Raw genomic sequence first — 72,089 nt, 5'->3', positions numbered from 1 at the left:
CTCTCTCTCTCTCTCTCTCTCTCTCTCTCTCTCTCTCTCCCTCTCTATCTCTCTCTCTCTCTCTCTCTCTCTCTCTCTCTCTCTCTCTCTCTCTCTCTCTCTCTCTCTCTCTCTCTCTCTCTCTCTCTCGGAGATAGATGCACATCATAGTTCCCCTAGAAAATACACTATACTTAAAATTTCACTTATAAATGTTTAAAAACATTAAATACCAAATTGACAAAATGTTTCGAACGGATTGAGCTAGAATCGGTGTTAAGGTGTCTAAATGACCGTCTCGACCCCACGGACTCACACGATAAATTTAAGGGACTTAGGACAATTTTTAGGGGGTAGACCAAACGATGTTTGATTTTCTGATGCAAGTTTTGGCGAATTTTTTATCAATTTTTCTTTAAAAATCAGTTTTTCCTAGGAAAACTTTTTTATTTCTCAACCGATTTTGAACTTCAAGGTGGAAAAATGTCTGTCTTGATGAGATACACACGTGTACAAAATTTGGGGTCAAGATTTCAACTCCTTCCCTGTCGGACCAAACGATATTTGCTGAAAAAGCTACGCCAAAACTTGTATCGATGGACTTACATCTTGTGGTCCAGCCCCCTAAACGTTGAGCTATCAACCCCAATTTTTGTGTGTAAATTCTACTTACTGAGACGGTCATTTTGCCGTGTTTAAATCTTCTCTAGCTCTATTCTAGCCCAAATGAGAAAGAAAATGAGATTTTTCAGTGGCACCCTTCTGGGTTCACGCCAAAACTTGTATCGATGGACACAAATCGTTTGGTCTACCCCCCTAAATATTGTCCTAAGATCTTCATCTTTTGCAAGCTGATGAGGCTCATTGAGACGGTCATTTAGACACCTTAATCTCGACTTTAGCTCTATCCTAGCCCAACTGACAAACTTTTGCCAAAACTTGTATTGATGAGTTGAGAGGCCGAAATCCAACTTCGCCAAAACTTGTATTGATGGAACATACATCGTTTGGTCCAGCCCCCTTAACTTTGAGCTACTGACGTCAAATTTTGCACAGGTGTCTGGCATGATAATGCGCTAATTTTGCTGTGTTTAGATCCACTCTAACCCAATCCGTTCGCTAGTTATAGGGGATTTCTTAAATTAGTTTTAAAATTTTGTTAAAATGTTAAAAGACCTGAAGCTAGAGTGCTGGTTATGGAAAAACTGGATTAGAATCAGTTCTTAGCTATACTAAAAATCCATGTATACCATCGCATTATAGTAAATTTCCTTGTGTACGAAAATTAAAAGGCTCAATACCAGCTGAGTATCCACGTGGATATTCAGTTTCTATTGGGGTCATTTTTAGATACTCAGCTACCATTGGGAAAATTTGTGGATATCTTGGGAAATATGCGTGGATATTCAGCTACTATTGGGGAATTTGTGGATACTCAGCTGGTATTGAGCCAATTAAAATCGTCAAATTTTCAACAGTTTTGTTAGCCCAGACAGCCTCCCCCTTAAGACTAACAAAACAGGTTAAAATAATTTAATTTTTTATTTTAATATCCGCGGAAAGTTGTCTATATAGGATGCGATAAATAAATATCGTTTTAATGTGGAATTGATAAAAAGACAATTTTCCTAGGGACCAAAAGGGATAAGACAATGGCAAATTGATGTACATCCCCAATGATGATAAAAATTTACCACTTCTGTCGATTTCAATTAGAGGTTGTAACGTTTGAACACTCAACTTAATTAACCGTTCAATCTAGTTTAACAAAAGCGTTATAATAAAACTATTGTATTCAACAGCGATTTGAGTTATTTTTTTTATCTTGTGGAATTGAACTTACACAAGACAAAATGTATTTAAGACAATTTTCTTTTTACTAATAAAACTTATTTAAGTGGGATAGGCATTAGACATATATCTAGATTAAGGATGTAAAGGTATAATGCAACAGCCGATATATCAATGTACATCCCCAAAATGATAATACACAAAATTATCCTTACTGTAATTAATGGTTGAAACGTTTGGACCATCAACTTGATGATAAAAACAATAAAAATTCAATAAGAGCCTCCAAAGTTGTTAAGCCAACGAATACGAAAACGTTAATTTGAGATTTTGGGGACTAGCTTAATAAACAACCCAATGTCTCCTCCCTCCCTGACTTCTTTAAAGGTGGTTGACAGTAGACATAATATACATGGAGAGAGGGGACAATGGGCTGTTTATTATACTAGTCCCCAAAGTCATATAATGAAGTTTTCATATTCGTTGGCTCAACAACTTTGGGAACTACATTAAAGTTTTATTAGTTGGATCATTCATTTGAGTGTTTAAACGTTTCAACCACTAATTTTACGCCACAGAAGGGGTAATTTTGTGTAACGTCATTGGGGATGTACATCAATTTATCGATCATTGTACTATCCCTTTAGATCCCTGCATAATATATCTATGGTTACCAACACCCATCAGACAGACAACCAACCCTTTGATTGCATGACCTTTGTCTAAAGAGTTCTAACTGTGCAGGGTAATTAGTGGCGCCTATTTATGTTGCACACCTGACATAGAAGCAGTAGGATCCATTTTTAACGTCTTTAGTTTTGAAGATATAATTTTTAGAAACATAACTTTATAAGAAATTCAAATATTTTCAGCTAACTTATAATATGTTTTGTCATAGGCTTCCCTTTACACGAAACAATTCACCCAAGAAAAGCTTTATCCTAAGATATGCGTTAATCTACACAGAGAGAGAGGGGACAAAGGGCTGTTTATTACAAGAGTTCCCAAAGTTTTATAATAACGTTTCCTTATTGGTTTGCTCAACAACTTTGTGGATTAAAGTGAATTTTGATTGGTTGGCTTATTAAGTTTTGTGTCCAAACGTTTCAACCACTAATTGTAATCTACAAAAGGGGTAATTTTTGTGTATCATCAATGGGGGTGTACATCAATTTATCATCTTTTGGCTTATTATACAAAATAAATGCAATAGTTAAGCCCTAAAATCTGTACAATATTTCAACCAATGACATAACCGGACTGTTACTCCGCTGTTATCCTATAGGCTTCCAACATTCATAAGTTGCAAAGCACACAAAAACGAAGTTTTTTTACATTTAACTTAAGTCCGTCCGTACGAGACAATTATGTCCTTTTTGACGAACATTGACAAATATAGAGTTCTATATCTCTCTCTCTCTCTCTCTTTCTCCTAAATTACACCTAAATCATTAACCTTTAAACCTAAATGTATCTATAGTATCTATCTATCTATTTTTCTCCTTCTTTCTATCTTTAACTAATACATTTTAAAGATACTTGTTGCTTCGACCCTGGTCCTTTGGAGAGGGAAGGGAAGTTATAAGCAGAATATTAACTTAAGGTATATAAACTTTCTGTAAAATTGTAAAGATATAGGATTCTCTTTACAGGCATCCTTACATTTTTACAAAAACAATTTATATATAAGCTTTGCTTAAAATATTGTACCTTTTGGTCCTAGGAATCATTGCTCCATAAATCAGATTAAAGGAATAATTACATTTTATAAAAGATTGTCAAAAATTTAAAAATTTAAATGTTGGTAAAGTCAGTTCAAAATAACCCCCACCAAATGTTAAACTATGTAAACAAGGATGACAACATCCATAAAAGCGAAGCACTGAAACGGTAGAACAAGCGGACATTAACACTTGTATAGTGTCAGAACTGAATAATCAGAATATAAATGTATAAGAATCGGAGCAAAATTGTAAGTAAATTTGTTGATAAACTACTTGATACAGGATAATGTTTATTGACATACTGACATTTTTAGGACTTGATTATAGAGTTGCTTTGCTTATACTTTGTTGTCCCAGGAATCAACTTTATTGAACTGATTGAGTTCTTTTTTAAGGAAGCTTTACATAGGTCCAGAGAAGGTTTTAGGCTATTTTTCAAACTCATTCCTATCCCTTAAAATATATTGATAGATAGATTGACTATTATTAAATCTGTTAAAAATACTTATGGACCAACAATTTTCAAGGGAGCAATAAAAAGCTTGCATGAATATTAATTAACAAATTAGTCCAGCGGTTTCAGGGATCTTTTACTAAATATAGACCAGCTATAAAGAAATATATTTAGAATGATAAAAAAGCTAAAGAGTAGCTCTGCAATGAAATATTTATGCTTAATAACCGCTTTTCTCAGCTTTTTATCTTAATACTAGCGGCTACGCCCCTAGAGGCTTTATTAGGGCATTTGAGGTGGGGGAAGGGAGTTAAATTCTAAAAGAGAGAGTAAAATGATGTTTTTTTTTGGGGGGGAAGGGAAGTTGATTACCCCCATTTTCATTTCAATTTTTAAACGAAAAATTGTGAGGGGGTGGGGTCATTTTTTTGGTAGAGACAGACACAGATTATCACTTCCTTAGATAGATAGATAGACAAAAAGATGGGTAGATAGATAGATAGAGATAGATAAAGAGACAGATAGATAAATAGATAGATATATAGATTGATGGATGGATAGATAGATAGATGGATGGATAGATGGATAGATTGAAAGATGGATATATGGATAGATATATAGATAGATATAGATGGATTGATAGATAGATAGACAGATAGATAGATAGATAAATAGATAGATAAATTAACAGATAGGAATATAGATAGATAGAATCAAATAAAAAGAAATAGCCTAAAACCTGTCCATATAACAATACTAAGCTTCCCTGACAATTTAACAATGAATAGTTAAGAAAATCAAACCATAAAAGCAAAGTTGTTAAGCATGAAAAAAACTCTAGCATATTAAAAAATTAGCCAGATAGCATTATTTTTGCTTGTTTTATGATAAAATTAATTTTTTTCTGTTCTACAGTTTTTTTCTGTCTAGAGTTAAAAATCATGAAAATTGGTGAACTCAATTAGTTGTTCTTTTAAGGGCAGCTTTATACATATCTTACTGGGTGGATTTAAGCTATTTTATTACATCCCTCGCACAAATATATTATAATCTTATATAGGAAATAACTGCAGAGAGAGAGGGGACAATAGTCCCCAAAGTTTTCTTATTCGTTGATTTAATAATTCTATGGCCTATAGGGAATTTTGATTGCTTGGTTTATTGAGTTGTGTGTTCAAACGTCTCACTCACTAATCTACAGATAAGGTAATTTGTGTATAATTTGGGATGTTTATCAATTTATCGGCCATTGTCTAATCTCTGGTTATATTATAACAATTTGTTATTAAAAAATCTTTAAATGTCATTTTATGTTTTATTCTTTTTAGTAGCAAAGCTACTCTATAAATAACTTTGTGTGTCTGTCCGTCCGTCCATCTGTACGGCTAAGGAGAAAAATCAATTTCGTAGAAAGCTTAAATTTTTAGTGTTAACCTAAGAGAGAGAGGACAATAGTTCCCAAATTTTAAAATAAAGTTTACTAATTGTTGGCTTAACAACTTTGGGGAATTTTCTTGACTTTTGATTAGTTGGTCCATAAAGTTGAGTGACTAAACGTTTCAACCACTAATTGTAATCTACAGAAGAGGTTATTTTGTGTATCATCTTTGGGTTTGTACATCAATATATCGGAAATTGTCTTATCCCTTTAGATCCCTGGTTATATTATAACCATATCTTATTTATCATTATCTTTAAATTGCTTCTTATGTTATCTTTTTTAGCAGCAAAGCTACTCTATAAATAACTTGGTGCGACTGTCCGTGCGTCCATCTTTATAACTAATGGGAAACGTGTATTTCTTGACTACTATTTAAGGTAGAAAGCTGAAATTTTTGTTGAAAACTTATAAAACCCATGCACATCTTGAGTGAGCCATACCCCGAATTTTTCAAGCGAAGATTCTATATCAGTGAGCATTAAATGTGAATTTATCTTTTACTGTTAAAGAAAACAAGGATGATAACATCCATAAAAATAAAGCTCTAAAAACGAAGGACCATAGAACATGAATACATGTAGAGAGTCAAAACTTTGGGTACTTATATTTAAATTGATAAGTATACTGACTTCTTAAATTTTAAAATGTCCCAACCTTTTAACCAATAATTTTAATCTAAAGAATGAATAAATTTGATAATCATCATTGAAGACGCATAAACATTTATCTTATATTGTCTTATCCCTTAGAAACCCTTCAGAAAATAGATGTTTTAAAAGTTGAAATGCTGGAAATAATAATTTATTGTCTGAGATTTTCGCAAACTCTAATAATCTGTTTATTCCAGATGGGTAATATAGCGATACCCCACATCCCCTCCCAACAATAGAGGAACATATTGACTAATATCTGAAAACTATATTATCAACCTGAAAGGATGTCATTTTAATTGTCCAATGTCCCCTCTCTTCCTGAATATTTTGATTGTAGAATTTTAGGTAAAATTAACCTATTGTTATTTATTTACATTATTATAAGTAAAATATGACAACTATTTTACAGAAAGGGAGGGGGCATTAGGCTGTATATTACACTAGTCTCCAAAGTTTAATGATAACGCTTTCTTTTTCGTTGGCTTAAAAATTTAGGAGGTTTTTGATAAATTTTAAAAAAAGTAAAGGGTCCAAATGTTACAACCACAAATTATAATCTACAGAAGGGGTAATTTTGTGTTTCGTTATTGGGTATGTACATCAATTTATCGGCTATTGTCTTATCCCTTTAGATCCCTGTTAAAATATGACTTTTATTTTATATTAGGTAATGTAAAAAACACAAACTCTACGAATTAAAGAATCCGCCAATTATTTAGATGTTAAAAACAGACGTTATTTTTTCATGTAAACAAGTATGTCAGTTACTTTGCTAGATAGATAGAGAGAAAGAGATAAACAGATAGATATTTGCAGGGTTCTCCTTGGAAACAACAAATTTTTAAACAGTCACTTAAATTTTTTGTCTGACTGACAGTTAAATACTTATTTTAGGTGTAAATGTACTTTATTGGATATTCGGAAATTGGCATGTGTGACGTCATAAAAATTCACCCTTTTTAGGGGTTTCCTTTTCCACTTCTCCTCTAATCCTTCCTCTTTAGATGTATTTTTATGACGTCATACATGACACTTTCCGCATAACTACCTTTCCTTTAAAATTTAAATTTCAAATTTTTATTTTGTTTATATTAATGAAAACAAAAAATCAATAGTAAGCTTTGCTTCTCCTACATATTTGTATATTGCCCCAAGACAACTCAAGAAGTTTTAAGTGGGGGGTTGACAAGGGATAGGGAAAAATATGCTTCAAGTATTTCAAGTACTCTTTTTGTATTGAAATCTTTAAATCTTAGAAAAGAAACTGATGGGAAGGGTTAGGTAGGGGGGATTCAGGAAGATTTACTAGATTTTTTGCAAAAAAGTAATTTTTTTCATTATGTTTAAAAAAAATCATATCAAGCACATAGACTAAACATCTAATAACAATTTTTGATTACATATTTCTGTCCTAATGTGTTATTTACTTTTACTTTTACAAGTTCACTTTTATTACTAAGTGAACTTGAAAACTCTTCCAACCTCTGTAAGATATGCATAAAAAAAAACAAATGATAATGCACAAAATTACCACTTCTGTAGATGAAAATTAGTAGTTGAACACTCAACTGAATTAACCAACCAATCAAATTCACCAAAGTCACCCTAGTTGTTAAGCCAACAAATAAGAAAACATTATTATAAAACTTTGGGGACTAGTGTAATAAACAGCCCATTGTTCCTTCTCCCCCCCTCCCCTCCTCCACTCCATCCTATTCTATAAAGTAGTAAGCTTTTTTTGTCTTTAGTGAAGGATCTTGCTAACCGCTTAACCGATAAATAAAGCCTTTTTCATGGGAATTTAGCTGTGCGGACGAGATAGCACATCATTTTAGAAATACTTAGCAGTAGGGGAGATTTGAATCTGCATTTTAATCTAACATTTATGTGGTGATGAATAAATTATAAAATTACATAAAATTATTAAATTCATAATGAAACTACTCAGTTATTGAAAATTTCGTTATCATTTACGTAAAATACTGTCCAACAAACAATTAACCCTTTGATTGCACGAATTTTTTTTCTGAAAAGTTCTAACTGTAATTGTTAACGAGTTGCGCCTTTTTAAAGGCCAAGGCATTATTCCTTCTCTAACTGTTTATGACGATCACATGACAAATCCAAAGTAGAGAGGATTTTTAATAACTTTAGTTATGATCTAGTGTCAGTCTTACATTCGAACCTATCACCTCAATTTTTAAATTAACAAAAAGAGCTACCCGTTACGAACAGACGACCTTAATTGTAGTTTTATAAAAAAAATACTAAAATGAAAATTATTTCATATTTCATTCTGAATACTGAAAAAGAAAAAAAATATTATTATTACTTATCGTGCTGTGCTAATTTTAAATAATTTCATCCTTTTAATCAATTTTATCAAAATCTTTGGAAAGGTTGTGTGATTTAAACAAGACATTTTTGGTTTTCATATGTGAAAACTCTTAAACTGGCTCTAAAAAAAATATTGAGAGCCACTACATATTAGATTCCAATGTTTATCTCTAGATCAAGGTATTTATGACTTGGTGCTTATCTTAGCTAAAATCTTTTACATATAAGATTCAACAATGGCTCTTTAAAATTCTCCAATGAGCCGGCTCTCGGATTTTATATTATTACATTCTATATCCGCGGAAAGCCGTTTATAATACGATACGAGAAATAACTTTTCTCGTATTCATTCGAATCCGGTGGATAGGAACCGGTTCTCATCCATACGAAAAAACTATGTCTAGCATCGTATTATATCCAGCTTTCTACGAATATAGAAATGTACAATCATAAGATTAAAACCAGTGTTTTAGCCCGTGCCTTCGGCACCTCGGGGCTAAAAAAACTAGTTTTAATCTTATAATTGTACATTCTATATCCGCGGAAAGCCGTTTATAATACGATGCGAGAAACAACTATTCCAGTATGGCTTCAAAACGGACTAAAATCCGCTGGATTAGAACCGGTTCTCAACTATACTGAAAAATAAGGATAGAATCATATTACAGACCATTTTCCACGAAAATTAAAAAAATCATAAAATTTGAACCAGCTTTAATCTTATTATTTTTCATTATGATATCCGCGGAAAGCTGACAATAATGCAACGCTATAAATTAATATTCCAGTAGGGAAACCGATTAAAATCCGCTGGATTAGAACCGCTTCTCAACCATAATTAATTAATACCAGTTTTGTTTCTATTCTCATATTTTTTATATTAATATCCACAGAAAGCGGTCTTTAATACGATACAATAAAAAAACTAATCCAATCTAATTTCTAATGGATATCAAAATGAAAAATTGTAAGATTAAAACCCGTTTTCTTAACCCCGCGTGGCCCAGGCCAGGAAAATTTGTTTTAGGTTTATGATTTTTATTTTAATTTACGTGGAAAACTGTCTGTAATACGATCAAATACATAATTTTTCAGTATGGCTAAGAACTGGTTCCATTCCAGTGGATATTAATCGGTTTCAAAGCCATACTAGAAATTTCGTTTTAACTAGGACATTGTCTACATAATAATGCATATTTTTCAGGATACATAAGAGTCGGATCAAAGATATGCATCATGTAAATAAAATATTTAAGTAAAATGCCACCCCCCCCCCTCCCTGCTTCTTATACTACCTAACCCAACCTTACCAAAATTCAAGGTTTCAGTGCTCAACAATGTACTTCAAGTGAAAGCGCCAATATTTTTATTTTAAAGCATTGCTTTAATGGATGATTTTTTTCTTATTTACTTCAAACTTAATTTTCGTTTTTAACAAGAATCGTAAGGAATAAGACAATGGACGATCAAAAAACTGATCAATGAGCGAGCGTTTTTAGGGAGGGGTGGTACATTGGGCTCCTTGTGAAACAAGTCCACAAAGTTTATAAAAATAATTCTCTTATTTTTTGGAAAACAACTTTTAGCACTTAAATTAAATTTTGATTGGTTTGTTTATAAACTATAGTTTCTAAACGTTTTTTTTCTAATTGTAATCTATTAATTTTGTTTACCATCATTTGGGATGTAAATTAAATAAACGGCCATTGTCATATCCCTTTAGGTTCCTGCGATAATAAAACTTCAATATAAGTACCGAAAGCTTCTGGGCCAACAAATAAGATAATATAGTTATTAAATATTGTGTACAATTCAGGGAAACTCGCAATCATGGCTCAACACGTAGCGCACCTAGGTGATAGGTTTGAATCTCGACCTGACATCGTGTTATCATTTAACATGTTAAAAGTGGTTCCTACTGATGATATGTCAAGTGCGCGACATAAATAGTTAGAGTAGGGGGAATACCGTGACCCATAAAAAGGCAAAACTTATTACGATGCACTGTTGGGTCTTCTCAGACAAAAATTGCAACCCCCCCCCCCCATTGGTTTTCTGTTACTTAACTTAAGAGTATCGCATCTCATTACAAGCGGATGATGTTTTAGATTCTCTAGATGATCACTTAAAAATTGAAGGAGAATACGAGGTAAGACATAATTCAGGGATCTTCAGGGATTAGGCAATGATGATAAATAAAATTACCCTTGTTTTGGATTAAAAATACTTATTGAATTGATTCGAAACCAACTATCCAATTTTTTATAATCGTAATTTACAGTCCAATGTTACCTTCCTCCCTGGGTATATGATAACAGGGATGGAACAATGAATGAAAAATGTTATGAACTAAATTCCTATAATAAAATGGGACAGATAAGAAAAGGACAATATAAATATCCAGGAAGGGAGGCGAGATCAGGCTGTTTATGTCACCATACCCCAAAGTTTTCTTATTCGTTGGCTTAACAACATGGGGAACTTTTATTAAATTTTGATTGGTTGGTTTATTAAGATGAGTGTCCAAACTTTTCAACAACTAATTGTAATCTACAGAAGTCGAAAATTTGTGTATTATTAATAGAATATATCGGCCATGATACTGTATAAGGACATAAATTTATGGGACTTCATTAAAGAGATGCTTTGCTTAAAACATTGGCCCATGTTGTAATAGGAATCAGTATTCCAAATATGATTAAGATCTTGTAACAATTATAGAGTTGCTACACTTTCTAAATCGTACTTACTTGTTATAATGTAGTGTGTTTAAAATTGATAGGACAATTCTAACATGTCTAAATTAACGAAAAAAACTAACCAGTACTGACGTACAGATGGACAGAGCGAACCTGATTATAGAAAGGTTTTCTTTTAAAACTCTACAATCCATTTTCCAGTATGGCTTCGAAACCGATTAACCGCTGGATTAGGACCAGTTCTCAGCAGAGAGATAAGACAATGGGCTGTTTATTACAATAGTCCCTAAAGTTTTATAATAACTTTTCTTATTCTTTGGCTAAACAACTTTGGGGACTTTATTGACTTTTGATTGGTTGATTCACTAAGTAGAGTGTTCAAACGTTTCAACCACTAATCTTAATATACAATAGGGTAATTTTGTGTTTCATCATTAAGGATGTACACCAAATTATCGGCTATACTGAATCATGTTTAGCATCAAATTACAGACATTTTTTCATGAATATTAAAATGAAATCATAAAATTAATACCTTCCAGTTATGTTTTTATTTCTACATTTTTAAAAGCGAAGCTTTTCTATAATTAGGGTCGGTCCGTCCGTCCGTCAGGGATAGCTATTTTCGTTAATTTAGACATGTCAGAATTGTCCTATCGATTTCAATTTTTGCATGGTGATTCCTTTAGTAGTTAGGTACGATTTAGAAAGCGTGGCAACTCTATATTCATTACCAAAATGTCCTTACGTCAATTTTAAACATGTTGATTTTTTACTTTTTTAAATAGCTTTTTTCGTTAATTTAGGCATGTTAGAATTGTCCTACCGATTTCAAATTTTTCATGGTGATTCCTGAAATAGTTAGGTACGAGTTAGAAAGCATAGCAACTCTATAATCATTACCAGAATGTCCGTACGTCCATTTTAAACATGTTGATTTTTTTTACATTTTTAACAACAAATTTGTATGTGACCTAATTATCCGATTGGTCTGATTTTGGTATACTGATTCCAGGGACAACAAAGTACAATATTATAAGCGAAGCAACTCTATAATCAAGTCCTAAAAATGTAAGTATGTCCATAATCATTATCCTGTATAAAGCAGTTTTTCAACAAATTTACTTACAATTTTGCTTTGACTCTTATACATTCGCATTCTGATTATTCAGTTCTGACATTTTACAAGTGTTAATGTCCGTTTGTCCTACCGTTTCAGAGCTTCGCTTTTATAGATGTTGTCATCCTTGTTTATTTTACTTTACGATGAAAGTTGTTTAAAATACGATGCAATAATTAATTAGTCAAACCCCGGCCTGGTGATGTACTTTCAATAATCTTTTTAAAGGCAAAGTTTGTTTATGATAAGGGTCTGTGCGTCCGTCTGTTTGTACATTACGTTGATTTAGAATTGTCCTATCAATTTCAAACTGTAGGTGGTGATTCCTGTAACAATAAGGTATTATTTAAGAAGCGTAGCAACTCAATGAACAGGAAGTTTGTACGTCAAAATAAAATATGTTGATTTTTTATTTTTGACAATTTTGTTTGTTTAATTACATTACCCTTTCAATCTGATTTTTAGATAACAAGGCATAAAATCTTGTTTAAAGCAAATTTAAGATCAAGTTCTAGAAATTAAAGTAAGTCCTTTAACATAATCCTGTATTTATGCAACTTTGCAACAGTTCATATACACTTTTAATTAAGATCCTGCTTATTAAGCTTTGATATGTTTTTTGATTTACCATTTGCTTTTAGAGCTTTAGCTTTATGGATGTCAAAACATGTTTTAACAAGGATGACAACATCCATAAAAGCGAAGCTCTGAAACGGTAGGACAAACGGACATTAACACTTGTAAAATGTCAGAACTGAATAATCAGAATGCGAATGTATAAGAGTCAAAGCAAAATTGTAAGTAAATTTGTTGATAAACTGCTTGATACAGGATAATAATTATGGACATACTGACATATTTAGGACTTGATTATAGAGTTGCTTCGCTTAAAATATTGTACTTTGTTTTCCCAGGAATCAGTATACCAAAAATCAGACCAATCGGATAATTAGGTCACATACAAATTTGTTGTTAAAAATGTAAAAAAATCAACATGTTTAAAATGAACGTACGGGCATTCTGGTAATGATTAAAGAGTTGCTACGCTTTTTAACTCGTACCTAACTATTACAGGAATCACCATGCAAAATTTGAAATCGATAGGACAATTCTAACATGCCTAAATTAACGAAAAAAGCTATTTAAAAAAGTAAAAAATCAACATGTTTAAAATGAATGTACGGACATTTTGGTAATGATTATAGAGTTGCTACGCTTTCTAAATCGTACCTAACTACTAAAGGAATCACCATGCAAAATTTGAAATCGATAGGACAATTCTAACATGTCTAAATTAACGAAAAAAGCTATCCGTGACGGACGTACGGACGGACCGACCCTTATTATAGAAAAGCTTCGCTTTTAATAAAAAGCAATGCTGAATAACAAAAGCTTTAACAAACATACACGGTTCTTAAGTTTTGTAAGCAAAGTTGGAGTAAGCAGATGCATGTCCGTCCGTTCGTATGTCTGGATTAGTTGTTACCAAACCAGTAGTGTCGACACTTTTCAACCAATAATCCTAATATAAAGAAGAGATAATATTGTTAAAGATTATTGGGGAAGTACTTTGTATATAAATATAACATACTTTTCTCATTCCTTTAGATCCCTGAATATAATATAAACAAGGATGACAACATCCATAAGTAGCGAAGCACAAAAATTATGTATAAGAATTTAAAGATTAGTTGTCAAAAACATGTATATTGGGGAAAAAAGCACGAAACCTTTTCAACATTTGTTTTCAATTATTTAATACTTATATATCAGTACTAAGACTAACAGACTGACGTTCAAAGTAAATTACATACTTAATGCTCAAAACAGAGTGAAAATTTTTTTTGATATTTTTAACAAAAAAAAATTTGAAATCGGACCATAAACACCAAAGATATGATAAAAAGTGTGAAAAATAGCCAAAAACCTCCAAAAAGGCAGTTGGACCGCCATTGATGTTTTCTTGAAAAGACAGGAAATTTAATTTTGATATCTATAACTGAAAAAATTTTGGAAATCGGACCATAAACACCAAATGTATGGATAAAAATGTAAAAATACAAAAATAGCCTAAAACATGCTTAAAGGCAGTCTGACCGTCAAAGTTGTTTCTTGCAATGACAGGAAATTTTATTTTGATATCTAATACTGAAAAAATTTTGGAAATTGGACCATAAACACCAAAGATATGGTGAAAAATGTGAAAAATACAAAAATAGCCTAAAACCTGCTAAAAAGCGGTCCGACCGCCGTTGATGTTTTATAGTTAAATGTGCTCCTTAATAATGGGAATGTTGTCAAAAAGTTTCAGCCTTTTATCTTTTATAGGAGACGAGAAAATCACGTTTCCCCCAAACTAAGACAGACGGACATTGCAAATTATAGAGTAGCTTCGCTACGAACAATAAGTATATAGAAAGTACATGCTTACATAAGATAAGAATTACCTTTCAATTCACACAAATTCAATCCTGTTATGTTGGAAAGGGGGAAATTTCTGATTTTTGGATACTATTTCATATTTCACTATAATACATTTGCTTTGTTTCGAAGTATATGAGCATTTATAAACTTTGCCTCTAAAGAAAGATAAATAATTAAAATTTATTTCATTGATTATTTATCTTTAATAAAAAGCACAGATTACATTTAGATTATATGTTATATATAACTTATTATCTCACATAAATAACTTTACTTGTATTTAAACTAACGAAGTGAATACACTCTTTCTCCTTACACAAACCAAACAACACTAAACTGACTGACCGCAACGCCCGCACGCACGCACCGACCGTCCCGTCCCGTACCGCCCATATGGTTAGTTGTTGCAACCTTTATCCTAGCATCAAACATTTACAAGAATTCTTAAACTGAAAGTGGGTATGTAATTTTGTTGTAGTAGCAAATCTCATTGAAAAAGCCATTTTACAGCTTTTGTAATTAAATACTTTATTGTAGAACATGCCAGGCCTGACCAAAGTTGACTTTGGTGGCATTTGCCTAGCACGCACCATCACAGCAGTGGCAGCGATTTTCGGCGGCAAAAACAAAATTTGTACCTTTTCAACCCCTAAAAGTGGTCTTTAGTAATCAGCAAATGGCTTGCCATACAAGAACATGAGCTCAATTATGTGTAAATGCTAATGAAGGTCAATTTGAGCATCTAGTTCACCGAATTAGTAAATGATCATTATATTTGTAAACGTATGTAATATGTAGTATAAAAAATAAAAAGATTTATTTATATTCATTGGTTTGGGACCTTATTTGAGCATTTACTTTATTTCAGCACTATATGATCATATTTTATATTTATATATACCTGTTGAAAAATATTTTTGTTTATTGAAAATTTATATATTTTAAAGTAAAAGGCAACCAAATTATTAATGCGCTTCTAAATTAATCTATGTAAAATCTTTCCCTAGTAATCTCTCCCCCTGATTTACACATGAAAAATTAAATTGTTCACCTAATTGTGCCATTTTCTAGGTAAATTACTGATCAGCCATATAAATATAAAATGCTTACTTGTGTCAGCATTCTACAACAATATTGTCTGACCTATCCTGAGACATTTATAGTAAAAGTTGCTCATTTCAGAAGAATTAAAGAAAAAGTATCATTTGGTTTATAAGCCAAACAAGCAATAATTTATATAGATTGTCTATATATGATATACCTATAAAAAGAATAGGATTTGGTAAATAAGTCAAACAAACATTAATTTGAAATGATGATTATTAGTAATTTATCAATAAACAATATTATTTGGTATATAAGCCAAACAAACAAAATTACCAGGAGGTCTGTGTGTCTTTCTGTGTCCGTGTGTCAGAGCATTTGAACCAATGTGGTTATCCTTTTCAATGAATATTATCAAAGGTTTAGGAAGGGTTATAAATATTCTAAAAGATGTTACCTTCACAATCCAAGAAAAAAATATCCCACCCTCCAAAATTTATTTCATCTTTTAGAAACTAAAATCCTTAAGATAAAGCAACAGGATGTTTGTCAGTCTGTTTGTACCTAACGGTCTGATTAATTTCTGAACTAATATGATTCTTCTTTACAGGGTAGCTTTTTTTCCAAGTAAGGTTTATAACTATTTTGGGGGAGGGTACCACCACTCTTCCAAGAGAAATCACCAACCCCAAATTTTTTCTCAATTTTCTTCAATCTAAAATAAAAATAGGATAGTCAAAAGTCCCCAAAGTTGTTAAACCATGAATGAGGTAACATTATTATAAAACTTTGGAGACCAGTGTGATAATTAGCCCATTGTCCCCTCTCTCTGGTTATAAAACTTTAGGTACCCATTCCCTACTTTGAGTACTCAACTCAGTGCAACATCAGGATGTAACCACATTAGCGAGGCTGGCCTAATGGACTAAAACAATGATAACCCCGACAGCAGATGACTCAACCGAGCAGGATCTTTAAATCATTTAGTGGTGAGCTGGATCAGGGTGCACTAGAGGTGATCCAGATTGGTGCACCCAATATTGATCTTTAAATCAAAATGGTGTTAGCAATCTGGCTTAGCAAGTGGATCACCTCTGGTGCACCGGTTACACACGTTTGGTATAGCCACTGAGCCGGATCAGGGTGAGCCGTATTTGATAAATTGATATTTTTTCAATTAGTTTTATACTGGTACCCAAAATTTTATTCTGATATCCAAATTTTTATACTGGTACCTAAAGTTTTATACTGGTACCCAAACTTTATTCTTGTACCTAAAGTTTTAGACTGGTACCCAAAGTTTTATACTGGTACCAAAATTTTATTCTGTTACCCAAAGTTTTATACTGGTACCCAAAGTTTTAAACTGGTACCCAAAGTTTTATACTGGTACTGAAAGTTTATACTGGTACCAAAAGTTTTATACTGGTACCCAAAGTTTTATACTGGTACCCAAAATTTTAGTCTGGTACCCAAAGTTTTTTAATGGTACCCAGAGTTTAGTTTATTGATCATTTGGAGATTTTGTTTTTTTTGGGGTGAGTCAAAAAAAAGTATTTAAAGATCAATATTTTATTGAGTGTCGCCAGCAATCTGGCAACATCAAGCCAAAAATCTTTTAAAGATCAATGTTTTTTAGCAGTGGCTAACCTCCGATCACCTTTGGCGCACCCTGATCTGGCTCACCACTAAAATAATTCAAAAATCCAGCTCATTTAATTTTGTCAGGGAGGGAGGGGACATTGGGCTGTTAATTACACTGGCCCCAAAGTTTTATAATAACATTTTCTCATTCATTGGTTGAACAACTTCGGGGACTTTTAAAATATTAAGATTGGTTGAGTGTTTCAACCACTAATTTTAATTTACAGAAGTGGTAATTTTGTGTGCCATCATTGGTTATGTACATATATTTATTGGTCATTGTCTTATCCCCTTGGATCATTTCACATAATGCTATTTTGTTCAGGGATCTAAAATGATAAGACAAGGGCCAATAAATTGTTGCTGTATATCCCCAATGATGATACACAAAATTAACCCATCTGTAGAATGAAATAAGTGGTTGAAACGATTGAACACTCAACTTTATGAACCAACCAATAAAGATACAATAAATATCCCAAAAGTTGGCATGCCAACAAACAAGGAAACGTTATTATGAAACTTTGGGGAGTAGAGTTTTAAAAAGCCCATGGTTCCTTTCCCTCCCTGTTTTTTGTTTTATACTAGCAGCTACTCCCCTAGAAACCTTTAATGGGGAAGGGGTAAACCATATTGCTTCAGCGGTTAGAGAGGTTTCTTTATATTAACAGACAAACTGACACTCTTATATAGACATCCTGTTACTTTTAAAAAGAAGAAACAAATATATGAATTGTTACTTTCAATATGTAGATTACCATTACCATTACCTCATAGGGGCGGGATTCCCCTTTAATTTGAGGGATTATTTAGAGAAAATAGAGCATCATCCACATGTTATGGGATGCGATACTCTAACACTAACGAATATTAGGTTAAGTAACATCCATCAGACAACCAACACTTTAAATGCACGCCATTGTCTGAGAATTCCTAACTGTGCATGGTAGTTTGTTGCACCTGTTTATGAGCCAAGGCATTCTCCCTGCTCTTACTATTTATGTTCTACACCTGACAGAGCAGCTGTAGGAACCATTTTAAATGTCTATAGTTATGTTGGCCTGAGATTCAAACCTATCACCTCCCCAGTGGAAAGCAGAAGTGCTATGTGTTGAGCCACAATTGCAGTTACTTCAATAGATAGATAGTAAAGTTTAAGTTTTAAAAGGAAAACTAAAAATTTATATAGTTGGAGAAAAAAATGTTGCATTGTATCTTTTTAGATTTTTCTATTTTTTAGATTTTTTTAGATATTCACATTTGTGATTAAATTTACGAGCATTTTGATAGGTTTGCCATTATTGTGGTTTAAAATAAACAATAAAGTTATGATTTTAAGCTTTCATACTAAAACACCAAATTTTAGAGTAGCTGCATCAAAAATGCTGTTTGAGTAAAACTGATTTTTCAAGAGAAAGAACTTTTGAAATACATATTTAAAGCTTGGCCAACAAAAATTTGTGAAAAAGAAAAATGGGAAAAATCAACCCGCCTAAATGTACAATTTCTAAAAACAAATCATTTGGATAAGACATTCTTTTTAGGCACAGAAAACATAAAATTTTACCATAATTATCTCTAATACAAAAAAATATAAATATTTTGGTGATAACACTTTTGCCTTTAGGAAGAAGTATTTTGAAAGAGAGAGAGAGAGAGAGGAAGAGAAGTAAGGGGGGAGGATTAATTTAATACATAAGTATTGCTTTGAAACCAACAAATATCCTGTTGATTGGAACCAGCTCTCAGCCATCCTGAATAATTATGTAAGGCATTGTTTAATATCCAGGTTTGCTATAATTAAGATTTAGCCCATGCCTTTAATCTTATAATTGCACATTTATAATTGCAGAAATATGTTGTAATCAGTGCGATAATTGAATAATACAAACTTGATACAAAAAAAAGATTTACTACTACTAGATAATCAATCCCATAATAAGTAGATTTTAGACATCATAATGTCCCTAAACAACCTTAATCTTCAGCTAAATTCCAATATTCAAAGTTGTATTAATGAAATATTGTAAAAATACCTGGCAAATTGATTACTCTCAATTTAATTTTTATTGTGGTATGATTGTGTCTACATTTTATTCCTATTCCTCAAATTAAGTGATTGGGGATTTAGACATCCTACATTTATTATCACATTAAACCTTTGAATATGCAACAGATAAAATATAAGGAATCAATGAAAGATTTTGCTTATTTGGCTTATATACCAAATCATGCTATTTTTGATAAATTACTTATAAGCAATCAATGAAAGTTCACAGTGGGATCAAATGACAAATACTTGGACATTAAGAGTTGACAAAAGTAAACTTCAATAAATAGGCTTGTTTTTGAAGTAATGATGTAATTTCTTTTGCTTTAACTCAGAAATAACTTAAATTTTGCTCCTGTTAACTTCTAATTTACATTTGGTAAGTATGTCTGGCTGTTTTGGGGGAGCAAAGCTACCCTATTTTTAGAAAATCCATAAACCTTCATAAATTAACCCATAAGTGCCGAGCGCCACTTTTATGAACTGATCTAGCTGAAAATTTCAGGGAAGCTTTGTTATGGTAAAAATGGAATTCCAATTTTTTTTTTGCTCCAGTGGCATGCACAGGAAAGTTGCAATAAAACCCGGTTCGGCGCGAGTAAAGAAACCGTTCGGCATAGGTAACCGTTTTTGGCATTTTTTGGTGCTTTCCCCCGGCATTCAAGCCCGGTTTTGTCCTAAATACCCGGTTATTTGGCCCAAAAAATTAAAAATGTAATTTTTGAACGTCCAAAGTGAGTTGTAGAGTAGCTAATACTACGATACGATCCCCAATTGAAAACTACATAACCTCATGTAATTGATAGAGCTACAAGTAAGATACAAAACGATTTATATCACATTTAGTGTTTTAGCTATAGGTGCCACCCTTTTCAGTTAAAAAGCCCGTTTCCTAGAAGTTTTAAAATTTTGATATTATATGTGGATGGGTATCTTTACTCGCGCCGAGCCGGGCAATAAAAATGGCGGGTATCTTTACTTGGGCCGAGCCGGGCCAATATAGAACGTAAAAAAACGATTAAAAAATTATATAAAAAATAATAATTTGAATAAAACGATTTCTTAAATGAATGTACTTTCCAATAAACTTTAAATTTCACGAAAAAAATCACTAACTTTACTTCATAAACAAAAAAGTTAGGAGGGGTATTTTAAAATCACCTCGTTTTTCTTGGTTTTCAAATTTTGTTGAGCTATACCGGCAAACGGAAGTAAGCAATGTTTATGTAAATATTTCTTCAATGCAAACAATGTTTGTGAACAAGTATATAGCACCAGGTGCACCCAGTTTGAGTCCCGGCATTTCTAGGTAGGTCCAGAATAAGTAAAATAGGAGACTTGTAAGGCATGTTTTCAAATATTTTTTTTTACAGATATAAACAACAATAACATAATTTTCAAAACACTATTGATTTTGTACTAATACCTTATTTCTAAGTGTAATTATGTTCATTTAAAGTTTGTATAAGAATATACACATAATTACTTATATTATTTTCTCTCAGAAAACGTATATTGCTCTCTCTCTCTCACGCATATATCAGGTTTTGCAAGTATTATAAAAAATCCCCCAAATTGAATTTCTGCTGGAACAAAATGAAAACATGAAATTTAGCAAATTTAATTGCTAAAATAAAAGATTTATAGGTCATGTTTATCTAACGACTTCTTTATTCTTTAAATGTCCATTAAAACCGTAGGAACGGCAAAAATAGTTAAAAATCACACTATTGGCGGCAAATAACGGCAAAACGGTTCACCAGAGGCAACTGATGCAGAAATAAAGAAAGATCCGCCTCAAAAATATTGCAGAGATGGCTTTGGGCTCTAAAATGACTCCTTCCCCCTCTAACGGGGATAATTTTAAGTTAACAAGAACAAAATTGTTCAAGTCATGCAAAATAAAAACTTATTAACTCAAAAACAGCCGGGAGGGCACACATAGTGAAAACTGTTTTATACACAATACAGGTTGCATATTAATATTATTATTGCATTTAATGTATTTTTAATGCTTTAAAAAAAGTGGGTAAAAAAATCTGGAAAATCATGAAAACTGACAAGGAGTTTTTCACTACCCTTTTTAAAAATGGCATAAATCCACCAAAAATTAATATTTTAATTTATAATTTTATGTTTCCAAAATACCAAATTATCGTCAAGTAGTACATATTTATATAAAATAAAGGTGACAATTCTTTCCTTCCTGTAAGCAGTTTATGAAAAAAAGAAAAGATTTGGCTGATATAAGCCAAATAAGCAATAAATGTGATTGATTGCTTATAAGTTATTAATCAAAAAATTGCATGATTTGGTATATAAGCCAAATGAGCCATAATTTTCATTAATTACTTACAAGTAGTTTATCAAAAAATAGCATGATTTGGTATATAAGCCAAATAAGCATTTATTGTGATTGATTGCTTGTAAGTGATCTATGAAAAAATAGCATGATTTGGTATATAAGCCAAATAAGCAATAAATGTGATTGATTGCTTATAAGTAATTTATTAATATATTGGATGATTTGGTATATAAGCCAAATAAGCAATAAATGTGATTGATTGCTTATAAGTAATTTATCAAAAAAATGCATGATTTGGTATATAAGCCAAATAATAAAAAATTTTCATTGTTTACTTATAAGTAGTTTGTTAAAAAATTGCATGTTTTGATATATAAGCCAAATAAGCAATAAATGTGATTGATTGCTTGTAAGTAATTTATCAAGAAATTGCATGATTTGGTTTATAAGCCAAATAAGCATTCATTGTGATTGATAGCTTATAAGATATTTATCAAAAAATGCATGATTTGGTATATAAGCCAAATAAGCAATAATTTTCATTGATTACTTATAAGTAATTTATAACAAAATTGCATGATTTGGTATATAAGCCAAATAGGCAATAAATGTGATTGATTGCTTGTAAGTAATTTATCAAAAAATTGCATGCTTTGGTATATAAGCCAAATAAGCATTTATTGTGATTGATTGCTTGTAAGTGATATATGAAAAAATAGCATGATTTGGTACATAAGCCAAATAAGCAATAATTTTCATTGATTACTTATAAGTAATTTATCAAAAATTTGGATGATTTGATACATAACCAAATAAGCATTTATTGTAGTTGATTGCTTATAAGAAATTTATCAAAAAATAGCAAGATTTGATACATAAGCCAAATAAGAAATAATTTTCATTGATTAGTAGTTTGTTAAAAAAATGCATTATTTGGTATATAAGCCAAATAAGCAATAAATGTGATTGATAGGTTATTCATTTTAAAAATGCAAGATTTGGTATATAAGCTAAATAAGCATTTATTTGATTAATTACTTATAAGTAATTTATTACATTTATTGCTTATTTGGCTTATATACCAAATCATCAAATTTCTTTATAAATATCTTATAAGCAATCAATCACAATAAATGCTTATTTGGCTTATATACCAAATCATCCAATTTCTTTATAAATATCTTATAAGCAATCAATCACAAAAAATGCTTATTTGGCATGTATACCAAATCATGCAATTTTTTGATAGATTACTTACAAGCAATCAATGAAAATGATTGCTTATTTGGCTTATATACCAAATCATGCTATTTTTTCATAAATTACTTATAAGCAATCAATGAAAATGATTGCTTATTTGGCTTATATACCAAATCATGCTATTTTTTCATAAATTACTTACAAGCAGTCAATCACAATAAATGCTTATTTTGCTTATATACAAAATCATCCAATTTTTTGATAAATTACTTATAAGTAATTATTCACAATAAATGCTTATTTGGCTTGTATACCAAATCATGCAATTTATTGATAGATTACTTATAAGCAATCAATCACAATAAATCTTTATTTGGCTTGTATACCAAATTATGCAATTTTTTGATAGATTACTTATAAGCAATCAATCACATTTAGTGCTTATTTGGCTTATATACCTAATCATGCAATTTTTTGAAAAATTACTTACAAGCAATCAATTACAATAAATGCTTATTTGGCTTATATACCAAATCATGCTATTTTTTCATAAATCACTTACAAGCAATCAATCCCAATAAATGCTTATTTGGCTTATATACCAAATCATACAATTTTTTGGTATATTACTTAAAAGCAATCAATGAAAATGCAAATTACTTATAAGTAATCAATCACAATAAATGCTTATTTGGCTTATATACCAAATCATGCAATTTTTTGATAGATTACTTATAAGCAATCAATCACAATAAATGCTTATTTGGCTTATATACCAAATCATGCAAGTTTTTGATAGATTACTTATAAGCAATCAATCACAATAAATGCTTATTTGGCTTATATACCAAATCATGCAATTTTTTGATAGATTACTTATAAGCAATCAATCACATTTATTGCGTATTTGGCTTATATACCAAATCATACAATTTTTTGATAGATTACTTATAAGCAATCAATCACAATAAATGCTTATTTGGCTTATATACCAAATCATCCAATTTGTTGATAAATTACTTACAAGCAATCAATCACAATAAATGCTTATTTGGCTTATATACCAAATCATGCAATTTTTGGATAAATTACTTATAAGCAATCAATCACATTTGTTGCTTATTTGGCTTATATCAGCCAAATCTTCTCTTTTTTTCATAAACTGCTTACAGGAAGGAAGGGATTAATTATTACTCCTCCTTCTTTTTCTTCACTTCAACTTATATAAGCCACTTTTACTGTAAATGACTGAGTATTTATGTAACTCCACCCTCTTTTATCTCACAAGTAAGACCAAATTGTTGTAGAATGCTGATATAAGTAAGCAATTAGTATTCTATATGGCTTATCAGTAATTTACCACAAAAATGGCACAATGGCACATTTAAGTAAGCCAAAAAAAATGTTAATTGCTTACTTACACGTTTTGAGATTACTAGGGAAAACTTTTATTTAAGCTGTATTAATTTGTATTCTTTGACTTTTAAATATTTGTATTAAAAATTAATAAAAGCAAAAATGGAATTAGTAAATCGTGTATATTGTATTTATTTCATTATTGCAGATTAAATAAGAAATTTAGTATTTTCAAGAAGAGATATATTTAAATTCTTTTATGTTGTTAAGATTTAATAAATATTCAATCGATTGAGTTCTCTACTTGGGGGAAGCAAAACATTTGGCTCGGGATGGTTTTAGTATTTCATTTTCAGACTTCAGTCATAGAATTTTTTTAGGCTATTTTTCTGACCTTTCCTATCCCATTCAATACAGAGCCCCAGAGAAGTAAATCCGCTAGTCCAATATGTAAAGTAGTAAGCTTTTTTGTCTGTAGCGAGGATTTTTCTAACGCTGAACCGATATGGTTCTCCTTTACAGGTACAGATAAAGTTTTTCAATAATTTGTGTGAGAATATCTCCACCCTCCTAAAAAATATCTTTCCCTCCCCCCCCCCCAAAAAAAAAGTTCCCCTAGAGTTTTCTAGGGGTTTATCCGTTAGTTAGTATTACAGTAAACAGATCTTTAACATATCAGGTATGGACATTTTAAAAGTGATGCTTTCTATAATTATGGTAGGTCTGTTCCTTACAAATATTGTTTATAAATATCAAAGTTGGCCTATTAATCAATTTGGCATGGAGATTCCTTTAAAGGTGGGTAAGATTTAGAAAGCATAGTAACTACATAATCATTATGTTTCTTTAAAACATGCTGTTTTTTTTATCTTTTTTGACAAAATTGTTTTATTTTTGAGGACAAAATATTTCCATACTTACCTGAACATTATCAATAGTATCATTTATTTCCATTATACTCATTTTTAATTTCTCAATATCTTAAATGATCTAAAAAAAACAATATCAAACTTATGGAAGTTGTTGTATATAATATAGACATAATACAACCTAGGGCCAACATAGCTGGCATGATCACATAAAATTTAGATTCAACTTAGTGCCTTCAGGTTAGAAAATTAAAAAATTGTAATAAATTATTATTTTTCTGCGGATATGATATGTATGCTTAACTTAACTTTTTCTGCTGAATTTGCGCATATTTACTGAATTTGCAGATAAATTGATCTTTATTATGAAATTTGTGTAATTGACATATTGTACAATGTAATATTAAAAGCGGTATTAAATTAGATTGATTTGATCAAAGTATTTAATGAAAATGATTTAACGGGTGTCTTAACCTCTTTTCGAGGAAGCTTTGTGTTTATCAAGTGCGAAATTAATTCCTTATCATTATCCTAAAACTAAGCGCAAATGTCGTCTTTTTATGGCTTTCCTTTCATAATGTGGCGCGGCATGGATTGTTTGTTTATTTTGATGCGCACGTTCTTTACTTTTGAATGAGATATGAGAGTGTGAAGATTTCGGAGAACAAAATTGGGCCTATCATTGGTCTCATAGTGTGTGAACGACCCTAGTATATCAGGGATTTGAAACCATAAGAGCTTCAGGTAGAATTTGTTAATTTGATTAAGAAGAATGGTGTATAGGACGATTATATGTAGTTTTAAAAAGGCTTTAGCCAGCTAAGCATGAAACTTAATTATGATTAATATATGTTTTAGTAATTTTTATGTGCCTTATTGTTGCATTTAACAATGATTTATTAAACCAAATAATTTTCCTTTAAAGCCAAAGTTTCCAAAGATTTTAATCGTAGAGAAAAATGATTTTTAAAAAGCAAATAAGATTACGTGGTTATAAATAACTGGAATTATGAACTAATTGATTTTGTAATTTCAGGTCTTTGAAATAATTTCATCAATAAATCTATATTCAAACCTGCTGTTGAAACTTGATGGTTCCTGGTATTGGGGGTTTGTATGTTCGCCAACTGATCTCGTGAACTTCCCGCTAATTCGGAAGTCAAGCTCAACCAAAGTGTCATGGTTGAGACAATTTCAAAGTATCTGATGAATAGGCGTTAGCATTCATCAAGAGATCAATAGCATCCAGTGAATTATTGATGCAATAAACTGTGACAATTTTTCTGTGAAATAAGTACCTAGTGAATCAATATGCCACTAACCAAAAAGCAGAAAATTGAGCGAGCTATCGCTATTGGCAGTGAAAGGCTAGAAGTGTTTGACGAACAGTTAAAAGTGTTTTATGACAATCTAAAAGCCTGCCAAAGTTTTAGTTCATGTGAAAATGTGACTGTAAAATCAATTCGTGACATTTTTAGTGAGGTCAAGGACCAATCTGACCTAATAAAAAGTCTAAAACCTGCCGTGGAGACTAGTGAGCTGCGCGAGTTCAAGCGTGATTTGGATGAAGCTAGTGAGCAGAAAACTGTTGCAGATAAAGTTTATGCGTCGTTGGAGCAGTGTACAAAAATTCTGTACTGGCTTGACAATGATTCAGACGACGCGAGGTCAAGCACTGTCGCCAGGAACCTCGACGTCATTGAAAAGGTGAAGATGGACATGGGAGTGCTTAAAATTTCCGTGGAGTTGCGCCAAGAGGTACGTGATATGTACCGAAGGCTTAGAGAGATGGAACGTCGTTCATCTAATCTGGATGAGAGTGGGACACCTGCCATGCTCTCCAGAAGTATGTCTGCCGTGGATATTCGGAGTTCCAACCCGCAGTATGGGCGCTGGGACAACAGTTTGTTGCCGTCGTTCGACGGTACTGACACGGATTACCCAAACTTTAAACAGGTCTTTAAAGATCTATGCTCGGGTTATGGATTTGCTGACCAGAGGTTAAGTCTGATGTTGTGTATGGAGAAGGTGATAACCAACCCGGAACTACGCAAGCAAGTGTCAGCGATTAGAGATCACAATGAACAATGGGCGTTTCTTGACCAGATGTTTTTATCAAACACTCGCCGGTTCATGAGGATTTTAACTAAGCTGAACAAGATGAAACCTGTGGATAAACCTGTGGACGTGGTTAGCGCAATTGCTACCTTCAAGAGCATGATGCAGGAGGTAGAAACCATCGTTGGCTCTGCAGCCAAGGATTACAATCACCTAACTCTTATTCATATTTTTAAAGACAAGTGCCCTGAAAATTTGAGAGACAAAATTATGATGGAACTAGGTAGCATGAACCAACCAGACATCCCGAAGATTGTAGAACTGCTGGAGAGGACCAGGGGTGCCATGTTGGCCGGTGATATGTCCTATGACACTGGCGCCGGCAAGAGAAATCGTGACAGAGCTGCCGCCGCGCAAGTATCTGGCCGCAACGACAATAAGAATGGAAAGGCTGGAAAGGACAAGGCTTCCAAGTGGAACAGTGCATGTCCTGTGGAGAGCTGCAAGGAGAAACACCCGATTTTCCGTTGCCTCACGTTTAAGAAGATGGATGTGGTTGACCGAAAGAAAGTTGTCCAGCAGAAGAAATTATGTGAACTTTGCCTGTGTGACGGCCATACTGCTGACAAGTGTAATAAATCGGATAAGCTTGGTGTTTGTGGTACCAATAATTGTGACAGATACCATTCAAGGTTACTCCATGAGGCTAGTGCTGGTGTGAATACAGTCTACAAGTCAAGTTCTGCACCCAGCCCCTGTACCTTCTTACTTCAGTTAGTTCCTGTTGTAGCACCTGGCGGCGGCACCTGCCACGCCACGGTAATGTTTGACTCCGGGGCAAATTTGCCACTTGTGTCTGAGAAATTATCCAACAAGTTGAAGCTGAAATCTACCGGCAGATATACAACTATTTCTGTAGCTGATGGCAGTGAGTCTTCCTGCCGCAATGTTGTGTTTTATCTGAAGGATAGGGACGGCAATTTGAGGGAGTTTGAGGCAGCTGTCATGCCTACCCTCGGCGGGGCCAACGAGATGCGCTCGGTCCACCCCGAAACTGCCGCCGAGATATTTAAAATGCCGCCAGAAAGGTTTACATATATTAGTGGAGGCTTAGATATCATCATTGGAAATACACATCCTGACATGTTTCCTTCAACCTACCAGAAAGTGGGCCAGTCTATGTTGTGGCGAACCATTTTTGGTAGTGGTTTTATCTGTACGAGTGCTGATGGTGGAGCTGGAGATCAAAAGTCGGCTTATAAGGCTGTCAGTGTCAGTGGAGGCACCTTGCCAGACTTTCTGACGTCTGAATCGTTTGGCGTACAGCCGCAGGCACTTTGTCCAGGATGTACTGCCTGTCAAGAGTGCAAGGCTATGGCCGACGGCACTACCTGGGACCAGCGTGAGAGGCAGAGGATAATTGAGGCAGGTTTAACACTAGACTTGCAGTCCAACAAGTGGACAGGTCAATATGCTTATATTGAAGATCCTCACACTTTACCTTACAATGAGAGTTTAGCCCGCAAAATTGCTGAAAAGGATCGTGCCAGGATGGTCAAGGAAGGTACCTATGGAATGTATGTGGAGGTATTCAACGACGCCATAAGAAGAGGCGTTTTTCAAAAAGCCACGCCTGAAGAATTGCAGTATGAAGGGCCTAAGTCTTGCTCATCAATAGTGGTTGCTTTCAAGGAGGATTCAAGTTCCACACCCATGCGATTGTGTGCAAATAGTTCTCTGACGTTCAAGGGTACCAGTTTTAATAACATAATGCTGGGAGGCCCGCCGCCAATGCAGAAGATTTTTTATTATTTGATGCTTTTCCGCGGTTACAAGGTTGGTATAACCGCGGATATTTCCAAGTTTTATAACTCCATCCTGGCCACAGAGTTCGACAGCCAGATGAAGAGAGTTTTATTTTCCCCGACGCCAGACGGTCCTCTTGAAATTTACCTGACTAAAGTTGTGAATTTTGGCGAGTTAGCTGCGGGAAATTTGGCAGTTACAGCCCTGAAGTTGACGTCCCGCCTGTTCGGCGGAAAGAGTGAAGCAGAGGTCAAGGAGATGTATGGAGAGGGGCAGATAAACGGTAGTGAAATTGTTGCTAAACCTGAATTATGGAAGGAGCCACAAATACCTACCTACCCTGATGAGGAATTCAAGTTGCCTCAGATTCCAGTTGCAGTCAAGCTTGAGAAGCACAGCTTCATAGATGACGTTATTTCGGGAGCAGGATCGAAGCCAGAAGCCAAGGAGATGATGAAAGAGGCCGACAGAATTATCGGCAAAGGTAGTTTTTCCTTCAAACAAGTCATTTATTCTGGAGATGATTGCCAACCTACCAAGGTTCTCGGGCTGATATGGAAGCCAGCCACCGATGTGTTGTCCATCGCCACAAGAGTCAACCAAGATGGTAAGGTCAAGGGAAGGAAGGTGAAAGAGGATGCTGATTTGTACAACCTCCAGGACGCCTTGGACGAGAATCTGACAAAGAAGATGGTCCACAGGTTCGCCGCCCAAACCTTCGACCCGATCGGGCTTTGCAGCCCTATTCTGTTGAGAATTAAACTTGTCCTGCGGAAAACATGTTTGCTGAATTTGGGCTGGCAAGATTTCATTCCAAAAAGTCTACGGGATGAACTTGTTAAGTCGCTGGAGGACAGAGCTGAGGTCGCTAAATTGGAGTTTGACCGTTGTGTGGTCCCGGATGAACCAACTGGCCTTCCATCCTTGATGATGTTTTCGGATGGGTCATCAGAGGCTTATGCATGTAATGCATATTTGAGGTGGCCAACTAGACAAGGATTTGAAACGTTTCTGCTAGCCACCAAGTCAAGAGTTGCGCCGGTCAAGTGTGAGTCAATTCCACGCCTTGAATTGATGGGATGCCAGATGTCCACAAGGTTGTCAAAGTCCATCAGAGATGCCCTGCCCTTTGATATTATCAGAGTGATGTACTTTACTGATTCATCGTGTGTTTTATCACAAATAGTTTCCAACAGTGCTATGTTGAACACATTTAATTCTCATCGTATTGGAGAAATTCAATCTGCAACCAACAAGGATGACTGGAGGTGGGTCCCGGGGACGCACAATGTTGCAGATTTGGGCACCAGAAGCACCTGCAAGGTATCAGATTTGGGACCAGGTTCCAGGTACAGATTGGGCCCAGAATGGTTGCGCCAGGATGAAAGTGCGTGGCCGGTGAAAACTGTCGAAGAAGTCAAGCAGGTTTTACCCCCAGAGGAGTTGAATACCAAAATGGTTAAGTTATGTTCAATGAAAGTTGCCGGAGAAGCCGCTGAAGATGTCTTTAGGTTTAAGCACAGGAGATCATTTGGACAGGCCAAACGTATTATGGCAGCTGTCCTGCAAATTGCGAACACCTGGTTGAAGAAGCTAAAGAGCAGACAAGAAGGTAAGACTACAGCCGCTGGTAGTCATGTAGCAGCCGCAGATTCTGTGTACAAGCCGTCTTTGTACAATTTTATGGCGGCGGCGGAACTTTTCATTGTGTCACGAAGCCAAGAGGATGAGTGGATAAATGACGCTAAAGGCAATTATGCGTCATTAAATCCATTAGTGCATGAAGTATCATTGACCTGGCCTGTCGTTGGTCCCGGAGGAATTTATGTGACCAGGGAGATGAGAATACTTAAAATGGTTGGTCGTGGAGAGCCCGTCATTGACGCCATTACTGGCGGCCGTAAAATGATATTTGAAGACATGCCAGGTTTAATAATTTTGGAGCCTGGTAATTGGTTAGCTGCTGTTTTTATGAGAGAAGCGCATGTTGAGCTTCACTCTGGAGTCCGTGGAACTTTAGCTGAGAGCCGCCGTTGGTGCTGGATTGTGAAGGCAAGGAGGTTGTCCATCATGGAGGTGAAGAAGTGTTGGCCCTGCAGTGTTGAGAGGGCTAAGGAATGTCGTACTACCATGAAGGACGTGTTACCTGACAAGTTGGTCCCGAGCAGGCCTTTTGAAGCTGTGCAAGTCGACCTGATGGGTCCGCTGGTTACGAGGAGAGCTGCCGCCAAAACGAGGAGTCAGACAGCAACAAAGAAGGTGTGGGTGTTCGTGGTGGTCTGCAGGTTCTCAGGGGCGTTATGGTTAGATGCCTTGGAAAAGTATGATACCAGCAGTATCCTGTTGTCCCTGCGCAAGTTGGAAGCTGTTCATTGTCTGCCGAAGATCATAGTAAGCGACATGGGCACACAATTATCCGGTGCTCGCAAGGTTTTAGAGCAGAAGTTGGGCAGCCAGGTAGAGTTTTCTTGGTCTCAGATCCCGGCCCGAGCCCACCATTTCATTGGGCAAGCTGAGAAAATGGTGGGATTAACCAAGAGATTGCTGTCCAAGAAGTTGGTGAATAGTTCTGTTAATTTCAACGAGCTCCTGGTGCTGTTGGCGGAGGTTAGCAAGTTGATGAATAGCAGACCATTGACGATTGAAGCTGCGAACGACGTGGAGAATTGGCGGCTGATTACCCCTGGCCAGCTGCTGGGAAATGTTGACCGCCAGCCGTTGTGCAATGTGGCGATGAAACCGGAGGACCAAATTTCCTCCAGGTTGAAGTTGTTGGAAGATTTGTCTGCCCAGTTTTGGACTGCCTACCGCCAGGAGATCCTACCGAAGATATTACGGATGTCCAAGTGGAAGGATGAGATGGCGGAGCCACTAGCTGACGGAGATATAGTTCTGGTTACGAGTACCAATCCGCTGATGAGATGTTTGAGGATGGGCCGAGTGACGAGAATTGAGGATGGAAGAAAGACTGCAAGAGTCTTGTTCAGGCTGACAGATAAATCTCCCCTAGAAGAACATGCTGTATCAGTCAGGCAGTTGTTAAAAATTATGATTAATAATTGATTCTTATTTTATGGAAATTGAGATTTTTTTTAGTAAAAAGCCACATTTTTCATATGCCTATTTTTATGCCTAAAATAAGAATCAAATGAAATGCGATTAATTTTTATTCTATTTCATTTACTCAAATTTAATTTTATTGAGTTTAATTTCTTTTCAAAAGTACAATTCATTATAAAACTTACCTGAAAAGTTTAACAAAAAGGAATAAATGTGTCGAGGTTGCGTGATTCGATATTTATTCTAAGAGAAAAAAATCAAGTATTTTTTTAGCAGATTTTTTTTAAAATCATATATGAATTTCAATCAAGTAAAACATTTTTTATTCAGATCAAGGAATGATTGAAAATTCATATTTAAAGTCTCATATTTTTTTACAAAGAAAAATTGGTATTTTTTTCATAATTTCAATGAAAATTCTAACGAAAATATTGTTATTTTGCTATTCTTTAAGTATTAAAAAGTTTTATTGTTGATTAAGATATTACAGTTCTTATTCATTAGGTTTGAAGAACTTTCTGCCCAAGGATTTTGAAATATTTTTTCTTACTACTCTTTTTGATGCTTAACAAATTTAGTTTTAAGTACCTATAAATCTTAATTTTCTTGTCTAAGATTTATTTCGTTTTATTTTTACCATTATTTGTTTACATTTACATTTCAACCTGATTTCGTAGGTACTTATTGATTTATTAATAATGATTTATTACCTATTGATTATGAAATGATTATTATTTAGTATAGTTGTTATATTTACAACATCATGATTAATAGGATTATCTATTTTAGGATTTGTGTATGTGATCTTGTGATTGTCATGTGCATGGAATGTTGTATGGTACAAACCAATCCCCATCCTTCTATCCTAAAATGTGAGGTATTATGAGTCCTAGTGAGGAGTATAATATTGTGTATGCATTTCACGGGGTTTCATTTAGTTAGGAGCAAAATTGTCACGTTTTCGGGATGTGGCCATTCTCATGCGATTATGGTGAGTTGAGTTTAGTGAGAAATGTTGCTAGTGCTCAGCGCAAAAAAACCTTGAATCTCGTTAAGGAAGTTAATTTGACTTTCAAACGGGGGGTGTGTCTTAACCTCTTTTCGAGGAAGCTTTGTGTTTATCAAGTGCGAAATTAATTCCTTATCATTATCCTAAAACTAAGCGCAAATGTCGTCTTTTTATGGCTTTCCTTTCATAATGTGGCGCGGCATGGATTGTTTGTTTATTTTGATGCGCACGTTCTTTACTTTTGAATGAGATATGAGAGTGTGAAGATTTCGGAGAACAAAATTGGGCCTATCATTGGTCTCATAGTGTGTGAACGACCCTAGTATATCAGGGATTTGAAACCATAAGAGCTTCAGGTAGAATTTGTTAATTTGATTAAGAAGAATGGTGTATAGGACGATTATATGTAGTTTTAAAAAGGCTTTAGCCAGCTAAGCATGAAACTTAATTATGATTAATATATGTTTTAGTAATTTTTATGTGCCTTATTGTTGCATTTAACAATGATTTATTAAACCAAATAATTTTCCTTTAAAGCCAAAGTTTCCAAAGATTTTAATCGTAGAGAAAAATGATTTTTAAAAAGCAAATAAGATTACGTGGTTATAAATAACTGGAATTATGAACTAATTGATTTTGTAATTTCAGGTCTTTGAAATAATTTCATCAATAAATCTATATTCAAACCTGCTGTTGAAACTTGATGGTTCCTGGTATTGGGGGTTTGTATGTTCGCCAACTGATCTCGTGAACTTCCCGCTAATTCGGAAGTCAAGCTCAACCAAAGTGTCATGGTTGAGACAACGGGTCTTAGGACAATCGCAGAAGTCCCAAACGGCGAAGTTGACAAACACAGGAGTATTAGAATATTAATTCAATTATGTATTTCTATAGAGGATAGGTTAGGTTAAGATATGAATATACAAATAAGCCCCCCGAATTGGTTAGACATTTAAAACCCTATAAGATCTAAAAATAGGTTAGGTTAGGTTAAGTTTCCACTCCGACGTTTGGTAACCATTTCACGCATTGGCCACAAGTTAAGTGAAAAAAGATTTGCTTTATTTTATTTCATCTTTTTATTAATCAAGTAAAACATATATAACCCAAATTTGTGCAGATTTTAAGTGTATATTTTATACACTTAAATTTAATTATCAGTAGCAAAGCTACTCTATCATTCACTTTCATAATATTGGTTTTTTTTCGGCTGCTAATGAAGACTCTCTTTGTGAAGATACTCTTTACTTAAGAGCATTTAGTAAAAAAAATTGTCCGTCAGTATGTCGGACATGCACCACAAAAAATAAATAAATTGATATTTTAATGTTAAGTGATCTTCTCTTTTTTTTCTCAACCTCCCACTCTTTTTTTATGATCACTGAAAATGTCCGTTTGTCTCGCAATGTTTTTTATGCTTCGCTATTTACAGATGTTGTTATCCTTGTTTTAAGTATTATATATAGGCTAGCTAAATGGCAATTCATACAAATATAATAATATTCAAAATTACCAATAATGTAAATTAAATTTAGTTGTTGAATCGTTTGGACACTCAACTTAATGAACCAACCAATCAAAATTCACTAAAGTCCCCTAAGTTATTAAGCCAACGTTGTTATAGGACCTTGGGGACTAGTATAATAAACAGCTCATTGTCCCCTCTCTCTCTTGATCAAAACAACTTCATTAAGTTAACCCAATTAACAACGCTATTTAACCCTAACCCTAAAAGATTTGCTGTCTCAAAGTAACTAAGCTTCTAAAAATATAATTTGCTAATATGTAATAAATGATATGAAAAGTGTACTTTAGTCTAGTCACTGTGTTTGGAAATAGACTGCAAAGATAATGTTTTAACTGTATACAAATATATATATTTAAATGGACTTGTTTTAATTATCGAAAAGAGCTAAACTTTACGGACGGACTCATTCTAATTATAGAAAAGTTTCAATTAAATAGAAAAACAAACATTTTAAGATAAACATTATCCAACTTTATTTTATTATCAACGTTACTTTTAAAGTTTTTTATTTTGACAATATATACACAAATTTTTTTTATCTACAAAATTAATTCTATAAAAAAAAACAATTGAATAATTAAGTAAGCGTAAAAATTATTTGATTTCTTGTTTTTTTGTAATAAAATATATTAGACTTAAGCAACATAAATCGAAGCACTTTATAGTGCTTATTAAAAATTACATCATGTTATAATTAGTCCATTATTCTAATATGCAGTAATACGGAATTTTTCGGCAAAACCTTTTTGAATTTAATGCTCACAAAAGAGGGAATAGTTTAATTGTGACCGAAAATTCCCGAATTACGTCATTTTTATAGGCACTAAAATCTTAATCTTAAAAATGAAAAAAAATATTCTCTTAGTATTGACGCTATATTAAAATTATAAATGTCCGTATGTCTATTTGTGTTTGTCTGTATCTTCGTCCATTATGCTATAGTGGACCTAGGTGTTCTCTTATGAAAAAAAAGATTAAAGATTCCTGTGACTATTGAGCATTTATTTTATAACTCACTTTGTTTGACTTTATATATGTCTATTTATTTCAAACTGAATAACTAAAATACTATAAATATTATACATGTATTTACCCTACAATAAAAAAAAACACAAATAATAGTTAAGTTAAAGAATGAACCCAAAAAAATATATAAATTTTCAAAAAAAATGTATTTAGTCTTCTTATGGATCTATTCTTAATTGTTTTTATTAAATTTGCCATTGTTATGATCTTTTTTGTCACGAAGGTACGTCATTTTTATAACAATAGTATTTTCAATAGTGCATAAATGTTAAAATCCGCAAAATCTTAAAATTAAGAACTAGTTATTTATCGCATCGTATTAAAAGTTAGAATTATAAGATAAAAAGCAGCTTTAATTTCATAATTTTTATTTTTATATTCGTGGAAAATTATCTGAATACGATGATATACATGATTTTTCAGCATGGCTGAGAACTGGTTCTAATCGAGCGGATACTGTTAAATATTTGACTTTGAATAGATATCATTTCTTGAGAAAAAAAGATTTAAAAAATATCCTTTAGATAATACACAATAAATTCGAGAAAAAAATTCATTATTAAATCTTTTAAATTCAAAACTTAAAAACAAGAACAAATCTAATCCAGTGTTCCGAAAATAGTTTGAATTTCTGCCAGAGATTTTCCTCTGGTTTCTGGTACAAATAACCATGTAAATACACCAGTAATAAAACAAATCTAAATAAAATAAATCATCATTATTGATATAAAATTATTATTTATTCTTTAAGATCTTGGGATGAATTCAATTCAATTCAGGGATCTAAAGGGATAAGACAATGGCTAACTATTTTATGTACATCCCCAATATTGATACACAAAATTACCCCTTTTGTAGATTACAGTTAGTGGTGAAATGTATGGACACAAAATCATAAACGTTATCATAAAATTTTGGGGACTTTTAATAAACAGCCCATTGACCCCTCTCTCGTTAAATTTAAATACACCATTAATCGATGAAATAACTAATCAATAATTATTACCAAGACAAAATAATCAAATATTTAAAAATCCTAAACTTGTAGTATAGGTTTCTTACATAGATGTAAAGGAAAAATTTAAAATAATAATACTTTGAAAATTAACTCCAATGCTAGTTAGTTCTTCCATGGCTTTGATTCCGATTAATATCAAAATAAAATTCATAGCATAAATATCAGTTTTGTTAACCATGGCAATCGGCCCACCGCGCCGGCAGACAACATTAGAAAAGCAAAAATATTCAGACTCCTAATAATACAGTTGTAATTTAAATATCAATATAGACGTACAGACAGACACACGGACATGCTCTAATTATGGAGTAGCCCCACTACCAACAAATTTATTACCACAGCATAGAATCCATAAGTGGCAGGGGCACCCAGATAGGTCATCATGAAGGGGAATGCTTTCACAACTCCAAAGATTGTTATAAAGGCTACAAACACTGTAATTCCAGATGCCACACTTTTTACCTAAATACATATGTTTTTTTTTTAATTATCCTCTCTTATAAAAAGTAGAATGTAAGAATGCCATTGAAGAAAAATCAGTCTTGAAATTTGTTGTTACTCTTCTTTCCTTCTCCTTTTCCCCTGTTCATTTGATTTTGCCTAAATCTATTTTGACATTATTATTTTTTATATCTCGTTAACTTAATGTCAGTGTCCCCTGACTCCCAAACATCTCCTGTTGGTCATACAATTTTAATTTTATATATATTATGAAACATTGTGATGTACACCTGGTACTAAGCAGTAGCCTGGTGTATTATTGTATGTACTGTTTTCTAAGGAGGCAGCGCAAAATGGCACCAAAGAAATGACGTCATTCGATAAAATAACCAATGAGGGGCGAGTGTATATTTTACCATTGGTCAATTACAATGTATACTGGTCTCTCATTGGACAACTTTATTGTATGACGTCATTCTTTTGGTGCCATTTTGCGCTCTCTCATTTTATGCAACAAGAATTTTTATCTTTAAAGAACAGTTAAATTTTCTAAAATAAATTTTTTTCTCGTATTCATTCGAATCCGGTGGATAGGAACCGGTTCTCATCCATACGAAAAAACTATGTCTAGCATCGTATTATATAAAGTTTTCTACGAATATAGAAATGTACAATCATAAGATTAAAACTAGTTTTTTTAGCCCCGAGGTGCCGGAGGCACCGGCTAAAAAAATTGTACATTCTATATCCGCGTAAAGCTGTTTATAATACGATACGAGAAATAACTATTCTCCACCCCTCCCCCCCATCTGTTTGATGTTATAGGACAAAAGAAATATCACTAATATTAATAAAAGATATTTTATTTTATATATTGAAAAAAATTTAACCAAAAACACTTATAAAATTGTATTTTTTGCATAAATTAGATGAAAGACATTTATTTATTCGTCTTTTAGTTTAAGAATTAATCTCAATAAATATTTAAAAGTATTTCCATAAGTAACAATCTAAAAATTTTACAAATTACAAATAAACAATAAAATAAGAATAAAAAGTACAATTAGTGTTAATCAAAGTGAAATTGTATAAGCGGATACGCCTCTAGAGGCCTCTAGTGGCATGTAAATTGTATTTCTTTTCAATCTATGTTCAGATCAGCTGTTTACCAAAAATATTTTTTCGTCGCTAGATGTGGTTAGTTATGTTTTTTTTTGCAATTTCTCCTTCGGAACACACAAACAGAGATCCTGTTACTGTATTATAAGGATTAATTAAATTATCACATAGCCAAACTAAGTCAAATTGTATATGTCAAACAAACAAAAGTTACAAAGAAGCTGCGTTACTAAATCAATTATATAAGTGTTCTTCAAAACAATACAATTTTTTACTTTAAACACAATGAAATATTTAAAGTTTTTTTTTTATTAAAATGGGACACACAGTTTTGTACCAAATAAATCTAGACAAAACGAGTAAACCAGACACTATTCAACTCAAGGAGGGAGGAGATATTGGGCTGTTTAATACACTGCACTGGTCCCAAAAGTTTATCGTTTTATTATTCGTTGGCTTAACAACTTTTGGGGCTTATATTGAAATTTGATTGGTTAGTTCATTGAGTAGAACGTCCAAACGTTTTAACATTTAATAATAATCTACTGAAGGGGTAATTTTGTATATCATCGTTAGGTATGTATATCAATTTAATGACCATTTTCTTATCCCTTTAGATCCCTGATCCAACCATCTGCAGCCCTTATTTCTCAATGAATTATTAAAAAATGTATATGTCCTTGTTCTCTATAGATTTCCACATTAGTAGATATAAAAATATTTTTTTTACCTCCATTAACACCGGAGATTTTTAGAGCTAACGTTTTGAAAAAGTGACTGAGGAAAAAGTAACTTTTAACATGAAACAACTTTTTTAACAAAATTAAGGTAGAAGTCCTTTTATTTTTGTTACTAGCAGAAACTTTATACAAAAATGAAATAAAAAATTTAGGCTTTGAGTAAAATGCATTTTTTTTACACATATTTTTTGAGTCATTTTAGTTTAATGATATTTTGAAAAACTTACTTATTAGGCAAATTTGTTTTAGATTAAAAAACCAAATAAATCTTTATGAATATTGCAGGAAAATTGTTTTTGTTTCATAATCCTAACTTTAATTACAAAAAAGTTATAAAGAAAATAAAATTAGAACATAATGATTTTTTAGTCTAAAAAACTTAATTAACCCCCTATTAAATGATTGAGATGTCAGAAAAGGGGGCGGAGCAACTGTCATAATTAATCCTTTTCATAAATAAGGGTAAATAAATAACCTAAAATTTGCAAATAATCAATTCATTCAGTAGTATTTTTTGCCATATAAAATTGATATTTTTTGGTTGAATAAAAAAGAAATAATTAGTTAACTTTTTTTTCTTTGTGTATTATTATTCAGTTGCCAGAAAAACATAATATAACCATCCAAAAATTATGAGAAACAAAAAAATTCTTATTCTCAGTCACTTTTTCAAAACTTTAGCTCTAAAAATCTCCGGAGTTAATGGAGGTAAAATTAAAATTTTATATCTACTTATGTGGAAATCTATAGAGAACAAGGACATATTCATTTTTTAATAATTCATTGAGAAATAAGGGCTGCAGATGCTAAAAAATACTTTTTCGAGGGTCATACTGTATATAAAACTTTGTCTAAAAAGTAATGACCCTATATGAAGATCTGCTTATGGTATTGCTATAATAGCTAAAGATTTATTAATTGTAAAATGTTAACCCTTAACCCCCCCATCCGGTTTTTTCTTTCTCATTTTCTGTGTTTGAAAGTAACAATGGGGATGTATGTACATAAATTTAAATGATTGTTAGTACGAACAATCAAAGTGTTGGTTGTCTGTAAGTCTGTGTAGATTTTGGATGTACATTAAAATACAGCCTTTTATAAAATTAATTGATGCGTGTTGTTATCTTTTGTTTTAATATTAAATTACAATTATCTAACATTTCATTAAAATACAAATCTCAGAATTTGCTTTAATCTATTAATAGCGAAGCTACTCTAAAACTTGAATATATCCGTAAATTATTAGGTACAATTAGTTTGACTCTTTTGTTGTTGTTGAAATGATTTATTCTTACAGAAAAAAAATCATACATGATAAAACAAGTAAAATACGAACTAAAAAAATTAATAGATTAGATATGTGTTAGTAGGTTAAGGGTTAGCTGTTATACATATAATATTAATAAATTAGTTGGAGGGTTCCCAGTTTAAGTTTACTGGGCTCTTTTGGGGACTTCAAAATTGTAAGGCAGTCTTAAAATAAAAAGACTACAAGAGCTCTTGCCAGGATTTGAAAGTATCACTGTAATAAGCAAACCCGCCCCTAGGCTTTTGTGGGAGAAAATACCCCATAAAATATGGGGGAATCTGCACAAGAATAAAGGAAAAATATTTTCCCTTTCACACACACTAAAATAGATAATAAAAGCACACAAATGATTTCTAGCGGGTTTATAGATGTTGTAGGCAAGTAGGTGTAGAAAGTTTTGAGGAGGGGTTGTTGGCAGAAGTTTGGAGGGGAGAGAGGTGGTGAGACTGTTGGTGAGGAGGGGGGATAGGTCATCTGGCGGGCATCTAAGTTAAGCGTCATGGGATTAAATTACCAAACAATGTTTCTAAGAAAGGAAACAAAGGAAATCTAAAGATTTGAAAAAACTTGAGATGATGTAGCAGGCAGTCAGAAAACTGTTTCTTCTTCTGGTGGCAGAAATCATCTTTGTCCGATTACCAACACTATCTTCAAAGCACCTATCAGGAATCCACAAAGATTTTGTTATCACACAGATAACAAATAATATTGACACAAATAATGTGTGCAGCGGTCAGAGAAGCACACATGTTGTGTGTTACTCCCACCGCGTCCCAGAGCAGACTGAGTTTGACTCTTTTAAAAAAATACTTTACAATGAATTTTAAAACCGCCAAAAATATTAACACAGTTTTTTAGTTTTTAATCAATCTTTATGTTTTGTTGTTTGATATTGCTGCGCTTCTTTTGAGTACATTTATTTTTGTTTTTACAGACGTTAAACAGTTAGGGAGTTGAATCCATTTTTATAGAAGCAGAAATATAATCTATGATTATGGTTTGGACCCTCTAAAACTGTAATCTACCCTTCCACTTTCCCCTCTCTTGGTGAAGATATCTTCAACGCCGATACAATTTTTAAAATATAAGATTCCACTTTTGTCTCTCTTGTTGAAGATATCTTCACCAAGAGAGGCAAAAGTGGAATCTTAAATTTCAAATATCGTATCGGCGTTGAAGATATCTTCACCAAGAGAGGGGAAAGTGGAATCTTACATTTCAAAAATCGTATCGGCGTTGAAGATATCTTCACCAAGAGAAGGGAAAGTAGAATCTTACATTTCAAAAATCGTATCGGCGTTGAAGATATCTTCACCAAGAGAGGGGAAAGTGGAAAGGTAGATTACAGTTTTAGAGGGTCAAAACCATAATCATAGATTATATTTCTGCTTCTATAAAAATGGATTCAACTCCCTAACTGTTAAAGATTTCAAACAATAAGTGTTATTAATTAATTTTGATTCGACCTCATTTACTTAAAATTAAGAAAACGCAGGGACAAAAAACATGTATAGTAATATGTTCAAAAATAAAATATTTTCTGTAGTACTACTTGATAGAAACCCTATGTAATTAATCCAATTAGAATTGAACAGTATTCCTCAAAGAGTTTAGTAGGGGATAGTTTATTTGCTCCTTTTGCATTTTGAGGGAAAGCACTAAAATATAAATTTTTTACCTTGCTCGGACAGAGTTCACCAAGAAGCAACCATGGAACAGTTCCTACTCCTAAGAATAAACATTTTAGCCCAGCTTTTCTTTAATTAGGGTTGGTTCCAACGCATTATAGTTATATCATTAGTAAAGCATATTTTAATTGTCCTTTGATATTAGAATACAACAGTTCATTACAGTTGACATAGCGTAGCAACTCTATAATCATTACAGAATGTCCATTTCGAGTTATTCGAATTCTCAAGTTTCAAGATGCATTGCTTATACCATGCATATTGCCAAATTGTTTTAAAATATTTTTTCTTCTAAAAAGCAGATGAATAGGATCATGTGATGTACCTCCAGTGTTGTCAAATATGAGTTTTTAAATGTGACTTTTTTGTTGTAATAATTATAAAGTTGCTACTAACCCTAGATATAGCTTCACTAAAAAAACATATTTATCGTGAAATGCATATTCTATATGAATGCAGCCAGAGAGGGTAAATTGAGCTGTTTATTACATTAGTCCTCAAAGTTTGAAAACAACATCTTCTTATTCGTTGGGTTAACAACTTTGGAACTTTTAATGGATTTTGATTAGTTGGTTTATTAAGTTGATTGTCCAAAAAATTCAACCATTAATTGTGATCTACAAAAGGGGTATTTTGTGTTTTAAAATCAATTTATCGGCCATTGTCCTTTAGATCTTTGATATAAATGGACAAGAAAAAAAAATAAATAGAGAGAGTGGATAAGAATGATATTGTACAAAGTTTGTTTATATAAGATGTTATAAATGAGTAAGAAGAAAACATAGATAAACAAGAATGAGAACATTCATAAAAGAGAAGCTCTGAAACGGTAGAACAAACGAACATTAAAATTTGTACAGTGATAATGATATAAATGTAAAAAAGTCATGACAAATCCAATTTGTTGAAAATCTGCATAAATACAGATTAATGTTTCAGGACATTTTAGGACTTGATTATAGAGATGCTCCGCTTATAACATTTTATTTTTCTCTTCTGTGGATCAAAATGCAAAAAATCAGATCAATCGAATGATTTTATCACATAAAAATTTGCTGTTAAAAAAAGTTTAAAATCAATATGTTTCAAATGGAAATGTACGGACATTCTGGTAACGATTATAGAGTTGCTACGCTTTCTAGATCCTACCTAACTACTACAAGAATCACCATGCAAAGTTTGGAACGGATAGGACAATTCTTACAAGCCTATATTACAAAATAAGCTAACCGTTACGGACTGACGGACGGACTGACAGACCGGCCCTACTTATAGAAAAGCTTCGCTTTTATATAGTGGATGGTATAATATTAATTAGTACAAAGTTTATTTATATAAGGAAACATTGTTACATTATTTTCTGTACAAAATGTTAAAAGTTCAGATGAGATTAGCTAAAATCTATCTATCTATCTATCTATCTATCTATCTATACCTGTTCCAAACGCCAACATGTAAAGGACAACGGCCACAATTGGATAGATGTCCAAAAATTTTCTGTTTAAGTGCAAATATAAAAATGAGTATAATAAGTATGAGGGTTTACAGCCATTATGTCATGATGTATCATAACAGTACTATATTTTCTTACTCACTATACAATTTAACATCATATAAAGAAAAAAAAATTATTTCAAGCATGTATCTTATTTATAAAAAAAAATTATATAAAAGTTAAGTTCCATTTATGGGATTAACCCTAAACGGTTTTTTCTCATTTTCTATTTGTGAAAGATAAAGAGCCCAAACTGCGTGACTTTTTAAGTATGGGTATGACAAATAACTAAGAGTTGGAATACTTTTTGAATATCTCCATCCTGGCGGGCACAGGATGCCAGCAAACCTGGCAGGGTCATCCAGGTAAAATACAAAAATATTTTTTTTGACTAAAACAAAGCATTTTATCATACCAAAATACTAAAATATCCTCTAGTAGTACATCCTTATATAAAATACAGGTGTTCAAGTCACTTTAAGGTTCTAGGTATAATCCTGCAGGTCTTGATCCTCCAGGTCTCCAGAAATCTTTTAAAGGCTCCTGTGGCCGCAATTTTTGACTTAGAGACTTCAAATTTTAAACTTAAGCTTTTCTTACATGTCTAAATAACGTATTAAAATTTCATAAAGATCCGCCGCCGTTTATATTTTGATATTTCTAATGTAAAATTTACATAAAGATAAACATTTTCTGTAAACAAATTGTTCTTCTAGCTTCAAAAAAAGAAAATTACAGCTGTTTAAAATTGTTAAGTAAAAAAGACCTAAAAAAAAGGTTGTTAAATAAAAGGGTGAAGGAAGCGAAAATTGACTTAGACTTATAAAAGGTCGGAAATTCATTATCAAACAGGGGACTTGCCCTCTGGCTCTAATAGGAACTGAGATAATAGAGGGGGGCGTTGAACGCCCCCCCCCCCCCCGACCGCTTAAGGTGCGGCAAGGGGCCCGACTGTAAAGGGTTAATCATGCGATTTAGAATTTTAATTTTGATGACATTTTATTTTGTTTATATCTTTTTTGTTCTTGAAGTTATTAGGTATTATGAAACAAAAAAAATCTTGCTATATTCAAAATTATTTATTTAGTTGTTTTATCTGAAAAAAAGACTTCCAAATGTGTGTGAAAAAATGCTTTTAACTTAAAACATAAATTTTTATTCTACTTTTTTGCTAAAAAAAGTCGTTTCGTGTAAATAGTTACTTTTTGCTCAGTCACTTTTTTAAAACTTCAGCTCTAAAAATCTCAATTGTTAATGTAGGTAAAATCTTCTTAAGTGGAGATCTACAGAGAACAATTAAATTTGCATCTTTTAATATTTCATTAAGAAATATGGACTACTTTTTTTAAGGGTCATACTGTATAATATAAATAAACCATTAAATAGTTTCCAAGAATTGATGTATTAAAACAGTTAACAGTTTTAGTAAGCTTATATTGTATACATATACATATATAAATAAACAAAGACACGCCCATATCCTGTAATATAAAATAGTAAGTTTTTTTTGTCTGAAGGTAAAGATCTTGGAGAATAATGATCCTAAATGGTTGTGCGTTTCGGAGAAACTTAGCATATGTCTGGAAGTGGTTTTAAGCTATATTCTTGAACTCCTTCGCCATCTATAGAGACTAAGGGCGAAGCAGCTAGAATAGCCAGGGAGTAAGGGAGGGGACAATGGATCGAATATTCAATTTTTAGTAGTCTCAGACTTTGGGTGCTGGCTTAATAGGAATGTGCAAGAATGTAGCAGTTTCTGACTGAGTTTGGGTACTAGCGCATAAAATGCCGCTACTCGTTGTTTTAGTTTTGAATCTAGCAGACAGAGAGTTGAGAATACACGGCCCCCCCATCCATATTCTATTTCACTCGCCTCTCCTCCCATCTCCCTTTTTTTAAGCACACGATAGAAAAGGGAGAAGTGAGGTGGGGGCATGGGGCAAGGGAAATAAACTGGATAAAAAGGAGCAGGCTAGGGTATTGGTTCATATTTTTGCCCAGACAGCCAGCAGTTGGCTGGGTCCAATAATCTTGTAAGATAAAAATCGCACCATAAAACCTTAATATATTTCATCAAAAACAAGATGTGATTTCGCTTTGCATAATTTTTTTCTTAGTTTTTAATTTCCTAAATTTAATGAACAAACCCTTTACAATTTCCTCCAAATTTTATGGATTAGTGTGGATTTCATGGACTGTCTTTGAAAAGTCTTAAATTGAATTAATTGCCCATTGTCCCCTCCCTTACTCCCTGTAGAATAGCTATATTTGAAAATAGGATTTAATAATTAAAACTATAATAACTCATAATATGTTTCCTGATATTTGGTGATTCCACTTTAGAGCAGTCTGAAATAACAAGATTATTAGAATATTATACAAACAATCTCGTGTTAATTAATATTGAGTTGCTATATTTTAAAAATCCAACCTAATAAAACATCTCAATAAATGATGAGTTGTGCCAAAGCTGTTTACCTAACCCTCTCCCCCCTTCCTCCACCATCCTAAGAGAAAAATTTACCCCGGAACCAATAATTATATTATTGACGATCCCCCCCTTTTTTTGAACGTCAACAACAAAATCTAACAACTGTGTTTTTAAAAGCGAAGCTTTTTTATAATTAGGGTCGGTCCGTACGTCAGTACGTCCGAGACGTATATATTTTTTCGTTAATTTTGTCATTTTATAATTGTCCTATCAATTTCAAACTTTGCATGGTGATTCCTGTAGTAGTTAGGTAAGATTTAGAAAGCGAAGCAACATTATAATTGTAACCAGAAAGTCCGTACGTCCATTTTAAACATGTTGCGTTTTAACTTTTTTAACATCAAATTTTTATATGATAAAATTATCCGATTGGGCTGGTTTTTAGAATACTGATTCCCAGGACAACAAAGTACAAAGCATCTCTATAATCAAGTCCTAAAAATGTAAGTATGTCCTTAAACAATATCCTATATTTAAGCAGTTTTCCAGCAGATTTACTTATAATTTTGTTTCGTTCGTCTGTTATACATTTATATCCTGATTATTTAGTTCTGACACTATACAAGTGTTAATGTTCGTTTGTCCTACCGTTTCAGAGCTCGCTTTTATGGAAATTGTCATCCTTTTTTTTGAAAACAAGTTATTAGTGAGCTATAATACTAATTATTTCTTAGAAAAATCACTTATTGGCTAGCAATAATAATAAACAAGGATGACACATCCATAAAAGCGTAGCTCAGAAACGGTAAGACAAACGAACATTAACACTTGAGTGTCAGAACAGAATAATCAGAATTAAAAATTTTAATTTCGAAACAAATTACTTAACGAAACTACCTAACTACTGATGAATTTTTATGAACGTACTTACATTTTTAGGACTTTATTATAGAAATTTTCGCTTATAACATTGTACTTTGTTGTCCTAGGAATTAGTATTCCAAAAACTAGACCAATCGGATAATTTTATCACATAAAAAATTATTGTTAAAAAGTTAAAAAGCAACATGCCTAAAATGAACGTACGGACTCTTGGTAACGATTATTGAGTTGTTTTGCTTTCTAACACGTACCTAACTCCTATAGGAATCATCATGCTAAATTTTGAAATCGATAAGACATGCCTAAATAAACAAAATGAGCTATCCGTTACGTACGAACGGAACTACTTTAATGATAGAAAATCTTCGCTTTTAATTATTTGTTACAAAAATCACTTATTTCTTCAGTAAACTAAATAATAAATAATAATTTGGTAATGATTTTAGGTGCAATAATTACAATATTCTGAACTAGCAGATATGCAAGGAGTGGCCACTTGGGGAACTTGAGGTGGAAAATCGAACCCCATTTAATTTTCAACCATAGTTTTAAAAAATTCTAGTTGCGATTTTTTGGGTGGATTGTGGTACTCTTCCCCAAAGTAGATATAAACCTATAAGAAGTTATACTGTAATGAAAAAAAACATATCGGTTCACCAGTTTGCGAGATCCTGCTTTACATACAGACAGACAAACAAATATCCTATCTTATGCAAGGTTAATAAACTTTACATTGTGTTTGCTTTACTTTTACCAATAAATGTTAAATTATAGATGTATAACCCACACAACAACCTGGCATCAGTACTAATTTGTATCTTTTTCGTTGGCTAGCAAATTGCTTTCTGCTCTTTTGTATAGCTATGTTTATATTGCCGACGCAATTGGCTGATATTCAAGGGCCCAATTGAAAGTCGAAGGGTCCCCAACTAATGGATAAAATTATATATAGCTCGTGCCCCCTCTATTCTTTACTTTAATATATTACCTAAGTCTTGTAATAATGGTATTTCTGTTGTAGAAGCCTCAATACTGATATTCATATCAACTTCATCAAGTCCCAAACAAGAAGAATACTTATCCTAAAACAAACATACCAGTAGCTTAATGAGATCAAAAAGAATTACGATATGCAGAGACAATCTACTTTATCCGGATCTAATAAAGATATTTATAATTATATTTAACAAGGATGACACCATCCATAGATAAAAAGCAAAAAAATCATAAATGGACATACGGAAAGAGTGAGACAAAGAGAAGTAGTCATAAAAAAGATTAACATATTATTTAAAAAGATAAATAAAATAAAATCTTAAAACCTTGCACAAGTAAATCAATATGTTTTTTTGTTGCAAAACTGACAGACCTGAGGATCAATTAATGGATGTAATATCACTTGGATATTGCACCAGATGTCTGCCCATTTTAATACAAACTATTTTAGAATAACTTTGTTACTAAGCATTTTATATTCGTTTTAACATTTTTCTGGTAACTGTGGTAAATGCCTAACCTTATAGTGTAAAGTAGCAGCTAAGGACACCATAAAAACTCCCATGATGACCCCAGAAACTGCCATCAATGGTTTTCTTCCAAAGTGCTTCAGTAGAACAGTTCCAACCAGCGTCCCAATAAATCTTAAAAACAAAATAATTGATAATTTTTAACAAAGATTACAACATCAAAAAGTAGCAAAGCACTAAAATCATGGATGGATATCCGAAAAAATGAACTATAGGTCAGTTTCATATAAAACTTTATATATAAAAACTCACGAAACCTTGCAAGATTTATAACGTGAGAATCTAGGAATCAATCTAGCACCTCAACCAATAAGCAAATCTGAATGAAACTATGTGGGAATATGTAAATTGTGAACTTATTCAATCCCTAAAAATATTAGCCGTCTATCTTGAAATTGAGTAAAGAAAATCATGAAAAGTTAAAAATCTTAGGAATCAAAATAGCACCCAACCAATAAGCAAATATCGATAAATCTTGATAAAAGTATGTAGAATAATAAAGTATTCAATCCCTGAAAATTTTAGCTGTTTATCTTATTCTTGAATAGGAGTTGAGAAAATCTTGAAACCTTAAAATTTAGGAATCAATCTAGCACCTCAATCAATTGATGAATCTTAATGAAACTTTGTGAAGATTGTTAGCGTAATTCATCTCTGAAAATTTCAGCTCTTTATCTTTTATAGGAGCCGAGAAAATCACGTTTCCCACTTTCTGTCTGACATTTCGAATTATAGAGTAGCTTCGCTACTAAAAATCTAAAAAAATTTATCTATGATTTTAAAAAAAAATAATTTTAAATTTTGTTATTTATTAGTAATTTTGTAAGTATAGAAACATTTAGTCGCTCAAAAAAGTCGCAGTAATAAGCACAATTGCCTGCCAACCGCAACTAAAGCTACTGCTAACGCAAATTTTAAAAATACACAACAGTCGTACTTTTAAACTTAAATGATTCTGTTGAAAATGTATCTGACATAAAGTCCTCTAATATACATCTAATATAAAATCTGCATTATATACAAAAATCCGTGTTTGCCAATTTGTGGCCTTGTCAACTTTTAATTTGTCAGTAATCAATCCTAATTTCAACATGTACTTTACATTTCTCACATGTCAGTAAAAATGAAGACGGTTATTTAATTGATCTTGTAAACATATTAGGGAATAAGGGGAAAGCTAACTTGAAATTTTTGTACCCTCAAATTTATTGCAGTTTTCTTTAGGATTTTGTTTCCTTGGAAAATTGAGATACTATAACCTAAAACTTGGTTATAAACCTTTATTGGACCAAGAAGAAATAAAGAAGTACAGCCACAACACACCGATAGACAAACCAACATCATATTACTTTTAAATAAGCATTCACATAAATTTCATTTATGATATTATTTTTAAAATTCCAAATCAATTTACATTTCCTTTTTTACCATGTGTCAAAGGATGATTACAGTGTTAAATGTAATTTCCTGGAAAACAGTAAAATCAAAATAAAATAAAAATAAGATGTACAGTACTCAAAGAACAAAACAAGTGAAATTATGTCCAAAGTCTACAGCATGACCCTCGAAAAAGTTTTTTTAAGCATCTGCAGCCTATATTTCTCAATAAAATATTAAAAGATTCATATGTACTTGTTCTCTATAATTTTCTACATCAAAGGATATAAAAATATTTTTTTTACATCAATTAACAGCCGAGATTTTTAAAGCCTAAGTTTGGAAAAAGTGCTTGAGAAACTGGATATTGCTAAATATTTTTTAGTTTTATATTAGTATATTACTTTTTATCAACCAGTTAAAAAACAAATAAGAAAGAAGAGCAAGTTTACAATTGATACCCTTTTTATTGCATTAAAAAATGTTAGTTTTACATATAAAAACTTACTTTTCAAAATTTCATTAAATGCATTTTTTCTAATAACCATTTACCCATAAACCTTATAATATCCCCTTCTCAACATAACCTTAAATGAACCCCTCCCCAATTTATCCTTATGACCGGAAAGGATTAGCGCAAATTTGACCTAAGAAATTAACACCCACTTATACAATCTACTTAAAGACACATAAAAACCTTTTAAATTGTTAAATGTTTAATAAAAGTTTGTAGCTGGAACTTTTTTGTTTTTTAACTTATTTTGATAAAATAAAAAGTGTTTGATTTCTGTTTATGTAAACTTTCAATTTGCTACTATTTTTTATAGGATTTCTTTCTGTAAGGGTATTTTTGAAAATTTACACTAATCTAAAAATGCCTTTTAGAGCAAGTGAAAAAAGTGCTTTCAGCATGAAAGAAATGTCTTGGAAACATCTTTATATAAGTTTTATAAAAAGTATTGAAATTATGAGGAAAACACGTCATTTCACTTTAAAAAAAACATTTTTCTTGAAAAGTTACTTTTTCCTCAGCCACTTTTTCAAAACTTTGGCTCTAAAAATCTCAGCTGTTAATTGATGTAAAAAAAATATTTTTATATCTTCTTATGTGGAAATCTACAGAGAACAAGGACATATACATTTTTTGATAATTCATTGAGAAATATGGGCTGCAGATGCTTAAAAAAACTTTTTCGAGGGTCATGCTGTACAAAAAAACTGGTCTCCAGGTCTCCAGAAATCTTTTAAAGGCTCCTGTTGCCGAAATTTTTTGAGACTTCAAATTTTAAACTTAAGCTTTTCTTACATGTCTACATAACATATTAAAATTTGAATAAGATCCACAGCCGACTGCGGCGGTTGGCAGCTACCAAGTACAGCTGCGGCCGCTGAAATTTATATTTTGATATTTACAATATAAAGTTTACTTAAAGGTAAACATTTTCTGCAAAAAAATCTGTCTTCTAGATTCAAAAATAAAAATAAAATTACAGCCGTTTGAAAATTTTATGTAAAAAAGGACTTAAAAACAAAGGTTGTTAAATAAAATGGTGAAGGAAGCGAAAATTGACTTTGACTTACTTAAGGTCGGAAATTCATTATCAAACAGGGGACTTGCACAAAAAAAATTTAGCCCTATAGCTCTAATAGATACTAAAGGGGGGGGGGTTGAACACTCCTTCCCCCCCCCGACCGATTATGGTGCGGCAAGGGGCCCGACTGTTAAGGGTTAAATTTCCTAAAATTGTTTTCCCTTTATAAATTCACAAAAAAATTAATCACAACTAAATTTAAATTCCTTTTTTAAACGTGATATTTTGTATTCCTAAAAAAACAAGGATGATATTATTAATTAGAAGTCAGCTAACAAACAAAACAAGAATCTCGCTAACCACTGAACTGATTTGGTTATCCCCTAAAAGGAAGCTTGTAGCAATTTTTAGTAGTATACATTTACAATGTTGGGGAGTAATCTACCATTCCACTTTCCCCTCTCTTGGTGATGATATCATCAACGCCGATATGATTTTTTATAATATACTATTTCAATTTTGCCTCTCTTGGTGATGGTATCATCAATGCCGATACAATTTTTTGAAATGTACCATTCCACTTTCAAGAGAGGCGAAACTGGAATGGATTTTAATACTTTTAACATCGACATAATTGAAATTATACATACTATTTTTAAATTATGTTAATCATAGTAATGTATAAAATACTATTTATAATTAAAAATTTTTTATGTAAAATAAAAATAATAACCAGAATATACCATTACTATTATGTCGATTTAAATAAGGAAATCAATGTTTATGAATATGCTGATATGTAAACCTAAATGTACCATTCCAGTTTTGCCTCTATTGAAAGTGGAATGGTACATTTCAAAAATCATATCGGCGTTGATGATATCATCACCAAGAGAGGGTAAAGTGGAATGGTAGATTACGTTTTTTAGAGAGTCAAAACTGTAATCATAGATTATATTTCTGCTTCTATAAAAATGGATTCAACTCCCCAACTGTACAATGTACAAAAGATTTGCTATTAAAGATAATAGTTATTTCTCGCATCGTATTATAAACGGCTTTCCGCGGATATAATACGATGCTAGACATAGTTTTTCGTATGGATGAGAACCGGTTCCTATCCACCGTATTCGAATGAATACGAGAAATTGTATTAGTTTTCCGACTAACAAAATTTTAATGACAACTTTTTGATTTCCATAATTCATATGAAATTCCAAATCCTATTTTCTAAAACTTATTAAAATTTATCCTGTTTTGTTTAAATCCTTTTTTTGTTTAGCAGCTTTTCAACAATTCCTTTATGCTTATCTATGCTATTTATAAATTTATTTTTGATGAAAGTTTGGACACTTAAGGTTTTGTAAAATTTAATGAAGTCCCAGAAGTTTTTAGTCCAATGAATAAGAGATAGAGTTTACTCAACTTTAACAACGACTCTAGTTTACAGCCCTAAGTCCCCTTCCTCGCTTAATGCAATGAAAAATATACTATATCAATATTTTGTCTAAAGATAAATTAAAACTGTTCTTTTCTTCTTGTTAAATTGTATCACATATTTATAAGCATATGGTTGTAATCATCCTTGTTTAACATGTACCACTTCGAATTCAAATCTGATTTAACATTTCCTCTAAAACCAATTTGATCTTTTGAAGTGGTGGTACTGATGGAAATTATAAAAATTAATTGGCGCATTATTATTTGCACATAATATTTTTGTTTCAAATGAAAAATAAAACGAGCTTTAAAAGTCAAAAAAAACATATGGTATCTGAATATGAAAGTTTCAGAAGAAACGTCACGTTTTCTATTTAAAAAAATAAGTGTTGGCTAATGTAAAAATATCATGGATCTTTAGGGATAAGACAAATCAAATGATGGTGATTACAATTATTGTTTCTGTTAATATATAACCAAATATTGGTATAAAAAAGTTAAACATTTCTAGTTTTAAACAACCAATCAAATTTATTAAAAATACCGAAAATAGCTGTCAATATATAGTGCCTTAGGAAAATGGGGATAGATGTCACTGCTTTTGGCCTTCCTATTCTATTGACGTCAGGAAAGTTGTGACATCTATCCCCATTTTCCTAGGGCACTAAACACAGCCAAAATACCATCGATTCAGCTTATTGTTTCTAAGTAACTTTTTGTAAAACTTTTACGGGTATATTTAGTGTATTATATTATATCTATGCGGAAGGGATTTCACAATAAATATATTATCTATATAATCCGATTCTCTGTAAACAATTATTTTTTGAATATTCAAAATTCTAAAATTTAATAGGATATTACAGAAATCCAATTAAAAGTGAAAATCTACGTAGAAAATTTTAGCTGTATCCTCTTTCTATTTAACATTTAAAACTGAACACATTTGCTCGTTGTCGACGAGGTGACGTGGGTTCGAATTTTACATGCCATTGTTTTTTCATATGCACACCATGAAAAGTTAGAGTATGGGAAGTTGCCCCCTCTCCCCTCTTTAAAAAGCAACAGAAAATTTGAGGGTGATACCCTGGCCTTCCAAGGGCCTATAAGAAAACACTTGTAACCATATAACCATATTGGTTCAGCGGTTAGCAAGATCTTTCGGTACACACAAACAGACAGATAGACATTCTGTTAGTTTTATACAAAATTTACCTGATTAATCCTGTGAGAATGGCAGGAACATATGGATTTGTTGATACTCCTATTGTCATTAAAGAAACATTTCATTTTTAGTAGCGAAGCTAATTATAATTCGTAATGTCGGTCCGTCTGAGTGACTGTCCGTCTGTAACAAATTGTTAGGGAAAATGTAAATTCCATGGCGGCTATTCAAGACAGATGGCTGCTTGGAAATCCTTCTCCCGAAACAGACTAACCTCATTATCATACACAGTTAGGACAAAAGTCGTGCAATCAAAGAGTTAATTGTTTGTCGGGTGTTACTTGAATTTATGTCCCGAATGTTTTAATTAAAAAGGAGAGCTACCATTGGTTGTAATTGACAGGTATATGGGTAAAAGGATAGCCTAGGTTTTTTTATGATTTTTCATATAATTTAGTAAAAAGAATATGTTCTTTCTCAATAAGATTGTATATGGTTCATTCTTTATGACAGACAAAGCTTTAGTTAATTAGTGAAAGGTTTCTTTTGAAAACAATTTGTAAGATTTATAAAGAACTTTTTAGTTCTATGGAAAATATACAATAACAAGGATGACAACATCAAAGCTATAAGCTCTAAAAATAAACGGTAGGACAAACGAACATAAACACTAGTAATGTGCCAGAATGTGTGTTTAATGACATACTCATACTTATCGGACTTGGTTATAGAGATGCTTTGCTTTTAACATTGTACCTTGTTGATATAGAAAACAGATTCAAAAATTCAGATTAATAAGATAATTATAGCATTCAAAAGTTTATTGTCAAAAAAAATAAAAACCTTTTTGTTTTCAAAGGACGTACGGACTTTCTCTACGCGTCCTATATCGTACCTAGAGGATAATCATGCATAGTTTAAAATTGATAGGACAATTCTAACCTGCTTGAAATGAGCTTTGCTTTTAAAAATAATATGATTTAGCTTATAACCCAATCTTGAATAAGCAAGAAACATACTCTGTTTCACAATAAGAATGTCTGTGGCCCATTCTTCTAGAAAAAAAAGCTTTGGTTGGTTAATAAGTGAAAGGTTTCTTTTAAAAATAATTTGTAAGATTTATAAAGAACAAAGCTTATTTTGTTTTTATTTTTACTTATAAAAAATTTTATAACTCCTATATTTTTTTAATACATTAAGTTGATTTAGACCTTCAATTGATATTTATAATTTTGTATTTCTATTCTAAGAAGGTATATGACAGAAATAAAAAACATAAAAAAGTTTATTAAGAAAAAGCCCTTAAAAATTATATTTATATTTTTTTGAAAAGAAATATAGTTAATACACAATCCTCATTTATCTTTTAACAAGCTGGCCTTTCAAAAGGGCAGGAATCTAAAGGGATAAGCCAATTGTTGATAAATTAATGTACATATAATTAATAATTCATAAAATTACCTCTTCAGTAGATTAAAATTAGTGGTTGAAACGTTTGAACACTTAACTTAATTATCGAAAAATTCAAATTCCCCAAAATTGTTATGCCAACAAATAAGAAAACGTTGTTATAAAACTTTGGGGACTATTTTTAAACAGCCCAATACCCCCTTTCTCCCTTACCAAACCACCTTTTGCTATCAAAATGATATTGTATTAATATTTTTCTTTCCTATATCTTTGAACATGTTGACTGCATAGAAAATAACAGCATAAGTTCCTAAATAAAGAAAATAAATTAATTTTTTCTTAATACTCTATACTAATATAAATGTTCTTCTTTACACTGAAGTTTCTCATATGTTCAGGGAAGTAACTTATTTAAATGGAAAAATTAAATAGAGTAAATCCTTCAACCAAAGACGTGTTTCTAAAATTTAATTTAATATGACATAATTTGTTAAACTAGTTGTGGGCGTTGCTTTGGAACAAAATATTTTCCCTTGTCCCTGAGTTAATAAAATATTTAGTTAGTTTGGTCACCTGTTAGCTGTTGGAGTAGAAATACTGTCATAAGAATTATAAATGGTTTATAAGCCGGTGGGTATCTAAAAATTTTAAAAAGTTAGAATGTTATTTTTTTGAAGTTTTTGAGATCAGTATAATTACTTACCTAACCTTACTACCTGACTGAAAGTAATAAATAAGTAAACGATATCTAGTTTTTGAAGTTATTATAGATGAGTACATATAATAACCTATCCAAACCTAAAGTAATAAACAAAAATCTACCATATCCCAAATTTTTATCATTTTATGCAATAAAAGTCGCATTGAAAAAAAAACGACAAAATTGATGAATAAGAGATTTGAGTTTGAAGATTAATATATAAAATGAGCAAGTGTTAGATGTAATTTTGGTAGGTACTTAAAAATATATACAATTTTGGTTGGTACTTAAAAATAGATGTAATTTTGGCAGATTTACATACATTCGACAAAAAAAAGCTTCTAGCTCTGGTTTGGTTTCTTGTAAAATGTCTCAAATGCGGGGCTCGACAGCCGCGCCTAATCCTCAAATTTAAACCCGCTTGTGCGCAAAAAATAAAATTGTGTAAAGTTGTCGAATAGACTGTATTGGAAAAGGTTAAGACATCCAGCTAAATTATAAATTTAAAATATGACGATTTCACTTAGGATGCTGTGAATATTGGTGCAAAAAATATGACGTAATAAAAAAAATTAGCCAATGAGAGTCCGTTATTGACCAATGGTAAAATTTATAGTGGCCTCTCTTTTGCTAATTTTTTTTGTTACGTCATATTTTTTGCACCAATACTCACAGCATCTCACTTAGGCTAACACGCGCCTTAAGCGTGGCTGCTGAGCCATGCTCAAATGTTACTTACTGAAATACTTTTAAGGTCTCCCAAAGACTGTTATTTGTGTTCTTATTTCCCTGGGCCTTCAGCAGACTCTCAATCTCCGTTGATACATTGTACTCTTGACCTAAAAATGAAAATAATGCAAATCAAGAAAGACAACAACCATAAGTAGCAAAGCACAAAAAATATTGGATTGGACAAACGGACAAAATAAGTTTCAGAACAATGAAAAGAGAGAGAGAAATTGTGGCAAGAAATGATTTGAATATGAAAAAAAATTAGGCTATTTAATTTTAAATGATATTTCATGTGTGTTTCAAAATGTGTATCTTTTTGTCACATTAACCCTTAACAGTCGGGCCCCTTTTAGGGCTTTAATGGGGGGAGGGGGAGGGAGTGTTGTGGCGTTGATCGCTAAAAATTGTTGTGCATGTCCCTTGTTTGATAAAGAATTTCCGAACAAAAGTAAGTCAAGGTCATATTTTGAACCCTTTACTCTTTTTAATCAACAACTTTTGTTTTTAGGCCCTTTTTTAAAAAAAATTTTTAACTGAGGTCAACGAACCCTTCCCTAACCAGTACACATATGGGTTAAATATAGCTTTATTTTATTTACCTCTCAACCAACCGAGAGCTGTTTCTGCATCTTCTTTCCTAAATTAGAACATATAGATAGTGCCATCTCTTGTACATTTTTACGAGTCTGCCCACAGTGCAAATGAAGGTGCTTTGACTTTTGTGTCAGAACCTAAATTAGGACATTGTGCATTTCATTACCCTATGTTAGGTAACTTCATTTCACTTTTCAATAAAATCTAAAATGCAGCGGTTTTTCAGAAAATTAAATTTGAAAATTTCAAGTTAAATTTTCACTCACTAGGAGTTACCGCATAATCATGACAAGAAAAGCAAAGAATTTCTATTTAAAATTTTGAACAACTTTGCTTTTATAAAGTTCTTCATAAAACCACTCCTGAAGTGAGTTAATTAATGGCCATTTTTATCAATTGCTTTGCTAAGGTCACGGAAATCAGGCCTTAAATAAATCATATATAAAGAGGTTTTATGACTGACTTTATAAAAGCAAAGTTGTTCAAAATTTTAAATAAATAATCTTTGCTTTTCTTGTCATGATTATGCGGTAACTCCTAGTGGGTGAAAATTGAACTTGAAATTTTTAAATCTAATTTTCTCAAAAACCGCTGCATTTTAGATTTTATTGAAAAGTGAAATAAAGTTACCTATCCTAGGGTAATGAAATGCACTATGTCCCAATTTAGGTTCTGATACTAAAGTCAAAGCACCTTCGAAGGCACTGTATGCCGGGTATATAGCCATCCAGCTTTCGCATTTCAGACACTCAACTGCATTCAAATAGTCAGCAAGCTGCTGCCATATGAACAACCAACAGTCGTCATAGACCCACTAAGATGTCAGTCATAGAGATCATTTTTTTTTTCATTGAAATTAAAATTTATATTTTCAGACTTTCTGTATATGATTATAGAGTTGCTGCACTTTTCAATCTATTTTTTTTTCATTTTTAGAACCCTTAGAACACAAGATTTAAAATGCATAGGATAATTATAACGTTTAAACTAACAATAAAAAATAAACCGTTGGGAACGAAAAGACCCAAAATTTAAAATGTGTTGCTTTTCAAAAATATATCTTCTGATTTCTACATTTACATAAAATGAAAGTTAGATATTTCTTGAAATTTAAAACTTTACATTACATATATGCATAAGATTAAATTTCAAAAGGGCAATTAATTTTACAATTTATATAACCAAGAAATATTTAGGTAGCATAAATATTCTATAAGTATTTAACCCTTAATGGTCGGGAGAGAGTCGTTGAACGCCCCCCCCCCCCTCCTCCGGTTTTTTTTATCTCAAGAGCTCAAACTGCGTGACTTTTTAAGTATGGGTATGACACATAACTAAGAGTTGAAATTTTTTGAATATCTCCATCTCTAACCGATTAACCCTTTACAGGCGGGCCCCTTGCCGCACCTTAATCGGTCGAGGGGGGGGGGGGCGTTCAACGCCCCCCCTAATTATCTCAGTTCCTATTAGAGCTAGAGGGCTAAATTTTTTTGTGCAAGTCCCCTGTTTGATAATGAATTTCCGACCTTTTATAAGTCTAAGTCAATTTTCGCTTCCTTCACCCTTTTATTTAACAACCTTTGTTTTTAGGTCTTTTTACTTAAAAATTTCAAACGGCTGTGATTTTCTTATTTTTGAAGCTAGAAGAAATTTTTTTTTCCAGAAAATGTTTATCTTTATGTAATTTTACATTAGAAATATCAAAATATAAATTTCAGCGGACGCAGCTGTACTTGGCAGCTGCCAGCCGCCGCAGTCGGCGGTCGGCGGGAAAACGGCGGCGAATCTTCATGGAATTTTAATACGTTATGAAGACATGTAAGAAAAGCCTAAGTTTAAAATTTGAAGTCTCTAAGTCAAAAATTGCGGCCACAGGAGCCTTTTAAAGATTTCTGGAGACCTGGAGGATCAGGACCTGCAGGATCATACCTAGAACCTGAAAGTGACTTGAAAACCTGTATTTAATATGAGGATGTACTACTAGAGGATTTTTTAGTATTTTGGTATGATAAAATGCTTTGTTTAAGTCAAAAAAATATTTTTGCTCTTAACCTGGATGACCCTGCCAGGTTTTCTGGCATCCTGTGCCCGCCAGGATGGAGATATTTAAAAAATTCCAACTCTTAGTTAAGTGTCATACCCATACTTAAAAGTCAAGCAGTTTGGGCTCTTTATCTTTCACACACAGAAAATGAGATAGAAAAAACGGATGCGGGGGCGTTCAACGCCCCCCCCCCCCCCGACCGTTAAGGGTTAAGGTGCGGCAAGGGGCCCGACTGTAAAGAGTTAAGTATGTCTTTCTATCTTCTCTATTGATAATTCTAGCCTGAAGGATATTTCATATATGTACAGATAATTTATATATTCCTATCCTTAAAGGGATAGGAAAATTGCCCATAAATTGATGTACATCCCTAATGATGATACACAAAATTACACTTTCTAGTGGTTGAAACGCTTGGACACTCAATATAATGAACAAACCAACAAAAATTTTGAAAAAGTTTAAAAACCTTTTAGGGGTAATATTTAATCTTGATGAGATCATACAATAAATTTGTTTACCGATAATTTCAATCTACAAAATTATTACAGTTGATGGTGTACATTATTTTTCAAAATACATGCGAATACAAACTTCTAATTTTTATAAAAATTATTTTAAAGTATGAATTGAAAATGCTTAAAATATTTGTTGATAAAACTCCTAATTTATTCTAATCTGTATTTAGACAGATTTGTGTGGGTGTTTATTATAGTCAACTTACCTGCCATTGAGAACCAGCCAAGGAGGAGTTTCAGGTAATGGAATCATTAGTATCAAAACAGCAACTGGCACCAGACCACAAACTAAGCAGACTATCCTCCAGGGTAGAAAAGCCTAAATACCAGAGATAAAGGGATGGGACAATTGAATCTAAAATTGAATTTTTTTGGCTGTCTCAAACTTTCTGAACTTAAACCAATGCAACTGTTAATAGTTTGGATAATTTAAAAGACTTTGAGCACTAGTGTACAGATTGCCGCTATTATTTATTATTCTCCTAGCAGACGAAACTTATTTTACATATTACAAACACAAGCAGACAATAATATTCAATATAAAAAAAATCTGAACTTTTGTTTTCTTTTCAAAACACATTCTTGAGTATGTTATTGTTCACAGCAAACTAAATTGCATTTATCTAAAGAACTTTTAAGGGCAGAATATTAAAGTAAAAGTTTACCCCTAGGACATAGGTTATTGTGATACCAGCACTAACAGACATAGCCCCACTGGCTCCAAATATTCCTCTTCTCTGGGTATCTGCTATTTCAACCAGATAAACCTGAAATCCAAGTGAAATCATAAGTGATAGAATGGAAAATTAAATTTCTAATCCCCCCCCCCCCCTCCCAATTGACCATAAAGATTAGGTGAAAATATGTATTAAATACTTTTTTAGGATAGGCAGTAATTTTAAGGGATAAGATGATTTTTTTAAAAAGATGTACACTAAATTTTTTATGTAAAAAAATTCATTGTTAATTTTAAATTCCACAATTTTCCAATTTTGTTTAAATCTATAATATAGCAAATTAAAATGAAAGTATTAGAATTTTGACAAAAATAGTTCTGATTTGTGGAAAAACTTTATTAAACTTTTTCTGCAGTGTCAAATTTCTCAATTCTAATAATGAAACAAAGTTCTCTGATTTGGAAAATTCTCTTTTTTTTACATCTGATGTAACAATGGATATTGAATATACATGGATATTATGACAGGGGAGAAATGTCATTAATTTAGGTTGCTCATCAGTAGGATGGGATTAAGGGGGTAGAGGGGGGTATTGTTATTTTAGCCCGCTGCGAATTTCAATGTATTAGAGTCCATGGAAATCTGGTGTTATATCCATTTAATAATATATCCATTGATTTAACTAATTTTGTCGTAAAAACTTCTATACAATAAGGTTTTATACCACTTTTGTTGGACTGTCCTATAACATGCAATATATAACAATTTTACTTAAATTATCCTTAAAAACTTCATATATTTTTACAGGATTAAAAAAATGTACGATTGATATATTAAGAGGTAAGACTTTCCAACAGACATATCAGCAAAAGGATGACATTTTTAATGTCTCGACGTTGTCTAGCCTCGAACCTGGAATACAAAAAAAAAGAGACCTGAGTTACTGATGACATGACTCCAAGTCCTTGAAATATTCTTCCAATAGATATATACAGCACATTTCCCTACACAAATAAGGTCAATTTTAGTTATAAAATCCTTTATTTAGTTATATCAACATCTCTTTATTCTCTATGGAATCTCACAGGTTGGTTTAGGTCAAGTTGAGTTATTTAAAGCCCCAAGAGTGTGTTAAACCATTTCTGTTTATTATCATAACATTTTTAAAAGCGAAGCTTTTCTATAATTAGGGTCGGTCGGTCCGTCCATACGTCCGTCCGTCCGTACGTCCGTCCGTCCGTACGTCCGTAACGGATAGCTTTCGTTAATTTAGGCATGTTAGAATTGTCCTATCGATTTCAAACTTTGTATGGTGATTCCTGCAGTAATTAGGTACGATTTAGAAAGCGTAGCAACTCTATAATCATTACCAGAATATCCGTACGTCCATTTTAAACATGTTGATTTTTTTAACTTTTTGAACATTAAATTTTTATATGATCTAATTATCCGATTGATCTGATTTTTTGTATGCTGATTCCTGGGACAACAAAGAACATTATTATAAGCGAAGCAACTCTATAATTAAGTCCTAAAAATGTAAGTATGTCCATAAACAGTATTCTATATCAAGCAGTTTTTCAACAAATTTACTTACAATTTTGCATCGACTCTCATACAAATTTATATTCTGATTATTCAGTTCTGACACTATACAAGTATTAATGTCCGTTTGTCCTACCGTTTCAGCGCTTCGCTTATGGATGTTGTCATCCTTGTTTCTAAAAATTTTCCTGACATTTGATCAGATCTCAATATCTTTCTATGCTTAACTATCTATGGATGTTTCTATCCTCATATCAATTTTTTGTCCCTTTAATAACAGCTAATAAAACATATGTTCATTAGATAGTATTTGATGTTTATTGACTGAATCTAATGCTACCTTTGAAAACCCAATAATGGCCCATCCAATAGCCAATGGAACACATAGCATCATGATTGTGTATCTGCGACCAAACTTTCCTGACAGGATTCCAGTTGCTACTGAGCCTCCAAGTTGACCTAAAAAGGTTAAAAAATTGTACAAGAATGGAAAATTTTTTTTACTTTTTCAAGACGAGTAAAGTCTTAAAAAATTCAAGAGAATGTAAATATGGTAAATGTTGATTTTGACCCAGAAATAAACCAATCGTCACAAGGGTTTGCTGTCAGTCTGTGGGTGACGTTCTATAATTTGTTTGGAATTATAGCCAATAAAAAGATCATATCTTTAAAAAAATGAAAATTGGAAAATAAGAAAATGATTTTTTTTAGGGTTAATTTGCAAGTTATTAAAGAAGAGGCCGCACATTTTAGTTAAAATATATTTTAAATAGATAATCCTCTTTAATCAGCTTTACTGATTTTCTTAGGTTTCAATAAGGCATCATTAATCCTTTTAAAAAATACTATGTTACTTGATTAACCCTAAAGTAGAGGAAAAGTTAAGGATTAAAACAATGTCCCCCACCTCCTCCAATTTTTTTTATCTCTTTTTCTATTCAAAATAAAAGACTTTCTACACACAACTTCTATCATTGAAAACTCCATATGTGCAGCCATAGGTCTCTAGAAAATCTGTTTGGGTCATCAAAGAAAAATAAAATGAGAAACAGATATGATTTTTAATTAGAAAAAAAAACAGTTTGCCATTAATGTATATTTTATATGATTGAAATAATATTTAACTAATACATTTTTCATTCAAATTTTTTTAATAATACCTATATTACTAAGACTAGCAATCCATGATTTTTCATCAGCAGTCAAAGTTCTTTCCTCTTCCAACTGTGGTAATAGGATTGCAGAAAAACCAAGAACCATTCCTAAAATACAAATATATTTTTTATCAATGCTCTAACAGTAACCTGTATTGTTTCAAAATTAAGATCTAAGATGTTCTAGATTCTTTTATTTAGGTATCAACCAATCCTGCTACTACTCTATCCATAGATTTTTCAGTAGTTTTGTCCTTTATTGTAACATAATTTTATCCATAAATTTCATCTATCATTTTATCCATTATTCTATTCATCATTCTATCCATCATTCTATCCATCATTTTATCCATCATTCTATCCATCATTCTATCCATCATTCTATCCATCATTCTATCCATCATTCTATCCATCATTCTATCAATCATTCTATCCATCATTCTATCCATCATTCTATCCATCATTCTATCCATCATTCTATCCATCATTCTATCCATTATTCTATCCATCAAGCTATCCATCAATCTATCAATCAATATATTTATCATTAATTTCATCATTCTATCTATCATGGAATCCATCCTTTAATCCATTGGTACATAATTCAATTGATTGTTCTATCTACAAATTTATCTATTAATTTATTAACTAATTGTGAGTGTATCCTGTCCATCTGGCAGGTATTGGTTTATCCATAAATTCATCAATCATTATATCCCTATCTTTATATTCATTGTTCTATCCAAAAATCAATTAATTGTTCTGCATATCTATTAATCTATTAACCTATTGTGAGTGTAGCCACTCCACTAACCACTCCAGCTGCCAGGTATTGGTTCTTTGGGTCTGATTTTGCCATGGCATTGGGACCTGACTCTGGGGCTACCTACAAATAAATTTTGGTCCAGAAGAAGAAAAAAAATACAAACAGATCAAACAATCTTCCTTGTTCTGTTAGTTGCTTTCGGAACAACTTTTCCAGAATGGCTTTGAAACCAATTAGTATCTGGTGGATAAGAACCGATTCTCAGTCACATTGAAAAATCATGTATCATATCATATCCAGTTTTCTACGAATAAAAAAATGTAAAACTATTATATTATAATACGTTTTGTTAGCCCCAAGATGCCAAAGGCATGGTCTTTACTGAGTTTTAATCTAATAATTGTATATTTTTAAATCCGCGACACAGTATGATGTGATAAATAATATTAGAAACTTGAAGAAACTAATATTGAAATTTTTCAATCTTGTTAGTTCAATTTTTGTTAGCATAGTAGTATATTATAACCAAAAAATATTTCTTTTATTACAAGCAAATCAAGCAAGCCCTTAGTAAGTATCAATACATGCAAGAAAATATAACTTTAAAAGTCTAAAAGAATTTGATCTCCTATAAAATAAATTAAGCATGAAAACTTTACAAGAAAGACAATAGGTAAATATTAAATTGGAAACAATGGAAAACAAATTCAATTAATGTTTTGTTCTACAAATTCAATTTTATCCAGTCTTGTATGTACACTCACTAAAAATAAACAAAATAATCTGGCAAAATCCTTTTTGATTAAAATGGAACTACCATCCTATTACATATTATGAGTTTACAAACACTCTATCATCTACATAGATGGCAGCAAGAAATTTGTAATAGAAAAAAGTACATATATACTCCAGGTTCTTAAAATGACCACTATTGATTTTTTTGAAGTACACATCTATATAAGGGTTTTACCAATAAAAAAAATAAAGAAAATAAATAATAATTACCCCCAAGAGAGGTTGTTCTTTGTCCTGTTGATCTTCCATTTTATTGAAAACTACAATGACAAGGATTATAATTAAATTAAATTAATCAAATAATTAAAAATAAAAGAAAGTGTGTTAAAAAGTATCTTTTCTTAAATTTTTGCTAGAATTTAACCCTTAACGGTCGGGGGGGGGGGGGGGGGCGTTGAACGCCCCCCCATCCGGTTTTTTCTATCTCATTTTCTGTGTGTGAAAGATAAAGAGCACAAACTGCTTGACTTTTTAAGTATGGGTATGACACATAACTAAGAGTTGGAATTTGAATATCTCCATCCTGGCGGGCACAGGAGGCCAGCAAACCTGGCAGGGTCATCCAGGTAAAGAGCAAAAATATTTTTTTGACTAAAACAAAGCATTTTATCATTTTATCATTTTAGACCTTTGTCTCTTGTAGAAGCCAATTTAGTACGAGTGGGCTTTACCCCCCCCCCCCCCTTCTCCTTCGATTTATTCAGGATCAGTTGAGGGCCGATGAATTAGGGTTAAACCTTCGGCATTGGAATAAAGGTACTAAGAAAGAGAGGGAATGTCTGATTGAGCCAATAGGAGAATCGCATCGGAATTTACATTGGATCTCATTGGTTGAAATTATGTACACATTTTCCTACGAAGGCATGTTTTTTTTCATTTCATACATACATAAAAGTCAGCTGTTAACAGTATATTTTCTTAGTAGAAAGCTTTGCGGAATCAGAATTAATTGCCCAAAAATTTCGTTTACAATTTGAAAGCTTGAAACAAAGTTGGATTCTTAAAAAAAAGTTAGGCTGGCAACTCGCTGGTGAGGCAAAAATTTTTTTTGTGAAAAATCCTTCAAAATCGAATAAAAAAATTTACAAAAATGAAATAAAATCTTAAGAGGGTTATTAACATATGATTTTGTTTAATTTTTGTAGATTTTTAATGTGCTTTTGGATGATTTTTCACAAAAATAATTTTGCCTCACTATCGAATAGCGAGTCTATCATTTTTTAAGAATCCACATCAGCTTGAGTCGAAAGTAAACAATACTTTTGTCTGCTAGGAATGTTCTCTCTTAGATTTGACGAAAAAAGGGTTCAGAATATTCTTCTACTCTTCTATTTCTATTGGCATTGGTTCAAGTTTGAAGGCAACTGCGTCATACTATCTGCCTCATGACGTTATTATAATGTTTTATTTATATTCATGATTTATTATTAACCCTTAACAGTCGGGCCCCTTGTCGCACCTTAATCGGTCGGGTGGGGGGGGGGCGGCGTTCAACGCCCTCTTCCCTTTTATCTCAGTTCTTTTAGAGCTAGAGGTCTAAATTTTTTGTGAAAGTCCCTTGTTTGATAATGAATTTCCGACTTTAAGTAAGTCAAAGTAAATTTTCGCCTCCTTCACCCTTTTATTTAACAGCCTTTGTTTTTAGGTCCTTTTTTACTTAAAAATTTCAAATGGCTGTAATTTTCTTATTTTTAAGGCTAGAAGAAATTTTTTTTGCAGAAAATGTTTATATTTATGTAAATTTTATATTAAGAATATCAAAATATAAATTTCAGCGGCCGCAGCTGTACTTGGCAGCTGCCAGCCGCCGCAGTCGGCGGGAAAACGGCGGCAGATCTTTATGAAATTTTAATGCGTTATGTAGACATGTAAGAAAAGCTTAAGTTTAAAATTTGAAGTCTCTAAGTAAAAAATTGCGGCCACAGAAGCCTTGTAAAGATTTCTGGAGACCTGGAGGATCAGGACCTGCAGGATCATACCTGGAACCTGAAATTTACTTGAACACCTGTATTTTATATTAGGAGGTAGGAGGAATATTTTAGCATTTTGGTTAGATAAAATGCTTTGTTTAAGTCATAAAAATATGTTTGCTCTTTACCTGGATGACCCTGCCAGGTTTGCTGGCATCCTGTGCGCGCCAGGATGAAGCCCCGACCGTTAGGGGTTAATTTAATTTTCCATAATTATGTTAACAATATTAAAGGGGGGGGGGGGGCGTTCCTGAAAAAATCAGTTCTGGGGAAGGGGGTAAATATGTAGCACAGAAAATTTTTTTGTCATTTGAATAGTCAAAACATTTTGTAACTGTACCTTTCACTTAAATAATTAAGTACTCATAAATGGATTGCCTTATTTAGACCCTTTCCCCTTAAATAGGATTAAAATTAATATCTGTTTCATCTTAATTAGAACTATACTGAAAATACATATCATATTCTGATAATAATTAGGAAAATAGGAAAAATATAAATCAAATAACGTCACCAGTACTCATACTTTTAATAGAATAGCTACCAGGGCTCGGCAGCCGCGCTAAAGCGCTTGCTCGGATGAAATTTTGTACTCATACTTTTAATAGAATAGCTACCAGGGCTCGGCAGCCGCGCTAAAGCCAGGGCCCAGCCTTTAATTTTAACTTGCTCGGATGAAATTTTGTTTTAAAAGGAAGATTGCCATTTTTAGACTACCAGGTGATTTTTAAAATTGTAGAGTGTTGATTTTCCTGAGGATTACAGACGTCTGTCGCACGGCTGCCGAGCCCTGATAGCTACTTTTTAATTAGGATATGGCTCACACAAGCATGCTAGATACCATTACAAACACTAATAAATAAGTCAACATGAAGGCTATGCCCCTAGAGGCTTCCAGTAGCACTTTAAAATTGTTTTTTAACTTTATGATATTTCTTTTCTAAATAATTAAAAACCTTTCTAAGACCTATAAAAGCCACATTGTAAAAGAGAACCATATCGATCCCGTGGTTAGGCATATCATTCAGTACAGACAGAAACAGATCGTGTTACTTTTATATAAATGGATTTTCTAATAAATCAACATCAATATATATTTACACAGATCACTTAGATTTTATTTAATTAAATTAACTTTTAAATAACATAAATTAAACAAAATTGAAAGTATACAATTTTGTTTCACATGAAAGCCTAAATAGACACAAACTGACATACATGCCATTTCATTGTGAAACTTTAAAAATCAGTAATCATTCGAATCAGCAGAAGAACTTGTTTTTTGTTACAAGTTATATAATGTAGACTGCAATTTTTTTAAATTTGTATAAAGTTAGATATTTTATATAAATCAAAAAAGCGAAAAGTATTGATCACTAATTTGTAGGGAGGATGGGGGGGGGGGATAAAATAAAAAAATATTTTAACTATTCTTCTTTTTTGGGGGGAAGGGTTTTTTTCAACACTAAAACCCACGCACCCTTTGGACGTCTGACATCCATGCTCCTCATGAAAACCTTTGAAAATCAAATATTATTTGCTATCTAAATTGGAAAATCTGCAGATATGTAAAAACATAAACAAAAGTCTATATCTATCAAATATGTTAGTTGTGATAGGAAAACGACAACAAAATATTGTAATATTCAAAAGTGAAAAAAAAGAATGCGCTTGCAGACTTAGTGACATACTGGCAGACAATATATAAAGAGTATCATTCTTTAATGGATGCTAATCAACCAAAGAGTGGATATCCTAATTCATAACTCATTTGAGCCCGGAAATAAATAAACGTGTATTACTAGTATAATTAGCCAACCAACCCTTTGATTGCACAACCTTTGGCTTGAAATCTTGACTGTGCATAGTACTGAGTGGCAACTGAGTTGCTAAGGCATTCCCCCTACTCTAACTACTATCTCGCACCTGACATAGCAGAATTAGGAAACATCTATAATGTCTTTAGTTATGACGCGGTGTCGGACCGAGATTCGAACCTTCCCAACCTTCCCAACGACAAGTGGATGCGCTACGTGTTGAGCCACGGTCGCGAGAATTCTATATGATATAACATATTAACAGACAATTTATTATAAGTAGATTTCTATAATGGATGAATGGACTTAATACAAATATAATAATAATTTAAAGTCCAAGTGTCCCCTCCCTTCCTGACTTAGACACCTGTAGGGTATCTGTGTTACTTTGCAGATAGAGAGGGGAAAATTTGCTGTTTATTACACTAGTCCCCAAACTTTTACAATAAAGTTTTCTTATTCATTGGCTCAACAACTTTGGGGACTTTATTGAATTTTGATTGGATGGCAAATTAAGTTGAGTACCTGAACGTTTCAACCACTAATTTTAAAATTCAGAAGGGGTATTTTGTGTATCATAAATCGGGATGTACATAAATTTATCGGCCATTGTCCTATACCTTCAGATCCCCTGTTACTTTGTAACACCATATTAACATATAATGTATTGCATGATGACACATTAAAATCAAGTATTCATACATTCGAGCAAATTCTTTCAGAAAGCGAGTTTGCTTACAAAAATATAATCTTACTAGCAGTAATGCCCCTGGAGGCCTATGGGGGCCCTCGAGGGAGGAATTCGACCACCCCCCTTACTTTTAACTGTAGTTTTAAAAAGGAAAGAAAAAAATTGGGGAGAGGGGGTGTCATTTTTTCTAGGGGTTATTTCTCTTAGTAGGGTCTTGGTACTCTCCCCCAAAATAGTTATAAACCTTAACAGGACCTATGAGAAGCTACCCTGTAAAGGAGAACCATATCGGTTCAGTGGTTAGTGAGATCCTTCTGTAAACACAAACAGATCCTTTTACTTTTTTATAAAGATGATTAAACAAAATACTAACACTAATATTTTTTTACTGTATAAAATGCTATCTAAATAAAAAATATAACACATAATACAATTTCAGCTTTTTATATATAATTAACATCAAAAGTGAATATAGATCAAATTCAAATCTATTTAAGATATGTCTTAAAATTTTAGAGATATGTATATAAAATGCTTAAAGATAATGATCAATAGAAATTTGTATAAATTGTATAAACCAAAAGGTAAATAAACAATTAGAATTGAGAAGGTTTGAAATATATTTTCTACAAAGAAGTGTGTTCTTCTTGAGTCGCCAATTTTCGCGAATAAATGGCGATTTCGCAAAATATATGCAAACAAAATTCTAAAAAAATTGGGTGAGTATTTTTTTTGAGGGGGGGTTAGGGGGTGTCCCACCCCTCAAGAAAATAGCCTAAAACCACCACAGGACCAGTAGGTATATTCCCTGAAGAGTAGAATCCAATCGGTTCAGTGGTTACCGAGATCTTGGGGTTGACGGACAGACAGACAGATGGACAAACGGACGGACGGATAGACATAATTCTTCTTTGTATTATAGATGGTAAATATTTAAAAACATTACATAAATTTATGCTTTCCCATTCATGCATGCATAATTTATTATTTTTTAAATAATATATTTTAAATATCTTTATTATTAAAAAAATATTTATTGTTCCAATTAATCAAACTAAAAATTTGCAAACTAAAGAATTTTTATTAAAAATCAATTTAAGATATTAGACCCAAAAGGAAACTCTATGAATTTTATGTAAATTGAATTTAGTCAAAAATGAATGTTTTGGGAATTATTGTTTTATAATTAGGTGGAGGGGGGATATGTATGGAATTATTTTATTTACATATAAAAGTTTTTTTTCCAAAATCTCTAAAAATTAAGAAAATGAAAACATAGAGTATCCTTTAATTGGTTAGAAAATTAGTGTATAACAAAATTAGTAAGTTACATTGAAATTTACAAAGACACAGCAACCACGCATAAGCTACAGGAAAATAACAACATTTCATCATTGTAGAAATCATCTGGAGTAAACCACTAGAGGGGGAAGGGGTGAATAACTGTATGTTCCTATCCCGACTCTCAATTGGCCATTGAGAATCAACCAATATTGTCGGGAATATTAACACAGCCAAGTAGTTATAAACAATTTGCTAGCCGGCTAAAAAGTTCCTTGGAAAAAGGAGGCAGGTAGTTATCTGCATATACATCTATACTATAGATCTGTTATCTTGATGACCTTTCTATTCCTGTAGCGTTGCAATCAATCAATTTAGTATATCTTTTGCGTTGCTGCCGAGCCCTAGTATCTAATTATATTTCTATAAGCATTATATTGTACCATACTTACTCGATTAGACATGTTTCTCTTAGAGTTAGATTTCTTCTCATTTTATTATCTTATGCCCTGAAATATATCAGAACAAGGATGACAACATCCATAAAAGCGAAGCCCTAAAACGGTAGGACAAACGGACATTAACACATTAATACAATGTATAGTGTCAAAACTGTAAAATCAGAATATAAATGAATAAGAGTCAAAGCAAAATTGTGAGTGAATTTGTTAAAAAAACTTCTTGATACAGGATAACGTTTATGGACATACTTACATTTTTAGGACTTAATTATAGAGTTGCTTTGCTTATAAAATTGTACTTTGTTTTCCTAGGAATCAGTATACCAAACATCACAAGAAATTAGATCACACAAAAATTAGTTGTTAAAAAAGACATTCTGGTAATGATTATAGAGTTGCTACGCTTTCTAAGTCGTAAGTACTTCAGAAATCACCATGCAAACTTTGAAATCGATAGGACAATTCTAACATGCCTAAATCAATTTAAAAAGCTATCCATCTCAGACGTACGGACGGACCGACCCTAATTATAGAAAAGATTCGCTTTTATAAATAAGAGTTAAAGAATTAATGAATAGATGAACAAATTAACAATTAGAAAAAGTAGAATATATATTTTTACTTTAAATAGATCAGATATTAAAATAAAACAATATAGGTGGAAGGGGTTAAATAACTAAATGTTACTTATGATTGGGTCTTTTATCATAAGCTAATAGCGTCGAAAATATTAACACAGCGAAGTCGCTACAAAAAAGAAGAAATTAATTTGCTAGCAGATGAAAAAGGTACCAACACTGGATCCACGTAGTTATAAATCCATACCTAATACAATAAATGACAGGAGAATATTTTTAAAGCAAAGCTTTTCTATAATTAGGGTCGGTCCGTACGTCCGCACGCCCGTCCGTCCGGAACGAATAGCTTTTTCGTAAATTTAGGCATGTTAGAATTGTCCTTTCGATTTTAAACTTTGTATGGTGATTCCTATAGTATTTAGGTACGATTTAGAAAGTGTAGGAACTCTATAATCATTACCAGAATTTCCGTATGTCCATTTTAAACATGTTGTTTTTTTTACTTTTTCAACAACAAATTTTTATGTGATCTAATTGTCCGATTGATCTGATTTTTGGTATACTGATTCCTTTGACAACAAAGTAAAATATTATAAGTGAAGCAACTCTATAATCA

At 32.3% G+C, this 72,089-nt stretch overlaps 1 protein-coding gene across 2 annotated transcripts; it reads right to left on the bottom strand.

The window, feature by feature from the left end:
* Nucleotides 1-34,999: 34,999 nt before the first annotated feature.
* LOC145331995 (trehalose transporter 1-like protein) lies at nucleotides 35,000-70,948 on the bottom strand. 2 transcript variants are annotated; one of them, XM_080176896.1, is made up of 20 exons: nucleotides 70,887-70,945; nucleotides 64,886-64,935; nucleotides 63,901-64,000; nucleotides 63,121-63,222; nucleotides 62,301-62,419; nucleotides 61,351-61,419; nucleotides 60,404-60,505; nucleotides 59,945-60,057; nucleotides 57,182-57,219; nucleotides 56,590-56,689; nucleotides 55,724-55,788; nucleotides 55,417-55,460; nucleotides 53,791-53,843; nucleotides 48,217-48,340; nucleotides 47,689-47,782; nucleotides 45,709-45,736; nucleotides 43,328-43,392; nucleotides 41,883-41,932; nucleotides 36,932-37,057; nucleotides 35,000-36,275 (listed from the first exon to the last, which is right to left on the bottom strand). In XM_080176896.1, exons 2-20 carry the CDS (start codon nucleotides 64,922-64,924, stop codon nucleotides 36,177-36,179), a joined length of 1,530 nt encoding a protein of 509 aa, XP_080033022.1. In that variant the 5' UTR covers nucleotides 64,925-64,935; nucleotides 70,887-70,945; the 3' UTR covers nucleotides 35,000-36,176. The 2 variants fall into 2 exon arrangements, with proteins under 2 accessions (XP_080033022.1, XP_080033024.1); XM_080176898.1 differs by lacking the exon at nucleotides 64,886-64,935 and having other exon boundaries at nucleotides 70,887-70,948.
* Between the last annotated feature and the right edge of the window lie 1,141 nt (nucleotides 70,949-72,089).

Source organism: Acartia tonsa, chromosome 11 (assembly GCF_053477335.1).
Source record: "Acartia tonsa isolate MP-2025a chromosome 11, ASM5347733v1, whole genome shotgun sequence".
Classification (NCBI taxonomy): domain Eukaryota; kingdom Metazoa; phylum Arthropoda; class Copepoda; order Calanoida; family Acartiidae; genus Acartia; species Acartia tonsa.
This window is presented reverse-complemented; position numbering and strand designations above follow the sequence as displayed.

What these genes read in the sequence shown, in the direction of transcription:
- LOC145331995 (XM_080176896.1), bottom strand. Translation starts at nt 64,924, where the DNA reads ATGGAAGATCAACAGGACAAAGAACAACCTCTCTTGGGG. An exon ending in ACCATTATTACAAGACTTAG is followed by an intron (nt 45,737 to 47,688) that starts GTAATATATTAA and finishes TTGTTATTTCAG; the next exon opens with ACTGCTCTAAAGTGGAATCA. An exon ending in CATGTTGGCGTTTGGAACAG is followed by an intron (nt 41,933 to 43,327) that starts GTATAGATAGAT and finishes GTTTATTCTTAG; the next exon opens with GAGTAGGAACTGTTCCATGG.